This window comes from Henckelia pumila, chromosome 2 (assembly GCF_033568475.1).
Source record: "Henckelia pumila isolate YLH828 chromosome 2, ASM3356847v2, whole genome shotgun sequence".
Classification (NCBI taxonomy): domain Eukaryota; kingdom Viridiplantae; phylum Streptophyta; class Magnoliopsida; order Lamiales; family Gesneriaceae; genus Henckelia; species Henckelia pumila.
In genome coordinates this window covers 64478873-64550961 of record NC_133121.1, presented here as the reverse complement: position 1 = coordinate 64550961, position 72089 = coordinate 64478873, and the positions used below count along the sequence as shown (strand labels likewise).

Sequence of the window (72089 nt, the reverse complement as noted above, 5' to 3'; positions counted from 1 at the left end):
GCCCTTTTTGTTAGACGTTTGGGAACTATGATTGAGTGGCCTAGGTTGTAGTATTTCGCCTAGTGCTAGCATACTCATTATGGTTGCTCAAAGTCTAGAGGAGTGGGATACGTGGCACCACCTCGATTGGGAGAGTCGGTGAGTCGTTACGTGATCTCATCCTCGGGATCCCAAAAGCAGAGCAATACTCCCTTGTTTATCAGAATCGATATTCTGGTTTTAAAGACATGCATATCATTAACTTCGACTTGAATATGTGGTTTGATAGCATGTTGTATATTCATTACTTGATATGTTGCTTTTACTGGGATTATCATTCTCACCGGTTATCCGGCTGTTGCTTTGTTTTGTATGTGTACTTGGCAACAGGTGGGGCAGGAACAAGTCAGAAGAGGCATGGTTAGCTTCGAGGGCAAGTAGTAGAAGTGAGACTCGGTTTAGAAGTCGAATTAGCATGTTTATCTAGTTTAAGATTGAAGCATGTTAGAACTCGAACTTGATATGTTTTGTTATTCGAATTAGTTTGTATTCGGATTGTAACCTGAAATCGAAGTATGTTGTTGTTGTATCGATTTAGACTTCTGGTTGTTTTTAGGCCTTCTGAAAGCATGACTTGTTATGGCATGTTTCCCTACACCCTGTTATTGTAATTGTATTTGAAGGCATGTCGGACCAAGTGCGGAATCCCTTTTCTTTTTCTGCAGCCTGAGCATTTCTGCCCAGGCCTTCCGCGCGCGGGCGAGGCATTCCTCGCGCGCGCGCGAGGCCTCCGTTGGGCCTCGGAATGATTTGCCCGCGCGCGCGCGAGCTTGGTTCCTCGCGCGGGCGCGGGCGTTTTAAAAAAAAAAAAAAAAAAAAAAAACTTTGATTTGTTTTACTCTTGGATTCTTGTTCGCTTAATAGTTGTTTAATCCGAGATTAGTGGTTTAGAATCGAGGTCTCACAGAACCAAAGTCTCATCAAAGATCCAAACACATACTGAGGAAATACCACATCATCCGAGAGATCGTGGAAAGAGGAAACATCACTGTCGAGAGAGTAGCCTCTGCAGACAATATCGCTGATCCACTTACTAAGCCCTTGCCAGGACCATTGTTTGACAAACATCGCGAAGCAATGGGACTACTTAGTATGACTAGTTGGCTATAGGGCAAGTGGGAGATTGAAAGAGTTGATGCCCCACTAGCAAAGTTGTGGCTAAGGGCTTTGAGAGTCTCTTATTGTAAACAATCTTTGTTTAATATAATTTACATTCATTAATGGCATTTTCTTTATCTTTCTTCATAATGTTATATTGTGATATACTATTGTTGTTTTGATAAAGACCTTGAATATACTATAGTGTAAGTAAGATGAGATAGTGAATAAAGAGAGATCACTATCATGAAACACATCTTATAGTCACTATATATTCTAAACAGTTTCTAGTCAATTGAGCCGTCCGCAAATAAAGATAAGGATCGCTCGAGATCGAGACTAGCATTTGCGATGCCAAGTACCACGTTTCATTGATATGGAACATAGAGATGTTCAAAGCATGCAAATGGATATTCATATGATGAATGATTGAACTACCCTATTCGGACTTTCCAAGTGGTTATTATTAATTGAGTGGATAAGTCCGCGGTTTTGGTTGTACACCATTAGTCCTTACTACTTGAAACATCATGGAGACTCTATATGCTAGTACTATACTTTGACTCGTTTACCGACTCTATGAGGGTCATCAGGTGTCGGGATTGGGTACAGTTACGACACATATAGGAGTCGATGCTTTGTTGTCAAGGATTCACCATACGCTTGCGAGTGTGGATATCCTATGCGATCTGAGGAGATATTAGTGTGACAAATCTCTGGCCAGAGTACTCGATATGATTTAGGTTACTTGGTTTCCTAGTAGCACATGCGATGTCACTATTTGATCTTCAAGATTCATTGCATATTTATCGAATCTCGAACGACTCTCGATGTACCAATGGTTGTTGATTCGATCGGGATATTTGGATGAAGGGACTGTACTGTACACTAACCAAAACCTACTGGTTCTTGCAGGCACTATCAGTGATACCTAGGGAATCATGGGGCGATGTTGCTAGGCGCTCTTACCATGATTCGATGGGTAAGTCGGAAATTGTTGTTCCGAGTCACAAGGAGTTGTGAGCCAACGGCTAGCTGTATCCCTGAACCATTAAGGGTTACACAAGTAATGGATTACTAATCCCCGTTGAGATAGTTAAATTTAAAGAGTTAAATTTAATGAAAGAGAAGTTGGAATTCTAATTTAAAGGGTGAGGAATTTTCTAAAATGACATAGGGATGAGCATTTTTGGAAATCACTGAATTCGAATTCAGAAAAATTATCTTGACTTTAAAAGGTGCAGAAATGGTTTATGTGCACATTGGTGAAATCAGTTTATCAATCGGAGTCATGATGAATTTAATATTAATTTCTATAATAACAGGCTTGGCTTGTTGGGCTTAAATTATGGATCATGGGCCCTAAGGAGTTAGTGTCCTAATAGACTTATAACTTAATCTAGTCTAGAAATTATATATATATATATATATATATATATATATATGTAGTTTTCGAAAATATTGATTGATTCGATCTTGCAATTTTCGAAAATCACATCTAAATATTAAAAGGAATTTTCGAAAATTTGAGAGAGTGTCTCAAGAGAATTTTCGAAATTCCTTCTCCTTTTTGAGAGAATTCAGTCTGTGATTTTTATGAAAAATTACATTCTGAATTGACAGATCAAATCTGTTTAATCTCTTCGATAAACATCTGATTGATTTCTAGTGCAATCAATCAGAGGGTTTCAGTTTTTTGTTCGTGGACCTAATTCAGGAGTTGATCGAGCAAGTCATCAGTTCCTGAGATTTACAACAAGAGCAGATTTAATTTGTTGGAGTCCATAATCAAGCCATAGCTTGAAGAGGTAAAATATTAATTGTTATTATTATTTTACTTGCATAATTTAATCGTTAGGATTTGATAACCATGATATGGAATCATTCCATATAAAATTTTAAACTTCCGCTGCACCGGGTATCAGATCTATGATCTGAAAACGTATTCCATCAAGATGTGAGAAAGTAAATGTTAGTTGCGGAAAAGTAAATGTTAGATCAAATCACAATATATTGTTTAGAACAACCGACAGAACCACGCTATTGTCTAAATAATATATATGACTTTATTATAAATTGATACATATATTTATAGTATATAATTATTGTAGTATTTATTGTATCATATTAGACAACAAATCAAGGTAACCACATTCAAGGTACCAAATATTTGATGTAAATAGATAACAATAAATCATCCAAATTATACCTACAAATAAAGATCAATTAGTAAAACAAAAATAAAAAATAGAAAAGGGAAGAATATACAAAATATAAACAATCTTACTTGACCAAGAATGAAACGTTTTCACCTTGACATAAAAGTATTTAGCTTGCCATGAACATGAAACTGAAGACTAAGGATAAAAGAAATTTCATACTTGAACTTGAGAAATATGCACACTCAAACTTTTATTCTCACACACACAATATTTATTTTACAATTGAGAAATTTCTCTACACTTTTGCATACTTCAAAGCTTATACAACACATCTATTTATAGGCCAAATGAGAGCAAGAGTTCAACACTCATTAAATGTTCAATAGTAAAGTTGGCGGGTGCTTGTCTCCTTGAATATCAATACCATGATCCAACCTTAAATTGGCATGTTTGATGCCTTAGACCACCGATTCAGCCTTTCTACTCAGCATAGAAAACGTAAGAAATTTTGTGTAGATGTGCTTGAACATATAATTCACCTCTTTTGGGTAAAAGGTGAAGTAGTTATGATATTATTACTACAAGCTGGTCATAGTAAAAGTAAATATGTCTCCTTTTTTATTTTTAATAATTTGATCATCTTAATGAGGTTTTTGGAATTTCTTGTCTTCTATAAAGTTGAAGATTCCTCTTTTGTGATTCTACAGGATTTAAGATTACTCCAATATGACCTCTGTAGATTGAGTAATTTTAATTTCATCAAACCTGCGCAAACCGTAAAATACAATATTTTTAGTAAAACATTTAAATATAAACACATAACACTAAAATAATACAACTTCATAATTTTAATGAAATTTTAATTTTAAAACACAACTTTTAACATATAAATAATTACGAATTTTAAGTTTAATCACGAACGCATCGATACAAGCATACCGGCAAAACCATGTTTTGCATGAGTTTAATGACCTTACGCTCGAAACCAGTCATGCCTTAGGCACTCGAGGCATTCCCTGTTGAAGGTCTATATGACAATCTCTCCAACTATGGCCGGAGAATATTCAGAGTAGTGTCATCATGGTAATGAATTTACAGATGAAAACATCAAGTAAGTCCCCACCAATCCTTTGTCACTGCCTCTGTTATCCGGTACTCGATCCAAAGCTAGGATCCACACGAGTAGAAATCTTGAAAGCTCGGACACGATTCATCGCTCCTGTCCGTACTTGCTGAAATCCCACATGACAAATCTTCAGAAATCCTGCCGATGATGATAGTCTTCGGGCAACCTAATCACCGCATCATCACCTCTTCCAAGGTCTCATCAATCCTACAAGGATAACCCAAAGTCTTAATATTATATCCCAAGTCTCTTGCATGCATGCTCTGATACCAATAAATGTAGCGACCCAACCCGAATCCACTACCTAACCAGAGATATAGCATAATTAAGCATGCATTAAAATAAATCACTGCGGAAAACTTAAATACAAGCAGACCGACAGAATACAACCGGTTAAATAAATTCGATTATACAACCCAATCGAATAAATAAGCCTAAAGGGCAAAAACCTACAGCTAATCCTGTTGTCTTCATTGGTCACTGGCGACTCAAAGTTCCTGGTGTGTCCAGATACACAGAAAAGACTGGACGTGAGCTCTAAGCTCAATAGGAAAGCACGGGTAAAACAAACAAATATGATGCATGCAAATGACAGGGTATCCATATCTGGGATAACTGTATACAACTGCTCAGTAATGGTGCCTAGTACATGAGTGGTACAACCCGGGAATAAAACCCTGCGTACACTGCTCATTCCTACCGGACGTGGACCGTGTCACCCGGATGCTAATGCCACCTAACCTATCGGTCGCTGGGCGCTAGACATCAACCGTCCGAACAGGGATGAGCGGCCCTACATGACTCATCTCAAAATATGGACATGCAAAATATGATATGCACATGCTGAATAATAATATGACACACAAATGCAACATATAAGCATGCAAAATATCTCAGTCAGTACTTACGTACCTTATTACACGCAGTCCTAGGAGTCTCACTCTAGGTTTCAAGCCTATCATCAACTCTACAATGAAAATACACATGCAACATTAAATAAGCTCTAAAAACCTTAACTAAGCTATTGCATACTTTCAAATAATTTAAGGAGACCATAGCTATACTTGCGTTCGTCGTCAGCCCACTGATAGCAATTCCCTCAAAACTAGGCCACATCTCTACTACGACGCCTGGATCGTTATGCCACTTCTGGAATCCCAAAACGACGCCTAGAATTCCCTAGATCTAAGCTAGAAGGCTAAGGAATTGAGAGAGAAAAAGAGAGGTGAGAGTTGAAAATGAAATCTTGGCCCCCTATTTATAGGCGAAGTTCGGAGCCTCCGAACCCGACTTCGAAGCCTCCGTTCCTGACTTCGGAGCCTCCGATCCTGATCCGAAGTCCCATCAGTGACATCACCAATGACATATTTTTCTCGGACAGCTGGCCATGCAAGTTCGGATCCTCCGATCTCATGTTCGGATCCTCTGAACCAGTTCGGAGCCTCCTAACCTGGTTCGGATCCTCTGAACCCTCGGAACCTTTTCGGCCATTTTCGAGTGTCCTGGATCCATTTCTGGACTCCTTTAATCCATTTGAAATTTTCTTAATCATGTTTTACTTAATCTAAATATGATTACATGATTAATTACTCATTAATCATTAATTCCGGATACGGGTCACTACACTCGGCGTGTAGTTTGTGTTTTTGGATTTTTGAGTATTTTTTATTATTTTGAGTATTTTTTTATTATTTTGAGTATTCTATGTAGGGGATCGGTTAACTCGTGCCCGGAAATGCAGCGGAAATATAAAATTTTTAATAAAATAAAACCGAGCACTTGTGTAGTATTCAAAAGTTAAACAACCATAGGGTGTTTAGAATTTTACCTATCAATCTCAAAGATTGATTTATGGCTCCAACCAAGTTGATAAACAACTAGGCTCTTGAAAAATGGTAGACTCAATTTACAAGCTTCCAAGAACACTCCTTGCTCAAAATGGATTCAACTCTTCGAGCCTCCGAATTAGGTCCACGACTAGACGATCTAAATCCACTCTAAATATGCACTAGAATATTTAGAGGATTTTTCATTGAGATTTTTCTTTTCTTCTTCCACAAAAATGAAAGAAAAACTTGGAAGAAAAATTGGAGAGTGTTCGGCCACCTTGGTTAATTGGAATGGAATATTGTGTGTTATATATATATATTATTCATAATAATATATTAATGGTTAAGGATTTAATGGGTACAATTAAACATGCATGGAAAATTGCAAGGCATGCATGGAAAATTGCAAACCATCTTACAACCCTTCAAATTCCATACACACACATATATATATCATATATATATATATACACGTCTATATATATACATATATATAAATATATATATTTAAATGTAATTTGAACTTATTTTTAATTAATTATTAAACCTAAACCCATTTAAGTTTAATCAATTAATTAAATTTAACTTGAACCCATTCAAGTCCACTAGTATCAATAATTATACAACACTATATTAAATTTGAGCTCTACTAGACTCAATAGTGTTTAATTAATTCAACACTTGAATTAATTTAATTATTTGTACATTAAAATGCCTACTAGTGTTAAATTAATTCAACACTTGAATTAATTAACTAAGTTCAAAATAATAGTTTAGAAAATCACCATTTTCATAAACTAATTATTTTAAGTCAACTTTTAATCTTGGAACACATTCACAAATTAAAAGTTACTTATTCCATTCATTCTCCAATTAAGAAGTCAAACTTCCAATTTATTTTACTTATAAACTCCTTTATAAGTTGTTCAACACAATGAACTAATTTTAATCTCAACGGGATCTAGAAAGCTAGTACTTGTGTGACCCTCAATGGTTCACTGATACAACTAGCAGTGGGTTCACATCTCCATGTGATTCAGGATCAACAAGTCCCTTATATGAGCATACCCTAGATAGCTCCATTCTTATTAATCAACACATTGACAATAAGAACGTCAAAAAACTCAAGTCTGATAGTACCCAACCAGTCATGTAAACATCTAGCAGCATTGCTTACATGACTCCCTAGGTATCAAATGATAGTGCCTGCAAGAACCAATCAATTATGGTTAGCGTACAGTACGGTCCCTTCAACTCATATATCCCGACCGATTCGACAACCATTGGTTTATCGAGAGTTGTCATTGAATCGATAACTATGTGTCATGCCGTAGTTGCATCGAAAGTGTAATTCAAGAAACTCCTTTCTTAATTACCACTTACTCTGATCAGAGATTTCAAGCTACGTATGCATGATATAACATAGGATACCCGTAGGTAAGCGGTGAATCCCCGACTACAATGCATTGACTCCTATATGTTTCGTCACAACACCCAACATTGCCACCTGATGACCCCAGATGAGTCGGTAAACAAGTCAAAGTGAAGCACTAGCATATAGAGTCTCCATGTTGTCCCGGGTTATAGGACTAATGGTGTACAACCATAAACTAGGACTTCTCCACTCGATAAGTGAGAACCACTTAGAAAATCCTTTAGGGAGGGTTGTTCAGTGCACTCTACAAGGAGCACCTATTTGCATGCTTGGACATCTCCATGTCCCCTACCAATGAAACATGGTACTCACATCGCAAATACTAGTCTCAAGCTCGAGCGGCCTTTATCCTTCTTTATGGCGGCTGAATCGACTAGGAACAGTTTAGAATATACAGTATTCCAAATATGAGTTTCATGATAGTCATCACATGACCATCTCATATTATTTCTACTATTTGTATATTCAAGGGCTTTATCTATGCAGCTTGCATGGGTATAAAGATAAAGATGTGACAAATAAAATAATGTCAAATATTATTAAAACAAAGATTGTCATACAAGAGTTCTCTCAAGGACCATCGGCCAACACATTGGCTCGACGGGCACCTACTCTAACAATCTCCCACTTGCACTAGAGCCAACTACCCATATTCTTCAAACCCATTGATTCGCGATGCTTTTCGAACAATGGTCCTGGTAAAGGCTTAGTTAGTGGATCAGCAACATTATCTGCGGAGGCGACTCTGTCTAACAAGATATCTCCTCGTTCCACAATTTCCCGGATGATGTGATATTTTCTCAGTACATGTTTGGATTTCTGATGAGACCTTGGTTCTTTTGCCTGAGCAACTGCACCAGTGTTGTCGCAGTACACCGGGACTGGATCAACTCCATTAGGAATAACGCCCAACTCTTGGACGAAATTCCTAATCCAAACAGCTTCCTTTGCAGCATCGGATGCAGCAATATATTCTGCCTCAGTGGTTGAATCCGCAGTGCTATTTTGCTTGGAACTCTTCCAACAAACAGCAGCACCATTGAGCATGAATATAAAACCGGAAGTTGACTTCGAATCATCAACATCGCTTTGGAAGCTAGAGTCGGTATAGCCTTCCAATTTTAGTTCTCCACCCCCATAAACCAAGAACATATTCTTAGTCTTTCTCAAATACTTGAGAATGTCTTTCACAGCTTTCCAGTGTGGAAGACCAGGGTTCGATTGATATCTACTTGTAACACTAAGTGCAAAGGCCATGTCAGGACGTGTAGATATCATCGCATACATGATACTACCAATTGCAGATGCATATGGAATGCGTGTCATCGTCTCTATCTCTGCATCATTTTTGGGAGACATGGACTTGGATAGAGACACGCCATGACACATTGGTAGATGTCCTCTCTTGGACTCATCCATCGAGAACCTCTTAACGATGGTATCAATGTATGTGGACTGGGTGAGACCAAGCAATCTTTTCGATCTATTCCGATAGATTTGTATTCCCAATACAAAAGATGCTTCACCCAAGTCCTTCATCGAGAACTTACTCGATAACCATACTTTAGTTGATTGCAACATTCCTACATCATTCCCAATGAGTAGAATGTCATCAACATAAAGTATTAGGAATGTCACAGCACTCCCACTGACCTTCTTATACACACATGGTTCCTCAGGATTCTTAGTAAACCCAAACTCTTTGATTGTACCATCAAATCTGAGGTTCCAGCTCCTAGATTCCTGTTTGAGACCATAGATAGATCTCTGAAGTTTGCATACTTTATGCTCACTTCCAATAGATGTGAACCCTTCAGGTTGAGACATGTAAATTTCTTCCTTAATATCCCCATTAAGAAAAGCTGTCTTCACATCCATTTGCCATATTTCATAGTCATACCATGCGGCAATGGCAAGCAATATCCTTATGGACTTGAACATTGCGACTGGAGAAAAAGTTTCTTCAAAGTCAACTCCTTGCCTTTGAGTATAACCTTTTGCCACCAATCGAGCCTTGAAGGTCAGAACCTTCTCATCCGTCCCAAGCTTCCTCTTGTAAATCCATTTACACCCTATAGGAACAATTCCTTCAGGTGGATCCACAAGATTCCACACTTGGTTCGAATACATGGAATTCATCTCAGATTCCATAGCTTCAAGCCACTTGGATGAATCGGCATCAGACAATGCTTCCTTGAAGGTCCTTGGATCACATCCATGGTCAGGCTCATCTTGGCCCTCTTCAAGAAGCAGACCATACCTCATAGGTGGTCTTGAGATCCTCTCGGATCTTCTAGGAGCTAGTGTCTCCTCCCTTGGCTGTTCGGGTGTGGGTTCCACAATCGTGGGTGTTTCTCGAACTTCTTCGAGTTCTATCATCTCCCATTTTCTATCCAACAGAAATTCCTTCTCCAAGAAGGTTGCATTCCTAGAAACAAACACCTTTGTTTCTTTGGGATGATAGAAATAATATCCAACCGAATTCCTTGGATATCCCACGAAGTAGCATAAAATGGATCGAGCATCCAATTTATCTCCCACTATCTGCTTCACATAAGCAGGGCATCCCCATATTCTTAGATAAGAATACTTTGGAGATTTTCCCATCCATATCTCATATGGTGTCTTATCAACTTCCTTTGAATGGACATTGTTCAACAACAGTGCCGCTGTCTCAAGTGCATATCCCCAAAAGGATGGCGGCAACTCCGTGAACCCCATCATAGACCGAACCATGTCCATCAAAGTTCGATTACGACGTTCTGAAACACCATTCAACTGAGGTGTACCAGGAGGAGTCCACTGTGAGAGAATCCCATTCTCCCTAAGATACTCTTGGAATTCAGTACTCAAGTATTCACCACCTCAATCCGATCGAAGTGCCTTGATGCTTTGTCCCAATTGTTTTTCTACTTCATTTCTGAATTCTTTGAACTTTTCAAAAGCTTCAGATTTGTATTTCATCAAATACACATACCCATACCTAGAGAAGTCATCGGTAAAGGTAATGAAGTAAGAATGTCCGTGCTTAGTGGTGATGCTAAGTGGACCACACACATCTGTATGGATCAAATCCAACAGTCCCTTGGCTCGCTCCACATGGCCCTTAAAGGGAATTTTGGTCATCTTTCCTTTTAGACAGGGTTCACAAGTAGTAAGAGAATTAATATCAGACATATCAAACATGCCTTCTCCCACTAGCTTGTTCATCTTTTTAAAAGATATATGACCTAATCGAGCATGCCATAAGTGTGCTGGATTTAGAGTATCTTGTTTTCTTTTGGATGTTGTTGATATCTCTTGGACATTATACATAGGAATATCTTTTAATTTTAAATTATAGAGATCATTTTCCAATTGTCCTGTACCAATTAAACATTCATTCTTGTAAATATTGCAAACACCTTTGCCAAATAAACAAGAATATCCATCTTTATCAAGCATAGAAATGGAAACAATGTTTTTCACCTAATCTGGTACAAACAAAACATCTCTCAAACATAATTTAAAATCATTGTCCAACAATAAGTAAACATCTCCAATAGCTTTGGCTGCAACTCTTGCCCCATTGCCCATCCTCAAGAAGGTCTCACCATCTCTGAGTCTCCTACTTCTTGCCATCACCTGCAAATCATTACAGAGATGTGAGCCACAGCCGGTATCCAATACCCAAGAAGAAGAGTTAAGTGAAATGTTTACTTCAATGTAGAACATACCTTTTCCAGAACCATTCTGGTCAAGATATTCCTTGCAATTACGCTTCCAATGTCCAGGTTTCTTACAGTGATGACAGACGTCATTAGTCTTGTTAGCCTTAACTGGTGTGGCTACCACAACGGGACTTGGAGCTTGCCTCTTCAAGGGCACGTTCTTTTTGGGAGCATGGAAGGAACGCTTCTTTCCCTTCCCATGTGGTCTATTCTTTGAACCAGATGAAGATCCCACATAAAGAACCGGCTTCTCTTTCTTGATTGTGGATTCAAACGTAACAAGCATGTTAACCAACTCCTCAAGGGTTGCATCTAACCTGTTCATGTTGAAATTCACCACAAAAGGATCAAATGAGCTAGGCAGTGACAAGAGCAACACGTCTGTGGTCAACTCAGTTGGTAGCACAAGATCCATGCTAACGAGTTTCTCCACGAGCCCAATCAACTTCAGGCCATGCTCATGGACCGAAGCCCCATCTCGCATGCACAAAGTGATTAGCTCCTTGACAATCGCATGTCGAAGAGGGCGTGTTTGTTCACCAAAAAGTTCTTTGAGATGCAAATGAATGTCAGCAGCATGATTTGCACTCTCAAAACGTCGCTGAAGCTCATCATTCATAGAAGCCTGCATATAACACTTGGCTTTGAAGTCATGGTCACACCAATCCTTGTAAGTCTGTAGCTCCTCAGGGCTACAATCAGTCGGAGCCGTATCAGGGGGCGACTCATCAAGTGTGTATGCAATCCTTTTCGAGTTCAAGACGATTTTCAAATTTCTTAGCCAATCGAGGTAATTTGGACCGGTCAGTAAATGTTTGTCGAGTATTGCAGACAACGGATTGCGAATTGATGACATTGTCAAAACTTTGTACTGAAAAATAATAACAGATAAATGTCAATGACTTTTTTAAAATATTTAATAAGATATGAAGTATGGACTTTAACTTTATAAATATTTACTCCCACTGTTTTGACATTTTTACTACCCTCTAGTAAAAACGGGAAACTCCTTTCCTCAGTAGGTACATAAGGTCCAATTAGCCAATTACGATCCCGAATAATATCAGCCAATCATAATTTCTAAAAGGTAGTTTCCAATTGCATCTCCATGCAACCCTTACGTAAACTTTTGTCTCACGCTTGATTAGGACCCAATAATATGACGTCGTTCATCTTTACGTGTCAAGCCTTACCCATCGATATCGAACCTTAATGGACGGTCGCCATGAGTTCCCCCAATAATATGAGCCGAAGTCATGGGAGTTCCACGTAGTTCACATCACCATGTCAATGGATGTCACAGCTTTTCGGCATCCAAGCCCCCCCAATAATATGAGCCGAGCATTGAATACGGGTAGCGTTCGTCATGCATCTATTGTCGATGGAAGACATGGAAATTATAAACAAATTTATAATTCCCCTTTTCGGGCTTGATATAAATTTTGAATCTAATTCAAAATGAGGGTTTTTAATTTTGAAAAGGTCTCATCATTAATTTTAAAGATCGCCATGTTTGATCGTATGTTTGCCGGATTCATGCAACTTTGTTATTATAAAATAATAACGCACATACTAATTAATAAGGATGATTAATCGCCCCAAAAACTATTTGGCCCGTGTGAGCCAAACACGGGCCTAGGTCCAATTCTTAGGGAATGCATGGGATGCAAATGCAACAATTACATAAGCTTCCAATATTTACATGTCTTGAATCTTCATAATTCATCATGGCCCACCATCTTCCAATCTTGAACTTCCGCTATTAAATATTTTACATGAAAATATCCATGGCAAATAGGGATACATCTCATGGGGTGGGAACGGGCCATAAACCAAGCCCACTTTGTAATTTGATAATTATTACAACCATTCAACACAAAATATCCTAGCATACACCTAGCAAATTGGTATTGGGCTTTTAATCATCCTTCATGCACAATATCACATATCATACACTATCAATTAATTATCTCAATAATTAATTGATCAAATATTATATATCTTGGTCCAATCACTAACCACCACAATTATAAAATAAATTAACAAAATAAACAAACACCTTTGTTTACTTTCAAATTAATTTATTTATAATTGAATTTCTTGTAAATCACAATTTACTATAAATAATCAAAGTCACACTTTAACTATTTATTTTATGAGAAAAATCACATATTATAAAGTTTAATTTTTCATAAAAATTAACTATAATATATTTAACAATTTAGGGCCTATGAAACATGATATTCCAAAACACCTTTTGAAAAACTCAAGTCGTCATAGTCGTCACCGAAACTCCGTCGCCGGATTCCGGCCAAAAATTTTTTTTTTTTTTTTTTATTAAAAATATGGGGCAGCCCACGGCTGCCCCTAGGACAGCCCAAAAATAAAAAAAAAATAATTTTTATAAAATTTTCCCTAAATGTTAAAATATTGATTTTCTCATGCGGTTAGAAATTGACCTCAACATAATATCCAACAAATACTACACAAAAGAGTAACCTAGGCTCTGATACCACTGCAGGGGATCGGTTAACTCGTGCCCGGAAATGCAGCGGAAATATAAAATTTTTAATAAAATAAAACCGAGCACTTGTGTAGTATTCAAAAGTTAAACAACCATAGGGTGTTTAGAATTTTACCTATCAATCTCAAAGATTGATTTATGGCTCCAACCAAGTTGATAAACAACTAGGCTCTTGAAAAATGGTAGACTCAATCTACAAGCTTCCAAGAGCACTCCTTGCTCAAAATGGATTCAACTCTTCGAGCCTCCAAATTAGGTCCACGACTAGACGATCTAAATCCACTCTAAATATGCACTAGAATATTTAGAGGATTTTTCATTGAGATTTTTCTTTTCTTCTTCCACAAAAATGAAAGAAAAACTTGGAAGAAAAATTGGAGAGTGTTCGGCCACCTTGGTTAATTGGAATGGAATATTGTGTGTTATATATATATATTATTCATAATAAGATATTAATGGTTAAGGATTTAATGGGTACAATTAAACATGCATGGAAAATTGCAAGGCATGCATGGAAAATTGCAAACCATCTTACAACCCTTCAAATTTCATACACACACATATATATATCATATATATATATATACACGCCTATATATATATACATATATATAAATATATATATTTAAATGTAATTTGAACTTATTTTTAATTAATTATTAAACCTAAACCCATTTAAGTTTAATCAATTAATTAAATTTAACTTGAACCCATTCAAGTCCACTAGTATCAATAATTATACAACAATATATTAAATTTGAGCTCTACTAGACTCAATAGTGTTTAATTAATTCAACACTTGAATTAATTTAATTATTTGTACATTAAAATGCCTACTAGTGTTAAATTAATTCAACACTTGAATTAATTAACTAAGTTCAAAATAATAGTTTAGAAAATCACCATTTTCATAAACTAATTATTTTAAGTCAACTTTTAATCTTGGAACACATTCACAAATTAAAAGTTACTTATTCCATTCATTCTCCAATTAAGAAGTCAAACTTCCAATTTATTTTACTTATAAACTCCTTTATAAGTTGTTCAACACAATGAACTAATTTTAATCTCAACGGGATCTAGAAAGCTAGTACTTGTGTGACCCTCAATGGTTCACTGATACAACTAGCAGTGGGTTCACATCTCCATGTGATTCAGGATCAACAAGTCCCTTATATGAGCATACCCTAGATAGCTCCATTCTTATTAATCAACACATTGACAATAAGAACGTCAGAAAACTCAAGTCTGATAGTACCCAACCAGTCATGTAAACATCTAGAAGCATTGCTTACATGACTCCCTAGGTATCAAATGATAGTACCTGCAAGAACCAATCAATTATGGTTAGCGTACAGTACGGTCCCTTCAACTCATATATCCCGACCGATTCGACAACCATTGGTTTATCGAGAGTTGTCATTGAATCGATAACTATGTGTCATGCCGTAGTTGCATCGAAAGTGTAATTCAAGAAACTCCTTTCTTAATTACCACTTACTCTGATCAGAGATTTCAAGCTACGTATGCATGATATAACATAGGATATCCATACCCGTAGGTAAGCGGTGAATCCCCGACTACAATGCATTGACTCCTATATGTTTCGTCACAACACCCAACATTGCCACCTGATGACCCCAGATGAGTCGGTAAACAAGTCAAAGTGAAGCACTAGCATATAGAGTCTCCATGTTGTCCCGGGTTATAGGACTAATGGTGTACAACCATAAACTAGGACTTCTCCACTCGATAAGTGAGAACCACTTAGAAAATCCTTTAGGGAGGGTTGTTCAGTGCACTCTACAAGGAGCACCTATTTGCATGCTTGGACATCTCCATGTCCCCTACCAATGAAACATGGTACTCACATCGCAAATACTAGTCTCAAGCTCGAGCGGCCTTTATCCTTCTTTATGGCGGCTGAATCGACTAGGAACAGTTTAGAATATACAGTATTCCAAATATGAGTTTCATGATAGTCATCACATGACCATCTCATATTCTTTCTACTATTTGTATATTCAAGGGCTTTATCTATGCAGCTTGCATGGGTATAAAGATAAAGATGTGACAAATAAAATAATGTCAAATATTATTAAAACAAAGATTGTCATACAAGAGTTCTCTCAAGGACCATCGGCCAACACATTGGCTCGACGGGCACCTACTCTAACATTCTAAGTCTATTAGGTAACTTTTAAATGATATCTCTTGATATATTTTGTATTATTTTTTTCTTTATCTTTAATTATTTTGTAGTTGTATTATAAATACAACATAATACATTCATTATTGAGAATAGATTGAAAATTATGGGAATTGATATTTATCAATTATAATTCTTTCTAGAATTATGACAAAGCTTTGCTTTGTGTATCAAATCAAACTTATCAAATTTAACCACTTTTTGGCGTTTGTCGATTGATTATCTTCGTGGATTGTCAGAGACAGGCTCCTCTGAAGGTTTCGTTGTGATTAATTGTTTGTCAATTGATTTTTCACTTGGGTTTTCAAAGACAGCTTCCTTTGAAGGTCTAATTGAATTATTGATTGTTTTCTATCGTGATTCTCTGATGCTAGTTACAGGTTCAACTAAAGGTGGAGATCCGAATCTGTTACTTGTTTCAAAAGTCAGGACAAAGTTTTTGATTTTTTTTGTATTCGAATTGAGGGTGTGATTCGCTATAATCGTTCTTGCCTTTCATTCATAAGAATTCATATCATACAGATTCACCAAGTCACATCGGATTCCTCTTCTTGCAGTGCAAGCAGTCACTAAGCTAAAAGAGAACTTCGGCTATGCAAGATCCATTGCTACAGATATCAGACGTCTTCTGGATTTACAGAGTAACACTTTCCTTAGCCATGTGCGGCGCTCTGCGAATCGGGTGGTGCACTATATCGCTGCTTTTGTTATTTTCACCTCTCCGCAGTTTGTGTGGGAGACTAGAGATTTTCTTTTTTGGTTGATTCACCTTGTAACTAAAGACTTTTTTCATTGATTAATAAATTACAAGAAGCTGACCCTAAAAAAAAGAAGAAAGTGAATGGTAAATTTATATCAGTTAATAACTTATAAAATAACAGAGGTAAAGATGCTTACCTAGATTCTTCGTAAAATACCAGTATCCAGACGCACGTGATGCGTGCCTTCTATTGTCCATTTTTTTAACTGAAAATTAAAAAAAAATAAATAGTGAAATAAAAGAAATTGCATTTTTATAAATAAATATCCATAAAAGGGCAAAAAAATACAGTGAAAGTGACATTTCTGTAATTACATAATCATCGAAGGGCACAAAACATGAGGGAGGTGATATCAACGTACAAAGCATCCCTCGTGTTTAATATAGTACTGCTATTCACGTGCACGCGTTGCGTACTTATGTAGTTCGATTTTTTTACGAAAAACCAAAAATAAAAATAAAGAATAATTTTAAAAAGTGTTTTTTGGTATATAAATAAATTGATTTTATAAAAGTGGTATTTTCGTAAATTAGTAGTTATCATTGGAAAAAAATAAAATGATATTTTGGTAATTAAATATACATTAAAAGGTAAAAATAATAAAGGGGTTGGTCATACCAACGTACCAACCCCTCAACTTTAACAACTTTAATAAAATACTAGCACACAAACGCATGCGTTGCGTGCATTATGCGTTCCAATGTTTTAATTAAAAATGTAAAAAAATAGTAAAAGTAAAAATGGAAATTTTGTTAATTGAAAAATGAAAACAAAAAAATTGTGTAATGAAAAATGGAAATTTTGTAAATGGATATCCCTAAAAATTGGAAAAAAAAAAAAAAAAAAAAAAAAACAAATGTGAAAGTGGTATTTTTGTAATTACATGGCCATCAAAGGGGTAAAAATAAAGAGGTTGACCATACCAACATACCAACTCCTTAACTTTAATAAAATAGAAGAGATAGAAGAGATATTTAAAAGATTATAAAGATATATAGAGATATGTGAAAAGTTATAGTTTATTAATTACATTAAATTAAAATAATTTCTTTATGAAAGAGATTACTAAAATAATAAATAGTTGTTTCTATTTATTTTTTATTCCAAAAAAATGCTTCTAAGTAGATCCTATGGTTAAATATTTCTTACTTTTAAAAAATAATAACGTATAGAAATAAACTCCTTTTAGTGTCGCCCAAATAAGATCATAATTATTTTTTATTTTTAAACAAGTCATAATTTACAAATGTTATTTTATTTTCCCATAGTTGTTGCACATGCAACAAAGATTATATTAACCCGCAATTAATGCGACCAAAATGTAAGGTTTGCATAATATTTTATCAAAAATATTAGCATGATTCCATCGTCAAAGCATCACATGGGGTCGGAGAGCCGTGCCTGCAGATTGCAGTCGACATTATTGTATTTTTAAAGTATGATTATATTATATATGATTTGCATAATATTTGCAGTCGAACTTATATGGAACATATTCTTTTAATTAAAATGAAAACGCGCGCTTTGATAAAATGTAATATACGTCATAAGTACTATATAATTTAGTATACTTTATATCTGAAAATAATTTCAAGTGAATGCCACTTAAATAAATTTTGTGAATGTTTAAATTCATTTGAAATATATTGTGATTAATACAAATATATATAGTATATCATAAATAAGAAGGATATGAATTTTAATTAAAGAATTTGCAAGACATGACTAGTATTACGAAGTCTATGATTGGATTGGATTGATAAAGGGAGTGCAATTATAACAATAAGGCTTTGTTTGCTTACTGAGATTAATTATATATAGATAAATAATACTAAGATCATAAGTACTGGTTGGATCAAATTCATCTAGAAATTGTAACCTGATATGTAATTTGCATAGTGGAAGGAAAAAAAAGTACTTTATAATATTTATCTGTTTCATCTACTTAACATTTCTGGTTATTGAGTTATAATTAAAAAAAATTATAATTAACACATGTGGAAAATTTTATTAGTTGTATACTATTGTTATAATTACTACAAGAAAACAAGATAGGCTTGAATAGATTAATAATAATAAAAATAATAAATTACTCAATCCAAATAAAAATTTAATGTTATAAATATTCATATAAATATATTAATATATTCATATCATCAGATTAAACGAAATTGATTAAGGTAGTGTTTGCAATATCTAAAAATAATTTGTGAAGAAAATTTCCATGATCACTTATTTTTAGAGGTTGCAAACACTAGCTAAGTGGTAACCTAATAGATCTACAATCCTCTTTGTAAACTAATCTTCACTTCACATCGATCTCACTTCATGTTGCTCTCGAATGATAAGCTTTCGTTACTTTTATCACTGTCTACCCTCAACGTAAAACACCTCCAAGTTCTTCTAAATTTCAAAAATTTCTTCCTCCATCTTCTTGGTTTATCTCATCGAAACACATCTTACCGATGATTAATATATGTAAACTTTTATTGTCAGATACACCAACAAACATGTATATTAAAAACAATTTGGTACTGTTTGGTTTTAGTGATATGATAAATAATACATAGATAGGTAATATAATGTAATAAATAAGAAATGATAGTTAATATAATATTTAGTTTGATTGATATATTATACTTCCTTTGATTTGATTGATTAAATTTTATATAAAAATGATGAATTATCATTTTGTCTTTTTAACAATTAATAAAATGTGAATAATATTATTTATAAAGGATAATATAGTAATTTAAATTCAATGATTTGATTGATGTAAAATAAATAATTAATAATTTGATTGATGTAAGATAAATAATTAATAGATGTATAAATAATATGACAAGATCAAGAACGTGAAATTAAATAAGATAAGTAATTCATATTTTTACTATCTTTACTATTTTATAAAACACGAGTCCATTATAAAAACCAATTTTTGGTGTCATAGTGTAACAAGGCGAAATTCTAAAAATACCCATGCCACCATTAAACTTAATCAATTATCATTGGGGACAAACTAGAAAATTTTGTGATTTAAATTTTAAAATTTTAAAATAGATAGTGGGACTTTAAATGCAAAACAGCCGGATAGTAGAGATTTAATTTAAAATTTTAAAAGAGATAGTGGGACTTTAAATGAAAAACCATTATTGAAGAACGATTTCGCGAACAGAGATGAGAGATCCGATTTTCCAGTGGGACGACAACGTTTGGGTAAAGGGAATTGGGTTTTCAATTCTTGGGAAATAACGTCTGATGGAAGTAATTCGACAAGGGTAGGATGGTCATTTCAAAACCAGAAACACACTTTTATCATCTAACAAATATTTTACCAAGCAACTAATAAAATTGACACAACTTTTATTTGTCTCTACTTTATCAATGAAAGTCCGTATACATTAATTATCTCGTCCCACATACCAAACGCAGCCTAAGAATAGGTTCTATGATTTTTCATTGTATGACAGTATCTTCATAAATACAAAAGTATTGTTGTCGATGTCCTTTCCTGAAAAGAAATACACTTCATTTAATAGACTGTTTGGCATTATCCAAAAACACGGCAAGAAACGGTAGCGACAACAACTGCCGTTAAAATCTGGAGTATATCTTTTGGAGAAAATATTCTGATCTTCTGATATCTTGTTAGTTGTGCATGATTTTCAAAATAACTTTTCTGAAAAATTAGTTGAGATCTTTGTCGTATTTGTAGTTTGAACAAGAAGATATCTTTACTCAGACATTTTCCAATACGCTATAAAGAGACAAATAGTTGAATGGAATTTGTCATGTCTTATTGGGAGGGGTCGAGTAGATCTTGACTTATGATTTTGATCGATTGAACTATTTTGTTTTCCGAGTCCGGTCGAAGGTCTTTTACTTGATTCTTCGAACAACGATCGGATATTCGAAATACAAGTAAAAGTAGCTTGATCTACAACGACGATGTATTATTTTTTTATCACAAAAACTAAGGGATCCAACACATTAGATACCAAAATTTTAAAGTCGAGACAAGATCTCAAACAGTAATAACACCAATATTTTCCTTGAAATATAATTTATTGTGGATATTATTTTTTTAAAAAAAATATGAATCAAATGTTATACATGTGATTTATTATATTTTGTTTATTCATAGTGTTAAGTGTTTTTAATATTTAATAATTCATTCAAACATGGGATAATTTGAAAAAAATGTATGCAATACGGTTTGGAGCACCAAGTTGAACATATGATTTTGTCCAAAGATCGTTTGTTTGTGTAAGTGTATGTGTCTTAAAAGCTTGGGCCATAAAATTTACTTGGGCCACTGACTAAGACTTTAACACGAGGCTTGGAGATCCATTAAGAGAAGACTGTGTGTTAGTTGGAGTTTGTTAGTCGGTCTTGAAGGAAAAAGTATATATATGCATTTGACAGCTCAAGGAAGGACGACACAGAAGAAAAAAAAATTAGAGATCTTCAAATATAGATTAGAGAGAATCAAACGCAGCGGGTTAAATAAGGAGATCAAGGATTGTAATCTTGATAGGGCTTGAGGATCATAAAGTTTAAGTTGAATCTTGTTTTTTGCTGCTTTATTCTCGGTTGTAATCTATAAATAGTCCTTGGATGATTATCAATAAAGTGTGGCTGTTTTCTCATGGATGTAGACTAATTAAGGGTCGAACCACGTAATCTTATTGTCTCTATCTATAGTGATATATCGGTTGTGTGTTCGGCACTTTGGTGATTGATCGTTCAATATTGTTCTGATATTGTTCTTAACAAAGAAAGTCTCTGCCTCTACTGGTTTTATTGTTGCTGCATCAATATGGTTTTATTGGAGATTTTCCTAACAACTGGCGCCGTCTGTGGGAACCAAGAAAGGGGAAATTAAAATTCAGATGGGAACCATGAAGTTCGATACTGAAAATTTCACTGGCAATAATGATTTCGGGTTGTGGAGAATCAAGATGTGTGCTATCTTGATTCAACAAGGACTTCTTGGAGCTCTGGAAGGTGAAGAAGCTTTGATAAGGGATGACAAGGACAAAGTTCAGATCATGTTGAAGGCTCAGAGTGCAATCATTCTTCGTTTGGGAGATAAACCACTTAGAGAAATATCAAAGGAAACATCAGCTGCTGGTATCTGGTACAAGTTGGAGAATCTGTACATGACAAAATCTTTGGCAAACAGATTGTATATGAAACAAAGGTTGTACTCATTCAAGATTTATGATTATAAGGGAACTTCATAGCAAATTGATGAATTCATCAAGATCCTGGATGATCTTGAGAACATTGAGATCAAGTTGGAAGATGAAGACAAGGCTTTGATATTGTTGAATTCACTACCTCCATCTTTCGAAAAATTTTGTGATGCATTACTTTATGGCAGAGATCAAACAATAACTTTGGATGAAGTCCAGTCTGCTATAAAGGCCAAAGAGTTGCAAATAAAAATTCAATCAAATTCTCAGCCACAAGGTGAAAGCCTTATGACAAGAGGTAGAACCGAAAACAAATTTCAAAGGTGAAACAGAAACAAATCTAAGTATAAAAGCAAGCCAAGACCACCCATGAAGATGAGGTGTTTCATCTGCACAAGGAGAGGCACTTCAAGAGAGATTTCCCTGAAAGGAAGAAGTAAATACCAGATAGGAGTAAGGAAAATGCAGAATCCTCTCTTGTATCAGATGGCCATGACTCTGCAGAAGCTCTAACCTTAAAAAACCAAGCTCTTTAAATGAATGGATACTTGATTCTGGATGCTCATTCCATATGTCTCCAAACAAATCTTGGTTTGAAAATCTTCAGGAAACAGACCAAGGACTGGTTATTATGGGTAATGACAAGTCATGTAAAGTGAAGGGAATAGGCTCTATAAGACTAAGGATGCATGATGGCATCGACAGGATTTTACATCAAGTTAGATATGTCCCTAAATTGAAAAGAAATCTCATCTCTTTGGAAACTCTGGATTCAAATGGTTATGCATTCAAATCTAAAAATGGAAACTTGAGAGTGTCAAAAGGATCTTTGGTAGTCATGAAGGCTATAAAGAGAAATTCACTTTACATTCTACTCGGAAGCACTATCTTTGGAGATACCTCAGTTTCTATGAACTCGGCAGAAGTCACCAAGTTGTGGCACTCAAGGCTTGGCCATGTTAGTGAAAAGGGGTTAATTGAGTTGTCAAAACAAAACCTACTTTGTGGTGATCATATCCTGAGTTTAGATACTTTTCAATACTGTATACAGGGAAAATCCAGAAGAGTTCACTTTGAAAAAGGAATACACACCACTACCAAAACCTTTGAGTATGTCCATTCTGATTTATGGGGGCCTTCGAAGACTACAACCCATGGGGGAGGGAGATATTTCATGTCTGTTATGGATGATTATTCCAGGAGACTTTGGGTCTTTTTGCTCAAAAGCAAAGATAAAGCCTATGAGAGGTTCAAGGAATGGCTGACATTATTGGAAAACAAGATGGAAAGGAAATTAAAATACTTAAGGACAGATAATGTGCTAGAGTATTTCTCTGAGAAATTCAATAATCTGTGCAAACAAAAAGGTATCACAAGACACAAAACAAATCCAAGAATTCCACAGCAAAATGGAGTGGTTGAGCGTATGAATAGGACATTTTTGGAAAGAGTAAGATGCATGCTATTAAATGCAAATTTGCCAAAGACATTCTGGGGGAAGCAGTTAACGCAGCATGCTATCTAATCAATAGATGTCCTAATAGTGCCTTAAAGTTTAAAACTCCAATGGAAGTGTGGAATGGTGCCCCTGCATATTATTCAAGTTTAAAGGTATTTGGATGCCTTGCTTATGCTCATTTCAAATAGGACAAGATGGAACCAAGAGCATTGAGATGTGTATTTGTGGGATATCCTGAAGGTGTTAAGGGATACAAAGTGTGGAATCTAGAATCAAAGGGACCTAGATGCTTCCACAACAGAGATGTAGTGTTTGATGAAGGAACAATGAGATTAAATCAATCAACATTAACCTCGGATGCAATTAAACCACGGATACCAGAACTTAAAGTTGAGGTGGAGCAAGACTCAGAAGTGAAAATACAAAAGTAAGTTGAAAACATCAACTTGGAACAAGAATCCCAAGACAAGATAGCAGCGCAACAACTAGAAAGGAAAGAAAATACTTATTCTAGGGAGAGAGAAAGAAGACAGATAAATCCACCAAAGAAATTTAATATAGCAGAGCAAGTGGAGCTCAATGAACCAGCATCATATCATGAGGTTGTTTCATCTAATAAGTGCAGCAAGTGGACACAAGCAATGATAGAAGAGATCAGTGCTCTAGAAAAGAATAATACTTGGAAATTGGTGGATAGACCAAAGGACCACAAGGAAATAAAATATAAATGGATCTTCAAAGTGAAGAAGAAAAATCAAGAACAAAATAATGTGAGATTCAAGTCACGTTTGGTGGCAAAGGGTTTTACCCAAATCAAAGGAATTGATTATCATGAGATCTATTCCCCAGTAGTAAAACATACCTCAATAAGACTGATGTTGGCTCTGACAGCACACCTTGACTTAGAACTTGAATAGCTTGATGCCACCACTGCTTTCCTTCATGGTGAACTGGAAGAGACTATCTACATGGATCAACCTGAGGGATTCATTGAACCAAAGAACAGGAACATGGTGTGTTTGCTCAAGAAATCTCTCTATGGCCTAAAGCAAAGCCCAAGACAATGGTACAAATGCTTTGATGAATTCATGACAACCATACAATTTGAAATGAGTGTTTATGATAGTTGTGTATACTTTCAAAGGGATGGTGAATCCGTCAAGACTTTCTTGCTATTATATGTTGATGATATGCTTATAGCCAGCAGCAACAGGAGTCACTTAAATTCTCTTAAAGAAAATTTAAGAGAAGAATTTGAGATGAAGGAATTAGGGGAAGCTAAGAAGATTCTGGGAATGCATATAATAAAAAATATAAAGGATAAAATTCTATTTCTAAACCAAAACTCTTACATTAATAATGTGCTACATAGGTTCAATATGCACCAATCGAAGGCCACTAGTACACCTCTTGGACAACACCTAAAACTCTCATCAGATCAGTCTCCTAAAACAGAAGAAGAGAAGAAGGAAATGGAATGCATACCTTATGCAAATGGAGTAGGCTGCATTATGTATGGCATGGTGTGCTCTCGACCTGACCTGAAATTTTCCCTCAGTGTGATATCCAGGTTCATGGAAAATCCAGGTCATGTTCACTGGGAAGCATTGAAATGGATCCTAAGGTATTTGAGGGGAAGCTCAAGTCTTGGACTAATGTTTAAAGCTCAAAGAAACCAAAATCATCCAATTGTACATGTTGGTTATGTTGACTCAGACTATGGTGGAAATTTAGACAAAAAAAAGTCAATAACTGAAATGGTTTTCAGGGTGTTTGGGACAGCAGTGAGTTGGAAAGAAATTCAACAACATGTGGTGGCTCTGTCCACCACCGAGGCAGAATACATTTATCTTACAGAAGATATTAAAGAAGCCATGTGGATCAAATGCATAATGAAAGGGTTTGGAATTGAACAAAAACAAATTGAGGTGCATTGTGACAATCAGAGTGCAATCAACCTCTCAAAGCACATAAATTTTCATGAGAGATGCAAACACATTGATGTAAAACTCCATTTTGTTTGGGACATCACATCTAAAGGGGATGTGGCAGTGGTAAAGATCTCTACACTGGATAATCTAGCTGATATTCTAACAAAAACGATACCTCAAGAGAAATTCTGGCAGTGCCTGAATCTGATCAATGTTGTAGAGGTATAGTGAGCCCACTCGGTGTGGGATGGAGAATAATCAACCTTGAAAGACAAGGTGGAGATTGTAAGTGGATGTATCTTACAAGCTTGGGCCATAAAATTTACTTGGGCCACAGAGTAATACTTTAACATGAGGCTTTGAGATCCATTAAGAAAAGTTCATGTGTTATTTGGAGTATGTTAGTCGGTCTTAAAGGAAAAATATATATATGCGTTTGAGAACTCAAGGAAGGACGACACAAAAGATAAAAACACTTAGAGATCTTCATATATATATTAGAGAGAATCAAACGCAGCGGGGTAAACAAGGAGATCAAGGATTGTAATCTTGATAGGGCTTGAGGATCAGAAAGCTTAAGTTGAAACTTGTTTTTGCTGCTTTATTCTCGGTTGTAATCTATAAACAGTTCTTGGATTATTGTCAATCAATTGTTCCTGTTTTCCCATGGATGTAGACCAATTAAGGGTCGAACCACGTAATCTTATTGTCTCTCTCTATAGTGATATATCGGTTGTGTGTTTGGCACTTTGGTGATTGATCTTTCAATATTTTTCTGATTTTGTTCTTAACAAAGAGAGTCTCTGCTTCTACTGGTTTTATTGTTGCTGAATCAATCTGGTTTTATTGGAGATTTTCCTAACAATTGGCGTCGTCCGTGGGAACAAAGAAAGGGGAAAATCAAATTCAAATGGGAACCATGAAGTTCGATATTGAAAAGTTCACCAGTACTAATGATTTCGGGTTGTGGAGAATCAAGATGTGTGCTATCTTGATTCAACAAGGAATTATTGGAGCTCTGGAAGGTGAAGAAGCTTTGACATGGGATGACAAGGACAAAGTTTAGATCATGTTGAAGGCTCAGAGTGCAAACATTCTTTGTTTGGGAGATAAAACACTGAGAGAAATTTCAAATGAAACATCAGCTTCTGGTATTTGGTCCAAGTTTGAGAATTTGTGCATGTCAAAATCTTTTGCAAACAGATTGTATTTGAAACAAAGGATGTACTCATTCAAAATTTCTGATAATAAGGGAAATTCAGAGCAAATTGATGAATTCATCAAGATCCTGGATGATCTTGAGAACATTGAAATCAAGTTGGAAGATGAAAACAAGGCTTTGATATTGTTGAATTCTCTGCCTCCATCTTTTGAAAACTTTTGTGATGCATTACTTTATGGCAGAGATCAAGCAATAACTTTGGATGAAGTCCAATCTGCTATAAAGGCCAAAGAGTTGCAAAGAAAGATTCAATCAAATTCTCAGCCACAAGGTGAAAGCCTTTTGACAAAACGTAGAACCGAAAACATATTTCAAAGGGGAAACAGAAACATATCTAAGTCTAAAAGCAAGCCAAGACCACCCATGAAGCTGAGGTGTTTTATCTGTCACAAGGAGGGTCGCTTCAAGAGAGATTTCCCTGAAAGGAAGAAGTACATACCAAAGAGGAGTAAGGAAAATGCATAAGCCTCTCTTGTATCATATGGCCATGACTCGGCAGAAGCTCTAACCATATCAAACCAGGGCTTTTTAAATGAATGGATACTTGATTCTGAATGCTCATTCCATATGTCTCCAAACAAATCTTGGTTTGAAAATCTTCAGGAAACAGACCAAGGACTGGTTATTATGGGTAATGACAAGTCATGTAAAGTGAAGGTAATAGGCTTTATAAGACTAAGTATGCATGATGGCATCGACAGGATTTTACATCAGGTGAGATATGTCCCTGAATTGAAAAGAAGTCTCATCTCTTTGGGAACTCTGGATTCAAATGGTTATGCATTCAAATCTGAAAACGAAAACTTTAGAGTGTCAAAAGGATCTTTGGTAGTCATGAATGCTATAAAGAGAAATTCACTTTACATTCTACTCGGAAGCACTATCTTGGGAGATACATCAGTTGCTATGAACTCGGCAGAAGTCACCAAGCTGTGGCACTCAAGGCTTGGTCATGTTAGTGAAAAGGGGTTAATTTAATTGTCAAAACAAAACCTACTTTGTGGTGATCATATCTAGAGTTTAGATACTTGTCAATATTGTATACTGGGAAAATCCAGAAGATTTCACTTTGAAAAGGGAATACACACCACCAACAAAACCTTTGAGTATGTCCATTCTGATTTATGGGGGCCTTCAAAGACTACAACCCATTGGGGGAGAGATATTTCATGTCTGTTATGGATGATTATTCCAGGGGACTTTGGGTCTTTGTGCTCAAAAGAAAAGATGAAGCCTATGAGAGGTTCAAGGAATGGCTGACATTAATGGAAAACAAGCTGGAAAGGAAATTAAAATACTTAAGGACAGATAATGGGCTAGAGTATTTCTCTGAGAAATTCAATAATCTGTGCAAACAGAAAGGTATCACAAGGCACAAAAAAAATCCAGGAACTCCACAGCAAAATGGTGTGGCTAAGCGCATGAATAGGACATTGTTGGAAATAGTTAGATGCATGCTATTAAATGAAAATATTCCAAAGACATTCTGGGAGGAAGCAGTTAAAACAGCATGCTACCTAATCAATAGATGTCCTAACAGTGCCTTAAAGTTTAAAACTCCAATGGAAGTGTGGAACGGTGCCTCTGCAGATTATTCAGGTTTATAGGTATTTGGTTGCCTTGCTTATGCTCATTTCAAACAGAACAAGATGGAACCAAGAGCATTGAGATGTATATTTGTGGGATATCCTAAATGTGTTAAGGGCTACAAAGTGTGGAATCTAGAATCAAAGGGACCTATATGCTTCAACAGCAGAGATGTAGTGTTTGATGAAGGAACAATGGAATTGAATCAATCCACATTAACCTCAAATGAAATTAAACCACGGATACCAGAACTTGAAGTTGAGGTGGAGCAAGACTCAGAAGTGAAAATACAAAAGGAAGTTGAAAACATCAACTTGGAACAAGAATCTCAAGACAAGATAGCAGAGCAGCAGCTATAAAGAAAAGAAAATACTTATATGCTGGCCAGGGACATAGAAAGAAGACAGATAAATCCACCAAAGAAATTTGGACATGCTGATCTAGTCTATTATGCACTTAATATAGCAGAGCAAGTGGAGCTCAATGAACCAACATCATATAATGTGGTTGTTTCATCTAATCAGTGCAGAGAGTGGACACAAGAAATGATAGAAGAGATCAGTGCTCTAGACAAGAATAATACTTGGAAATTGAAAGATAGACCAAAAGACCACATGGTAATAAAATGTAAATGGATCTTCAAAGAGAAGGAGACAAATCAAAAGCAAAAGAAGGTGAGATTCAAGGCACGTTTGGTGGCAAAGGGTTTTACACAAATTTAAGGAATTGATTATCATGAGATCTATTCCCCAGTAGTAAAACATACCACAATAAGACTGATGTTGGCTCTTACAGCACACCTGGACTTAGAACTTGAACGGCTTGATGTCACCACTGCTTTCCTTCATGGTGAACTGGAAGAGACTATCTACATGGATCAACCTAAGGGCTTCATTGAACCAAAGAACAGGAACATGGTGTGTTTGCTCAAGAAATCTCTCTATGGCCTAAAGCAAAGCCCAAGACAATGGTACAAATGCTTTGATGAATTCATGACAACCATACACTTTGAAAGGAGTGTTTATGACAGTTTTGTATACTTTCAAAGGGATGGTGAATCAGTCAGGACTTTCTTGCTATTATATGTTGATGATATGCTTATAGACAGCAGCAACAGAAGTCACTTAAATACTCTTAAAGAAAATTTTTAGAGCAGAATTTGAGATGAAGGAGTTAGGGGAAGCTAAGAAGATTCTTGGAATGCATATAATCAGAAATAGAAAGGATAAAATTCTATTTCTAAACCAAAACTCTTACATTAATAATGTGCTACAGAGGTTCAATATGCACCAATAGAAGGCCACTAGTACACCTCTTAGACAACACCTAAAACTCTCATCAGATCAGTCTCCTAAAACAGAAGAAGAGAGGATGGAAATGGAATGCATACCTTATGCAAATGGAGTAGGCAGCATTATGTATGACATGGTGTGCTCTCGACCTGACCAGGAATTTGCCCTCAGTGTGATATCCAGGTTAATGGAAATTCCAGGTCATGGATCCTAAGGTATTTGAGGGGAAGCTCAAGTCTTGGACTAATGTTTAAAGCTCAAGGAAACCAAACTCATCCAATTGTTGTTTATGTTGACTCAGACTATGGTGGAAATTTAGACACAAGGAAGTCAATGACTAGAATGTTTTTCATGGTGTTTGGGACAAAAGTGAGTTGGAAAGCAATTCAACAACCAGTGGTGGCTCTGTCCAACACCGAGTCCGAATACATTTCTCTTACAGAAGGTATTAAAGAAGCCATGTGGATCAAATGCATAATGAAAGAGTTTGACATTGAACAAAAACAAGTTGAGGTGCATTGTGACAATCAGAGTGTCATCCACATCTCAAAGCACCTAAATTTTCATGAGAGATGCAAACACATTGATATAAAACTCCATTTTGTTAGGGACATCATATCTAAAGGGGAGGTGGCAGTGGTAAAGATCTCTACACTACATAATTCAACTGATATGCTAACAAAACCGATACCTCAAGAGAAATTTAGGAAGTGCTTGAATCTGATCAATGTTGTAGAGGTATAGTGACCCCACTCGGTGTGGGATGGAGAATAATCAACATTGAAAGACAAGGTGGAGATTGTAAGTGGATGTGTCTTACAAGCTTAAGCAATAAACTTTACTTGGGCCACAGACTAAGACTTTAACACGAGGCTTTGAGATTCATTAAGAGAAGTTCGTGTGTTAGTTGGAGTCTGTTAGTCGGTCTTGAGGATCAGAAAGCTTAAGTTGAAACTTGTTTTTGCTGCTTTATTCTTGGTTGTAATCTATAAATAGTTCTTGGATGATTATCAATAAAGTGTGGTTGTTTTCCCGTGGATGTAGACCAATTAAGGGTCAAACCACGTAATCTTATTGTCTCTCTTTATAGTGATATATTGGTTGTGTGTTTGGCACTTTGGTGATTGATCGTTCAATATTGTTTTGATATTGTTCTTAACAAAGAAAGTCTTTGCATCTACTGGTTTTATTGTTGCTGCATCAATCTGGTTTTATTGGAGATTTTCCTAACAATTAGCGCCGTCCGTGGGAACCAAGAAAGGGGAAAATCAAATTCAGATGGGAACCATGAAGTTCGATATTGAAAAGTTCACCAGCAGTAATGATTTCGGGTTGTAGAGAATCAAGATGCGTGCTATCTTGATTCAACTAGGACTTCTTGGAGCCCTGGAAGGTGAAGAAGCTTTGACAAGGGATGACAAGGACACAGTTCAGATCATGTTGAAGGCTTAGAGTGCAATCATTCATTGTTTGGGATATAAAACACTCAGAGAAATCTAAAAGGAAACATCAGCTGCTGGTATCTGGTCCAAGTTGGAGAATCTGTACATGACAAAATCTTTGGCAAACAGATTGTATATGAAACAAAGGTTGTACTCATTAAAAAATTTTGATAATAAGGGAACTTCATAGCAAATTGATGAATTCATCAAGATCCTGGATGATCTTGAGAACATTGAGATCAAGTTGAAAGATGAAGACAAGGCTTTGATGTTGTTAAATTCTCTACCTCCATCTTTTGAAAACTTTCGTGATGCATTACTTTATAGTAGTGATTAAACAATAACTTTGGATGAAGTCCACTACAAGAAATTTGGTAATAGACTACACAAGAAAGACTACAGTTTTTAATAAAACCGTAGTATTTTTACAATTAACTACGGTTTTTACAAAAAAACGTAGTTAATGGGCGTTTTTTAAAAATATACGTTGTTGTTTGTGTTCTACAACTACGGTTTTTAAAAACCGTAGTCTATGAGCCTTTTTTTTAATAAATAGACTACGGTTATTTTGTACCGTGGTCTATGAGCGTTTTTTTTTATAAATAGACTACGGTTATTTGTACCGTAGTCTATGAACGTTTTTTTTAATAAATAAACTACAGTTTTTTTTGTAATGTAGTCTACAAAGATATTTTTAATAAATAGATCATTTCTCCCCTTCCCAAACCCCCTTCCCACGATCGATTCCTTTCTCCCCTAGCCCTAGCCGCTGCTCCAAGACGTCGATTCGCCGCCCTAGACACCAAAAATCTACCGATTAGAGCTAGACAAAGGTAAGATCTCGTTCTTTAATAACGATGCATAGATGAACGTAAAGTGAATTTTTATTTCTTAGGCATTGGGAATTCTGATTTTATCTGGTTTGCGGAACCTTGGGCTTTTCATGTTTGATTTTTCTGGAGAAATGAGATTTGAGAGATTGCTGAGATGAGATTTATGTAAAATTCCCTTTTTATTAGGGATTTTTATTCGAAACTGTAATTCTTCGAGAACATTTTTATTAAACCCTAACTCCATGTAGTAGCCCGTATTCAGAATTAACGATTAATAAGTATTTAATCGTGTAATTATGTTTGAATTAAGTAAAACATGATTAAGAAAATTCCAGAAGGGTTAACGGAGTCCAGAAATGGATCCAAAACACTCGAAAATGGTTTGGAGGGTCCCAAGATTCGAGTGGGATCGGAACCACCGATCCAGGATCGGAACTTCCGATCTTGGTGAGTACGGAACCACATCGGAAGCAGGGAGATCGGAACGTCCGATCAGGATCGGAGCTTCCGATGGCTGTCGATGACAGGTGTGTGGTTGCATGTGGACCGAATTGACACGTAGAGAACGGAGCTTCTGATCGAGGGAACGGAGCTTCCGATCTACACGTTCGGAGCTTCCGATCGAGGAACGGAGCTTCCGATCGATGCCTATAAATATGAGGTCCGAGCTCCTCATTTCTTGCCAATTTCGAGTTCCTCTCCTTCGCCTAGTAGCTCTATTTTAGGGCTTTGGGTACTCTTATTTTAGAGTTGGAGTAGGGAATATATTTTAGTATAGTCAGACAGTGTCTGACATAGTAGCGAAGCAGTGCTCGAGTAGCGGAGCAGCGCTCGTGTAGCGGATTAGTGCTCGAGGCTGTGGAGCTGCAGCAGGGATGTGCCCCTAGTTGCGGGATAGTCGCCATCAGTGGGCTAACGACGGACGCAGGTATAGCTATGGTCTCCTTAAATTATTTAGGAGTATGCAATAGCTTAGTTAAGGCTTTTAGCGCTTATTGAATGATGCATGGGTATTTGCATTGTATACTTGATGATAGGCTTGGAACCTAGAGTGGGACTACTAGGACTGCCTTAGAAAGGTACGTAAGTACTGACTGAGATTGCCAGCGGATATGCATGCTTATATGTTACATTTATGTGTTTGCATGTTATTATTGTTATGCGGCATGTGCATATCATATTGTGCCTGAACATCTGTATATCTTTCGAGATGAGCCAGTTAGGGTTGCTCAGCCCTGTTAGGACGTTTAATATCGAGTACCCTTAGGTACTGATACCCCGAGGACTCCGTGGTCCGCATCCATGATTCGGGAATGAGTGGTCGCACACAGTGGTTAGCTACCCCGATGTGACGAGCTTATATCCTAGGCGCTAGTCTGAGCAGTTGTATATAGTTATCCCAGATATGGATACCCTGTCATTTGCATGCATCATATTTGTATGTTTATCCGTGCTTTCGTATTGAGCTTAGAACTCACGTTCAGTATTTTCTGTGTATCTGGATACCCTATTCGACGGGGTAGATGTAGGTGTAGGTTTGAGCACCAGGAGCCTGGAGGAGCCAGCGACCTTGAAGACAGCAGTATTTAGCTGTAGGTTTTTATCTAATTAATTCGATTGGGTTGTATAAATCGAGTTTGTTAGCCGGTTGTATTCTGCCGATCTGCTTGTATTTAAGTTTTCCGCAGCGATTTATTTAATGCATGCTTAATTATGCTCTTAACTCTGATTAGGTAGTGGATCCGGGTCGGGTCGCTACATTTATTGGTATCAGAGCACTGCATGCAAGGGACTTAGGAAATTAATAATAAGACTTCTTGATTATCCTTGTAGGATTGATTGAGGCCTAGCGAAAGAAGATTTGGTTTTTCATTGCCGAGGTTTGCGGCATAAGTCTTTACTATAAGGAATGCAGCAGTGATGAGAACACCAGTAGTAGCATATCGATAGATAGACTGACTGCTGTGGACGGTTCATCATTCGATGCATTGGGATATTGATCGAAGAATATATGGATTTCAACCAGGGAAGACTGGAAGAAAAGATCGAGTATATCGCGTCAGATACCTCTGAAGGATTTTTGGAACGAATGGTGTTTAGTAATCCATGTGGTTCCAGTCCTTGAAGATTCTCCACTCGTAGCTGGAGAGATTGTCAGATAGACCTTCACAGGAAATACCTTGAGTGCCTAAGGCATGACAGGTTTCGAACGTAAGGTCTGTAAACTCGTGCAGAACATGGTTTTGCCGGTATGCTTGTATCGATGCTTTTGGTAGGCATACGGAAAACTTCATGTTCAAAAGCATGATTTGGTTACAAGAAGAACGCTGATGGTAGATCGTGAGCAGAAGAAGTCGACTGATATGCACTGACACAGAGCATAGCTGGTTAGCTAACACATGCCATTTCTCCGAAGTTCTTCGCTGGAGGACATGTAGAGAGACTTGGACGGAAGTATGCTTGTATCGATGCGTGTGCCGATTGGAAGCTTCATGCTCAAGGAACGAAGACTAGTACGATGATTTCAAATACTGTATTGTTGTAGTTGTAAACAGTATTTCAGTTGTAATGAATCATCAGAATTTGGCTGTATCAGTTCAAGTTATTGGATGTACATTTTGTTGTATTTTGAATACTGTATGTATTACATGGGATTGTAATAAAGGAAATTGTACATAACTTGAAGTAATGATACATGTGTTACTTATTCAGCAATTCGTGATTGATTGCAAGTAATTTTATAAAGTTTGGCTTGGAATTAGTTGATTGGTAATCAACTAGGATAGCTCATGGATTTTGGGTAAGCCAGCGGTAACGGATTGACATGAGGTTAGTCTAGGTATTTTCCTAGGGCTGACCTAATTAGTCGTTTGACTGGGTTAGTGCCATTGATGAGGTAATTCATCTGGGGGCATGGAAATATTGATCTTGTTAGGAATTTTGAGTTTTTGTTCTAAGTTGTTTCCTTAGGACAGTAGTCTGATTGACTTTCATAGGTTGAGACTTCATGATGATGGGATTTCATCGGGATACCAAGTCGAGTATATGCCGAGAGTTGTGGACTATGACCAAGACTAGACATGATGGAGCGCGACCCTATGCCAGTGTTACTTTGGGAGTCTTTCGTACTTCGGAGAATGCCTGGAAGCCTTCGTGCTTCAGGATTTGGCGGTGGGAAGGCTACTTAGTCTAGAGTTTTGGTAACAGCCACGACGGGGTATGACATTGGATTGGATGTCTGGTTAGGTATCGGTGGTATAGATATCGTCTGACTGTCGTCAGAGATATTGGTTTGTAGTTTTTGTCATAAAAACCAGTCTTGGAGGGATTTTCTTGACAAGTGCGTACTTTGAGCAGATAGTTTTAGCCTATCGAATATTGCTGGACTAGTGGATCTAGTCGGTGTTTGGATGCTCTAGTGATAAGGGCTATTCAGGAGTTGTGTTAGTGAATTTCCTAGAGCATTTGACTCAGGGATAAGTATTTTTCGGCAAGGATAGTTTTCTTCAGTGATAGATTATATTTGATGCTAAGGATTGTAAATGGCTATTTGAGGCGTGAGAAAAGCGTGACTTATTCCAGTGTACACTTGGTGGTGCTTCCAGGTGGTACATTTTGACAGGTTACCTCAGTCTCGATTTGTTGCAATCTTAGCGAGAGATATAATTAACAAGAGCATGTTCAGCGTTATCTGGAATCTTTCGGACTTGTATTGTGATTTGAGTTGAACAAGTCCTTATGATAATCTTGAACGAGTATAGACAGTGGTTAGTATGTCTAGACGGATGCCGGCTCGGCACTAGTGATTACTCGTGGTTATTGTCTGACTCTGACAAAGATGAGTGGTTGAATCAGCTGTGATTCTTTTGATTCCAAGTATTTGGGATCTGCGGACGTGTGGCAGGGAGATCATCGATATTGATCATCCATGAGAGTTCATTGATCTGTGATCGTCTGACTAAGGTCGATATTGTCAGGAAGATCGAGAGCTACAGTAGATTGACTTGATCGATCATATTGTTCCAATCGGTGTTGATTGGGATGTAGTGAATCAACAAGTGCTGGAAATAGTACTTTAAGTATTGTATGCTTGATATAGCGATTCAAGTGTATTTAGGGGATTCTTCATCGCTAAGGATCTTTCGGAATGCGAAGATCTGGACTTTTGGATTCTATGGATCACGAAAGTGGTCATAGGGTGGCTCTTGTGATCGTAGTTCATTGACAGCGTTGCTGAGATTACCATGGGCGGATTTTGATTTGAGCATTGCTTGGTTTTAGCAATGATTGATTCAGCATGGGAAATAGGATTCAGTGATTGTCCAAGGATTGTCAGTGGACAAATTTTAAAGACTGTTAATCGGAATGATTAGTTTGGGTGCTTCCAGTGGATTTCTTGAGATTTGTTCTTTGGAGGCGCATCACGCTAAATTAAGTATTCATCCGGGGAAGCAACAGGTTGTGCAAAGATCTACGTACTCGGTTCGGATGAAAGGGAATGAAACGCTATGTTTATCAACTTGTCTCGAGATATTTGGTGTGTCAGCAGGTCAAGGCAGAGCACCGACGACCTGGAGGTTTGCTTCACAGTCTGCCTATTCCTGAGTGGGAAATGGGAGTTATCACGATGGAATTTTGTGACCCATTTTCCGGTATCCTCGAGGAATTGTGATGCTATCTGGGTTGTGGTGGACCGACTCACCAAGTCAGCGCATTTCATTTTTCTGTAGCCGAGAGTACAATGTGGATCGTTTTGACTCGGTTATGTATTCAGGAGATCGATCGACTTCATGGAGTGCCTATGAGCATTATCAGTGATCGAGGCCCCAGGTTTACTTCCAGATTTTGGGGGAGGGTTCGACGTGTAATGGGAATTACTCTCAGTTTGAGTAATACATATCATCCGGAGACAGATGGTCAGTCAGAGCGCACAATCCTTACTTTGAAGGATATGCTGCGAGCATGTGTTATAGATTTTGGTTCAGTCTGGCAGGATCAGTTGCCATTGATTGAGTTCGCGTACAACAAACAGCTATCATAGTAGTTAGCATTGTCATACTCCACCCTTCTATGGGAGAAGTGGGGGAGAGATAGACTGAAGGACTGGAGTTAGTCCAGCAGTTAGCAGACATAGTTGATCAGACCAAGAAATGGATTAAGAGTGCACAGGATCGTCGGGACAGCTATGCCAGATACTAAGCGTGAGCCTTTGCAGCTTGATGCTGGGGGAGAAAGTAACTCTGAGAATGTCACCTTTCTGCAGGATTCTTAGATTTGGCCTTAAGGGCAAGTTATCTCCTAGGTTTATGGTTCGTTCGAGAGCATTGGCAATTTGGATTATCGGCTAGCTTTGCTACCTTATTTTCCCAGTATTCACGACGTATTTCACGTATCTCTGTTGCGACGATATGTGGTGGATCAGTCTCATATTCTGCAGCGGTCTGAGATTCAAGAGGATACTGATTTGATTTACGTGGAAAGACCTACTCGTATCCTGGATCATAAGGATAAGGTCTTGCGTAATAAAGTTATTCCTCTGATTGATAGTTCAATGATGACATTGACGTACTGAGGAAGCTATTTGGGAACTTGAGAGCAGGATGTGTTCAGAACATCCTGAGTTGTTTTCATGCGGTACTTAAGATCTGATTTCGAGGACGAAATATCTTAAGTGGGGGAGAATGTAGTAGCCCGTATCCAGAATTAACGATTAATAAGTATTTAATCGTGTAATTATGTTTGGATTAAGTAAAACATGATTAAGGAAATTCCAGAAGGGTTAACTGAGTCCAGAAATGGATCCAGAACACTCGAAAATAGTTTGGAGGGTCCCAAGATTCGAGTGGGATCGGAACCACCGATCCAGGATCGGAACTTCCGATCTTGGTGAGTTCGGAACCACATCGGAAGCAGGGAGATCGGAACGTCCGATCTGGATCGGAGCTTCCGATGGCTGTCGGTGATAGGTATGTGGTTGCATGTGGACCGAATTGACACGTAGCGAACGGAGCTTCTGATCGGGGGAACGGAGCTTCCGATCTACACGTTTGGAGCTTCCGATCGAGGAACGGAGCTTCCGATCGATGCCTATAAATATGAGGTCCGAGCTCCTCATTTCTTGCCAATTTTGAGTTCCTCTCCTTCGCCTAGTAGCTCTATTTTAGGGCTTTGGGTACTCTTATTTTAGAGTTGAAGTAGGGAATATATTTTAGTATAGTCAGACAGTATCTAACATAGTAGCGGAGCAATGCTTGAGTAGCGGAGCAGCGCTCGTGTAGCGGAGTAGTGCTCGAGGCTGTGGAGCTGCAGCAGGGGTGTGCCCTTTGTGAGACCTCGTTTCTAAACAACTAATATCAGACAACAAGCGATAAGAAATCAAGAACCCAATAAATTTTTTTTTTTTTTTTAAAAGGAGGCTCGCCCGCCCACGCCAACAACCGCGCGCCCGCGCCGTCCCCTCGCCCAGAAAAGTTAAGGCACTGTAATAAACTCAAACAAAACCTAAACACTTGCATTAAGAGTATTTGACATTCCAATAACAATACAAGAAAGGTTTAGGGAAGAGCAACATTCAATTCAATAGCACCTACATCGTTTCTTGCTTACAAAACATATACGAGAAGTTCGAATGACTAAACATGATCGTAAAACATAACTAGGTTGACATGCTGATTCGACTTCTAAACGAGTCTCACTTCTATCTCTTGCTCTGGACGCTAACCAGGTCTATGCTGACTTGATCCTGCCCTTCCTGTTGCCAAGTACACATACAAAACAAAGCAGCAGTCGGGTAACCGGTGAGAATGATAATCCCAGTAAAAGCAACATATCAAGTAATGAATATATAACATGCTATCAAACCACATATTCAAGTCGAAATTAATGATATGCATGTCTTTAAAACCGGGATATCGATTCTGATAAACACGGGAGTATTGCTCTGCTTTTGGGATCCCGAGGATGAGATCACGTAACGACTCACCGACTCTCCCAATCGAGGTGGTGCCACGTATCCCACTCCTCTAGACTTTGAGCAACCATAATGAGTATGCTAGCACTAGGCAAAATACTACAACCTAGGCCACTCAATCATAGTTCCCAAACGTCTAACAAAAAGGGCGGTTCTGCCCGCTGAAATCAAAGTAGGCTCAAGATGAATTCATAACAAAAACATAAACATGAGCCATATAACAAAAACTCAATCAATCAACAAATACAAGTTCCACATGCTAGAACAAGTATCGATGCAATATGTGATTTAAAAAGGGGAAACTCGAGAACCAATAGTCCCGAGTATGCTATCCCACTACGATGACTGTTTTTACCTTTCAATGCAGCAGTTCCAACTCTGGATAAGCTACAACAAAAGGTTTAATCAACAACTAAACAATCCACAACAAAGGCAACGGTTCAAGGTAATCTCTTTACCGTTCTTCGTCCAATTCTCGACGACCAAATGCTGCTAACACAGGGCTTGACAACTCCAAACGAATCTGTTCAGATACAATCAAAGATCAATTACCATGATCGACTTACAATCCAAGTTCAACAACTTCAAAAACGGTTCAACTCTCCAAAACTCAAACCGACGGCATAACGGCTATAACTGAACAAACCGACAACGCAGACAGCAGTTCAATAGCGATATAACCTCATAAAAATTCTAAGACAACCAAAACAAAGCAAACCCATCAATCTCAAAATCCACATTTTCGAAAATGGCTTCCAAAAATCATAACAAATCCGAACGTCGCTCTAATTCAAAACCGACAGATAATAAACGATCAGAACTCTGTAGAGAACAACATACTCGAATCTCAAACGATTCTAACAACATCCAAAAACTTGAATGTATCCGATCGTAGAAAAACTTACGATATAACGGAGCTCTCGCTGTAGTGATCGCTAAACTGCCTTCAGAAATAAATTCCAACGGCCGGATCGTGCTCGGACTGGAATCCCAAAGCTTGGAAAAGCTTGGAGGCGTGAGAATGGAGGGAGACGGCTTGGAGGGGATGAAGAAGACTTTGTCAACCAATTTCTAAGAGTAGATAATATATAAAATCCACAATTTACATTTTAGTCCCTGAAAAATCCAATTTTTGCAAAAAGGACCCTGATCAAAATCGAGTCGGCTCGTGAACTCTGTAATCTCCGATTAACTCAAATAAACTCATTTAAGATAAAAATGGGGCATTACAATTCTCCCCCACTAAGAAGAGATTTCGTCCTCGAAATCAATAAGGACCACAACTCATAAGCTAGAATAAAGAACTAAAGACAGTAAGAAGAACTCACGTCAACTGAATAACTCTGGAAAACGCTGTCTCAAGTCAGATTCTGTCTCCCAAGTCGCTTCCTCGATTCCGTGACGGCTCCACTGCACTTTCACTAACCTGGATCGACTTGGTTCTGAGTTGTTTCTCCTTCCGATCAAGGATCTGAATCGGTCGCTCAAAGTAGCTCAGAGTCTCGTCTAACTCGGCTTCGTCAGGCTGAAGGATATGAGAAATATCTGATTGATACTTTCGCAGCATAGAGACGTGAAAAACGTCATGAATACCAGATAAAGACGGAGGAAGTGCAAGTCTGTAGGCAAGATCGCCTATCTTCTCGAGAATCTCGTACGGCCCGATGAATCTCGGAGATAACTTCCTCTTTTACCGAATCTGACAGTGCCTCTGAAAGTTGAAATCTTCAGAAAGACTCGGTCTCCCTGATCAAAACTCAGAGGTCTATGCCTGACATTCGCATATTTTGCCTGTCTATCTTGAGCTGACTTCATTCTGGTCTGAATGATCTTAACCTGCTCTGCCATATCTCTAAGCATCTCCAGTCCCAAATCTAGTGACTCGGATAAATCATCCCAAAAAAACGGAGATCGGCACTTCTTACCGAATCATACCGATACTCGCTTGGAAGCTGTTGTTGTAAGAAAACTCGACAAGAGGCAAAGAATCCTGCCAACTAGTGCCAAAGTCTAGCACTACCGCTCGCAGCATATCCTCTAACGTCTGGATAGTCCGCTCTGACTGTCCATCGGTCTGAGGATGATAAGCTGTACTCAGGTGCAATCGAGTACCAAGTGCCCCCTGAAGACTGTGCCAGAAGTGAGAAGTGAATCTAGGATCTCTGTCTGAAACGATCGACTTCGGCACACCATGCAGTATCACAACATTGCTAACATACAACTCAGCCATCTGATCATGACGATACGTCATTCTGTATGGAATAAAACACGCAGACTTCGTCAATCGGTCGATCACTACCCAAATGGCATCGCATCCTCGAACGGATCGTGGTAGCTTCGTGACGAAATCCATGGAAATGTGATCCCACTTCCATTCAGGAACAGATAGACTGCGCAACAGACCTCCTGGTCGCTTCCGTTCTGCTTTCACCTGCTGACAATTCAAACACCGAGATACAAACCTCGCTACGTCGCTCTTCATTCTCTTCCACCAAAACTGAATCTTCAGATCGTTGTACATCTTACGACCTCCAGGATGAATACTAAACCGACTGCAATGAGCCTCTCGAAGAATTCGCTGCCTCAAATCCGAAATATCAGGCACAACAATACGGTTATTCACATATAGTACATCATCTCTAACCTGGAATTCAGACTGATGCCCAGATCTGAATTTCTCTACTGAAACCTGAATGCTCGGCTCAGACTTCTGAGCTTCTCTGATTGCAACAAACAACTCCGGTTCGGCTTGAATAGCAAACACTCTGATAGTCTCCATATCTGTTTCAAACTCTAAACCAGAAGTGCAACAATCATCGATCAACTGAGAAACACCAATAGTAGTAAGAGATAAAGAACATAGCTTTCAGCTCAAGGCATCTGCAACTGCATTCGACTTCCCCGGATAATACTTGATTTCACAATCGAAATCCTTCAATAGATCTAACCATCTTCTCTGTCTCATATTCAGTTCTGCCTGAGAAAACAAGTACTTAAGACTCTTATGATCAGAAAAGATCTCGAAGGACTCACCATAAAGATAGTGACGCCAGATCTTCAGAGCAAAGACGATCGCAGCTAGTTCAAGGTCATGAACCGGATAACGAGTCTCGTGCGGTTTCAGCTGCCTCGATGCATACGCTATCACATGCTTATGCTGCATAAGAACACAACCCAAGCCTCGGTTAGAAGCATCACAATAGACTGTGAAACCTCCAGTACCCTTCGGAATAGAAAGAATTGGAGCACTGGTCAGTCTCCTCTTCAGATCAACAAAGCTAGCCTCACAATCTACAGTCCAGACAAAAGGCGCATTCTTCTGAGTCAGCTGGGTAATAGGCTTGGCAATAGACGAGAAACCCTCGATGAAACGACGGTAATAACCAGCTAAACCCATGAAGCTTCGGATCTCCGATACTGAAGTAGGTCTAGGCCAATTCATAACCGCTTCAATCTTGCTGGGATCGACAGAAATCCCATCTTCAGAAATAATATGACCGAGAAAGACAACTCGATCTAACCAGAATTCACACTTAGACAGCTTGGCAAACAACTGCTCAACTCGTAAAATCTGGAGTACGGTCCTCAAGTGCTCTGCATGGTCAGTACGGTTCTTCGAGTAGATAAGAATATCATCGATGAAAATAATGACGAACTCATCTAAATAATGCTGAAAGATACGGTTCATCAAACCCATAAAAACCGCTGGAGCGTTAGTCAAACCGAACGGCATGACTATAAACTCAAAATGACCATACCTCGTTCTGAATGCGGTCTTAGGAACGTCTTCCTCTCGCACTCTCAACTGATGATAACCTGACCTCAGATCAATCTTAGAGTAGACAGAAGAACCCTGCAGTTGATCAAACAAGTCATCTATTCAGGGTAACGGATACCTGTTCTTAACTGTAGCCTGATTCAATTGACGGTAGTTGATACAGAGCCGCATAGAACCATCCTTCTTCCAAACGAATAGAACAGGAGCACCCCAAGGCGACACACTAGGTCTGATGTATCCCTTGGAAATTAAATCCTCAAGCTGCTCCTTCAACTCTCTCAATTCAACAAGTGCCATACGATAAGGAGCTTTTGAAATAGGTTGAGTACCTGGCACTAAGTCAATGCTGAATTCAACCTCTCGAATGGGTGGCAATCCAGGAAAATCTTCCGGAAACACATCAGCAAAATCTCTAACCATTGGTAAGTCCACCAAAGCTGGGCTAGATTTCAGTACATCAACCGCATAAACCAAAAATCCTTCTGCACCTCTCTGTAACAAACGAGTCATAGATAACACTGAAACCAAAGGAATTCTAGATCGAGAACCCTTACCAAAGAATTTTCACTCGTCTGCCATTTCAGGTCTGAACCTGACAACTTTCAGAAAACAATCAATTGTTGCCCTGTACTTGGTCAAAGCATCTATACCGACAATAGAATCAAAATCTGACAACCCAATCACAATACAGTCGAATTTTAACAAATTCCCCTCGAAACAAAGTTCACAGTTCCTGACTAGTCGGACATAAACAATTCCTCCACCCAAAGGTGAAGTAAGAGCTACTACTGTAGGCAACAATTCAGTTGGCAAAGCATGCAATAACACATATTTCTCAGAGATAAAGGAATGGGAAGCACCTGTATCTATCAAGACATGAGCAGAATGACCGAAAATCAAACAGTTACCTGCTATGACATCGTCAGGTGCTGCCTGAGCCTGATCCTCTGTCAATGCAAAGACTCGTGCTTGCTGTCTCGGAGGCTGATTTGCACTAGAGCTACCTCCCTGTCTGTTCTGCTGTTTCTGGGGTTGGAAAGAGTGCACTGCCGACGACTGCCTCTCCGGCTGAGCTGCAGGTCTAGATGAACTCCCACTCTGAGCTCTATCTCTATTACGTTGAGGGCACACTTTAGAGAAGTGTCCCGGTTGCTGACATGTGTTACAATTACCGAAGACTCCCACACACTGATCCGGTGAGTGTCTTCTTCCACACTTGCTGCAGTACAAGGATGATGACCCAGAACTCGGTCCTGAACCGAATTTCTTCGAACCACTGGAACTGGACGAACTGTTCCCCTGTCTCTTGAACTGTTTACCTCTTGCCTTGTACTGATCCTTTCTGTTTCCCCCACTGCTTCCACCTTCATACCTCTGCTGCTGGTTCTGATGTTGAGGTGGCTGATTCTGGTACTGAGATGGTTGGTTCTGATACTGCCTCTGCTGCTGAGGTGCCCCCTGATTACCTCTTTGCCTCCACAAGCCTGCTTCTGCTCCCTTTGCGTAATTCATGGCATCCGCAAAGTTGCTAGACCTGTTGGTGTTAACCAACGTGAAGACATCGGGGTTCAACCCGTTGATGAACTAATCTGCCTTAACTTCTTCATCTTCGGCAATTAGCGGTGCAAAACGCAACAGACTATCGAACTTAGCCACGTACTCTTCAATGTTCAGATTTCCTTGCCTCAGATTTGCAAACTCTGCTCCCTTATCCTTACGATACGAGATAGGGAAAAACCGCTTATAAAACTCAAATTTAAAAAGAGTCCAAGTAACCTCTGTACCTCTACTCTCAAATGCTTTCTTTGTCATGATCCACCAGCTCTTAGCACCACCACGCAGCTGATGAATTACTAACCTGATTCGGCGGTCATCTGTGTAGTCAATGGAATCAAACAACTGATCCATATCATCCAACCAACTCTCACAGTCAACTGGATTTTCTGAACCCATCAACAATGGCGGATTGAACGACTGAAACCTCTTTAGCAAGGTTTCCATAGGAGTCGCTGAAGCATCCAACTGATCAACCTCAGTGCTAGCTTGCTCAGTCGCAGGGATAACTGGTGGTGTGTTTCTGTTTATCACTCGACGAGGACCCATCTGATAATCAAAGGTTAGGACACGAGATATCTCAATCGCTACAATCAGTGCCCTTACAACCGCTTGGAATACCGGATACCAGTCGGTAACAGAAACAGTTATATCTCAAGTAGATCATGCTTTATAAATTAAATCACATAACCATGTAATTCAATAATTCTCAATAATAAAGCATGCTCGCATGGAATTAAGTACACAGTTAATATAATTCAAACACATGCGAGGAGTCAATACACGCAGACTCGATCTACCCGCTCACTCTAGTTCGACCAAGAATCTTAAGGCTCTGATACCACTTAATGTGAGACCTCGTTTCTAAACAACTAATATCAGACAACAAGAGATAAGAAATCAAGAACCCAATAAATATTTTTTTTTTTTTTAAAAGGAGGCTCGCGCGCCCGCGCTGACATCAGCGCGCCAGCGCTCATACCTCGCAAAGAGGCCGCGCGCCCGCGCCGTCCCCTCGCCCAGAAAAGTTAAGGCACTGTAATAAACTCAAACAAAACCTAAACACTTGCATTAAGAGTATTTGACATTCCAATAACAATACAAGAAAGGTTTAGGGAAGAGCAACATTCAATTCAATAGCACCTACATCGTTTCTTGCTTACAAAACATATACGAGAAGTTCGAATGACTAAACATGATCGTAAAACATAACTAGGTTGACATGCTGATTCGACTTCTAAACGAGTCTCACTTCTATCTCTTGCTCTGTACGCTAACCAGGTCTATGCTGACTTGATCCTGCCCTTCCTGTTGCCAAGTACACATACAAAACAAAGCAACAGTCGGGTAACCGGTGAGAATGATAATCCCAGTAAAAGCAACATATCAAGTAATGAATATACAACATGCTATCAAACCACATATTCAAGTCGAAATTAATGATATGCATGTCTTTAAAACCGGGATATCGATTCTGATAAACACGGGAGTATTGCTCTGCTTTTGGGATCCCAAGGATGAGATCACGTAATGACTCACCGACTCTCCCAATCGAGGTGGTGCCACGTATCCCACTCCTCTAGACTTTGAGTAATCATAATGAGTATGCTAGCACTAGGCGAAATACTACAACCTAGGCCACTCAATCATAGTTCCCAAACGTCTAACAAAAAGGGCGGTTCTGCCCGCTGAAATCAAAGTAGGCTCAAGATGAATGCATAACAGAAACATAAACATAAGCCACATAACAAAAAACTCAATCAATCAACAAATACAAGTTCCACATGCTAGAACAAGTATCGATGCAATATGTGATTTAAAAAGGGGAAACTCGAGAACCAACAGTCCCGAGTATGCTATCCCGCTACGATGACTGCTTTTACCTTTCAATGCAGTAGTTCCAACTCTGGATAAGCTACAACAAAAGGTTTAATCAACAACTAAACAATCCACAACAAAGGCAACGGTTCAAGGTAATCTCTTTACCGTTCTTCGTCCAATTCTCGACGACCAAATGCTGCTAACACAGGGCTTGACAACTCCAAACGAATCTGTTCAGATACAATCAAAGATCAATTACCATGATCGACTTACAATCCAAGTTCAACAACTTCAAAAACGGTTCAACTCTCCAAAACTCAAACCGACGGCATAACGGCTATAACTGAACAAACCGACAACGCAGACAGCAGTTCAATAGCGATATAACCTCATAAAAATTCTAAGACAACCAAAACAAAGCAAACCCATCAATCTCAAAATCCACATTTTCGAAAATGGCTTCCAAAAATCATAACAAATCCGAACGTCGCTCTAATTCAAAACCGACAGATAATAAACGATCAGAACTCTGTAGAGAACAACATACTCGAATCTCAAACGATTCTAACAACATCCAAAAACTAGAATGTATCCGATCGTAGAAAAACTTACGATATAACGGAGCTCTCGCTGCAGTGATCGCTAAACTGCCTTCAGAAATAAATTCCAACGGCCGGATCGTGCTCGGACTGGAATCCCAAAGCTTGGAAAAGCTTGGAGGCGTGAGAATGGAGGGAGACGGCTTGGAGGGGATGAAGAAGACTTTGTCAACCAATTTCTAAGAGTAGATAATATATAAAATCCACAATTTGCATTTTAGTCCCTGAAAAATCCAATTTTTGCAAAAAAGGACCCTGATAAAAATCGAGTCGGCTCGTGAACTCTGTAATCTCCGATTAACTCAAATAAACTCATTTAAGATAAAAATGGGGCGTTACACCCTTAGTTGGGGGATATTCGCCATCAGTGGGCTAACGACGGACGCAGGTATAGCTATGGTCTCCTTAAATTATTTAGGAGTATGCAATAGCTTAGTTAAGGCTTTTAGCGCTTATTGAATGATGCATGGGTATTTGCATTGTAGACTTGATGATAGGCTTGGAACCTAGAGTGGGACTACTAGGACTGCCTTAGAAAGGTACGTAAGTACTGACTGAGATTGCCAGTGGATATGCATGCTTATATGTTGCATTTATGTGTTTGCATGTTATTATTGTTATGCGGCATGTGCATATCATATTGTGCCTGAACATCTGTATATCTTTCGAGATGAGCCAGTTAGGGTTGCTCAGCCCTGTTAGGACGTTTGATATCGAGTACCCTTAGGTACTAATACCCCGAGGACTCCGTGGTCCGCGTCCGTGATTCGGGAATGAGTGGTCGCACACAGTGGTTAGCTACCCCGATGTGACGAGCTTATATCCTAGGCGCCAGTCTGAGCAGTTGTATACAGTTATCCTAGATATGGATACTCTTTCATTTGCATGCATCATATTTTTATGTTTATCCATGCTTTTGTATTGAGCTTAGAGCTCACGTTCTGTATTTTCTGTGTATCTGGATACCCTATTCGACGGGGCAGATGTAGGTGCAGGTTTGAGCACCACGAGCCTGGAGGAGCCAGCGACCTTGAAGACAGCAGTATTTAGCTGTAGGTTTTTATCTATGTAATTCGATTGGGTTGTATAAATCGAGTTTGTTAGCCGGTTGTATTCTGCCGGTCTGCTTGTATTTAAGTCTTCCGCAACGATTTATTTAATGCATGCTTAATTATGCTCTTAACTCTGATTAGGTAGTGGATCCGGGTCGGGTCGCTACACTCCAAATCCTGCCTCTGCTTCCGCCACCGCAGCAGCAACAATGGGTGCATTTTGCAAAACCTAATTTTCTCAGTTGCAATTGCATTTTACTGATCAATTTGTTGTCGCTTCGTCTTAATCATGTTATTCTATCTTAAATTCTATGTTTTGATCATTTATTTTTGATGATTTGATTTGGTGGGGGTGATTTGCATTGCAGGTGCATACACGTACGTATCAGAGTTGTGGAAGAAAAATCAGTCTGATGTTATGAGGTTCTTTCTAGGGTGCGCTGCTGGGAATACCGCCAGCTTCCGTCTATTGTTCGAGTCACTCACTTGACTCGCCCCGGTAAGGCCAGGAGCCTTGGTTACAAGGCTAAGCAAGTAATTGAATTATGACTGTTTAATGGTTTTTTAGAGAATGCGTCTTAGTCATGATGGTCGCGTGATTTTGTGCTTGTTATATTTTTTTATGTACGATTGTAGTCTTGCTTTTCGTTTCTTTTGTGTGGGGTTCGAAGAATTCATGGCACCAGCTTTGTGATGCGGTTGCTTTTAATTATCATGTTATTGTCTCCCTAGGCAGGGTGATTCCCAAGACTCTCATGCCTAGAGAAGTATGTATTGTCTGCTATAATTTTAGAAGTAAGCTTTTCTTATTAATAAATTTAAGGACATAAACTAAAAATCCAACAAAAGATTTCACTAATCCTTGTCTTTTCTCTTATGAAGGCTCTAACTACTGTACATTCTTGGATTGCTCGCTCATTCATTCCCAATTCTTATTACTGTTTTTCAAAAAAATTTTACCGATTTGTGAATTTTTCTCCTCTTTGAAGAAATATGATCAATCTGATGTTCTCCTTGATTCTGACAACATGGAAAAATGGAAATCCTTGTGTCTTGTTTGGTCCTTTACAACCTTATCCAGAGTGTAGTACTTAGGTGGCTAGTGTTTTTCACAACATTTTATGCATTTTTGGACGTAAGTGTTCTCCAAGATTTTTTCCTTTTTTCTGTTTCACCCCCACCCCTTATTCGCTCTGTTGTGTTCTTGTATTCTTCTATATTGGCCTTTTATGTGATTTTAAAAGTTATTCAAGTGTATGCATATATTTTTCACAACATTTTATTAAAAGTTATTCAAGTGTATGCATATGTTTTCCTGCAAAATGCCCCTGATTTTTAAATACAGTTGAAGGCCCATAAAATGGTTCATAAAACGGATTTGGTAATAATTTGCATCTCTGGTGGCTTGACTGCGGGAATACTCATAGCATCACTTGAATTCTTTGGCATTTGTTGGTATAAGAGACATGCTCATCTTCGGCGCTGCTCAAATGAACGATCTGTTGCTATCCTTCCTATACGAACTAATGCCTTAGGTACAAGCATTGATTCAAGCGCCTCTATCTCAAATTCTGTAACTATCCTGGGTTGTCCAGTTGAATTAGTTTTCATACACATCACGTTTAGCGTAAATATATTCGTTGTTGGAGGTTCTTTTTCTTGACTGACTTATAATGGCATATTATGATTGCTAAAAGTTGGTTAATTTTGGATGATCCAAGTATTTCCTTGCAAATAATCCCACTTTTGGGTATGACATCAACAACTTTCAAGTATAAATTTTATTGGTTCCATTATAAAAAAAAAAGGACTTTTTTTCTTGAATCTTATAGGTACTTGGCTTCTGAATACTTCCAGCACGACAAAGTGTCTGATAAAACCGATTTTTACGCTAGCCATAAGGAGGTAATCTCTGATTCTGAAGCATTGTTGTTTGTCTTTGAGCCGATGCAAATGCAATTGCATCAGCATGTTCGAACTACAGATGCTTCGATCCCTCAGTATGTTCTCTTATGAATCTATTGAGTTTGGAACTTTTTCTTGATGATAAAAGAGGACCTTTTCAAATTTTGTCGCTTCTTGTCTATTTAAATGTTTGTATGATTTTATTATCATCGATGTTATTTCTCAGGACCTCTTGTTATATGCAAAAACTTGATAATGAAGATAAATGAATATCATTGAATTTTTTTCAGAAGCTATACTTTCAGAACTCCCATGATGGAAGCTGAACATATCTTGATTAATTTGTTGGAAAAACTGGCGAGTTCCCAGATCAATCACGATTGATACCCGGTGCAGCGGAAGTTTAAAAATTTTTCATGGAACGTTTCCATGGTATGGGTATCAACCGTTCATCGATTGAATTACGTGTGTGTAAAATTTAAATAACAATTAAATAAATTTTACCTCAAATCTCGCAACGAGATTAATGGACACCAACAGAACAATTCTGCTCTTGTTGTCTCTCCCTGGAACCGATGAACGCCTTCAATCAGGTCCACGAACAGAGGTTTAATCCCTCTGATAGATTGCACTAGAAAATCTATCAGAAGTTTTCTGCGAAGAGAATACACGAATTTGATTCGCTATTCCAGACTGCAATTCAAAATCACAGACCGGAATTTCTCAGACAGAGAGGGAGGGGGGCGACGGCCAAGCTTGAGAGAGGGGGCTAGGGTTTCGATTTTTTCTCTCAAAATTATGAGCTATCGTCTCTAATTTCTGTACTGAAATAACTTATTTATAATGCAGGCAACTAACACCTTAGGGCCCATTAGTCATAAGCTGGGCCCGACAAGCAAAGCCCGCTCGTTCAGAAATTAATATAAAATTCATCGTGACTCCGATTGATGAAACGATTTCACCAATGTGCACAGAAACCATTTCTGCACGTATTAAAGTCAAAATAAATTTTCCTGAATCCGAATTCAGTGGTTTCCAAAAATGTACATCCCTATGTCATTTTAGGAAATCCTACTCCCTTACTCTTAAGAAGTCCAACTTCTTTATTCATTAAATTTAACTCTTTAAATTTAACTATCTCAACGGGGATTAAAACTCCATTACACTGTGTGACCCTCAATGGTTCAGGGATACAGCTAGCCGTGGGCTCACAACTCCTTGTGACTCGGAACAACACTTTCCGACTTGCCCAACGAATCATGGTAAAGCGCCTAGCAACATCGCCCCATGATTCCCTAGGTATCACTGATAGTGCCTACAAGAACCAGTAGATTTTGGTTAGCGTACAGTACGGTCCCTTCATCCATATATCCCGATCGAATCAACAACCATTGGTATATCGAGAGTCGCTCAAGATTCGATAACTATGCAATGCATCTTGAAGATCAAATTAGTGACATCGCATGTGCTACTAAGAAACCATTTCTTAAATCACATCAAGTACTCTGGCCAGAGATTTGTCACACTAATATCTCCTCAGATCGCATAGGATATCCACACTCGCAAGTATGTGGTGAATCCTTGACAACAATGCATTGACTCCTATATGTGTCGTAACTGTACCCAATCTCGACACCTGATGACCCCCTCAGAGTCGGTAAACGAGTCAAAGCACAGTACTAGCATATAGAGTCTCCATGATGTTTCAAGTCGTAAGGACTAATGGTGTACAACCAAAACCGCGGACTTTATCCACTCGATAAGTGATAACCACTTGGAAAGTCCGGATAGGGTAGTTCGACTATTCATCCTATGAATATCCATTTGCATGCTTCGAACATCTCCATGTTCCCTACCAATGAAACGTGGTACTCCGCATCGCAAATGCTAGTCTCAAGCTCGAGCGATCCTTATCCTTATTATCGGACGGCTCAATCGACTAGGAACGGTTTTAGAATATACAGTGACTATAAGATGTATTTCATGATAGACATCTCCATGTTCTACCACATCTTACATACACTATAGTATATTCAAGGTCTTTATCAAAACAACAATAGTATATCACAATATAACAATATGAAGTAATATAAAGTCATTGCCATAAAAGTGTAAATAATATTAAACAAAAGATTGTTTATACAAAGAGTCAACAAAGCCCATAGCCACACAGTTGGCTCACTGGGCACCCACTCTTACAATCTCCCACTTGCCCTATAGCCAACTAGTCATACTACGTAGACCCATTGCTTCGCGATGTTTGTCAAACAATGGTCCTGGCAAAGGCTTAGTAAGTGGATCAGCGATATTGTCTGCAGAGGCCACTCGTTCGACACTGATGTCTCCTCTTTCCACAATCTCCCGGATTATGTGGTATTTCCTCAGTACGTGTTTGGATCTTTGATGAAACCTTGGTTCCTTTGCTTGAGCAACGGCACCCGTGTTGTCGCAGTACACCGGGACTGGACCAACAAATTCAGGAATGACGCCCAACTCTTGGACGAAATTCCTCATCCAAACGGCCTCTTTAGCAGCAGCTGATGCTGCAATGTATTCAGCCTCAGTGGTGGAATCCGCTGTGGTGTCCTGCTTGGAACTCTTCCAAGAGACAGCACCACCATTGAGCATGAACACAAATCCAGAGGTTGACTTCGAGTCATCCACATCACTTTGGAAGCTAGAGTCGGTATAGCCTTCCAGTTTGAGTTCTCGTCCTCCATAAACCATGAACATATTCTTAGTCCTTCGCAAGTACTTAAGAATGTCCTTCACGGCTTTCCAATGCATCTGACCAGGATTAGACTGATATCTGCTCGTGACACTCAGAGCAAATGCTACATCCGGTCTGGTAGATATCATCCCATACATGATACTACCTATAGCTGACGCATATGGTACATGTGTCATATTCTCTATCTCTGCATCAGTCTTGGGACACATAGACTTGGATAGAGAAACTCCATGACACATGGGTAGATGTCCTCTCTTGGACCCATCCATTGAAAACCGTTTCAATATGGTATCGATGTAGGTTGATTGAGTGAGTCCTATCATTCTCTTAGATCTATCCTTATAGATCTGTATCCCAAGAATGTAGGATGCCTCACCCAAATCCTTCATCGAAAATCTACCTGATAACCATATCTTTGTTGACTGCAACATCCCTACATCATTCCCAATGAGTAGGATGTCATCAACATAAAGTACTAAGAATGTCACCGCATCCTTAACTACTTTCTTGTACACGCAAGGTTCCTCCGGGTTCTTGATGAAACCAAAATCTTTAATTGTTTCATCAAATTTCTGGTTCCAACTTCTTGATGCTTGTTTTAGACCATAAATTGATCTCTGAAGCTTGCATACCTTATGCTCGCTTCCCATGGATGTGTACCCCTCAGGCTGCTTCATATAGATTTCTTCCTTAATGTCTCCATTAAGAAAAGCAGTCTTCACATCCATTTGCCATATCTCATAGTCATACCATGCAGCTATGGCAATAAGGATTCTTATGGACTTGAACATTGCAACTGGTGAAAAGGTTTCGTCATAGTCAACTCCTTGCCTTTGAGTATAACCTTTAGCCACCAATCGCGCCTTGTAGGTCAATACCTTACCATCAGGCCCAAGCTTTCTTTTGTAGATCCATTTACACCCTATTGGAACAATTCCATCGGGAGGATCCACTAAAGACCAGACTTGGTTAGTATGCATCGAATCCAATTCTGACTGCATAGCTTCAAGCCATAAATTCGAATCCGCATCAGAAATTGCTTCCTTGAAGCTTCTTGGATCACATCCAATGTCGGGTTCATCTTGACCCTCTTCAAGAAGAAGACCATATCGAACTGGAGGTCTAGAAGTCCTCTCGGATCTTCTAGGTGCAGGCGTGTCCAGCAATGGTTCCTGAGGTGTGGGATCGTTATTTTGTATTTCGGGTTCTTCTCGAACTTCTTCGAGTTCCATCATCTCGCCTTTCTTATCCAATAAGAATTCCTTCTCCAAGAAGGTGGCATTCCTAGAAACAAACACCTTTGTTTCAGCAGGATAATAGAAATAATATCCGATTGAATTCTTCGGATACCCCACAAAATAACACAAGCTGGATCGACTATCCAACTTATCTCCCACTGTCCGCTTCACGTAAGCAGGACATCCCCAAATCCTCAAGTACGAATACTTAGGAGCTTTGCCATTCCATAACTCGTATGGTGTTTTGTCCACTGCTTTAGTGTGGACGTTGTTCAACAACAATACCGCCGTTTCAAGCGCATAGCCCCAAAACGAAGGTGGAAGCTCAGTGAAGCTCATCATAGATCGAACCATGTCCAACAAAGTTCGATTACGACGCTCCGATACACCATTAAGCTGTGGTGTCATAGGAGGAGTCCACTGAGAGAGAATCCCATTCTCTTTCATATAGTCCAAAAACTCGGTACTCAAGTATTCTCCACCTCGATCCGATCGAAGTGCTTTAATACTTTTACCTAGCTTGTTTTCTACTTCAGCCTTGAATTCTTTGAACTTTTCAAATGCTTCAGACTTATATTTCATTAAATATAAATACCCATACCTTGAATAATCATCAGTAAAGGTAATGAAGTAGGTGTGGCCATGTTGAGTCCCTACTCTAAATGGACCACAAACATCTGTATGGATCAAATCCAACAGATTTTGACTACGCTCAGGCTTCCCCTTAAAAGGAGATTTAGTCATTTTCCCTTTTAGGCAGGATTCACAAGTAGGTAGAGAGTTAATATCAGACATATCAAACATGCCCTCTCCCACTAGCTTGTTCATCCTCCTTGAGGAAATATGACCTAGTCTAGCGTGCCAAAGGTTTGCCGGGTTTTGACTATCGATTTTCCTTTTGTTTGTTGTCGCCGGTTTGTCAATACAATTTACTGGAACGTCTTTTAGTTTTAAATTGTATAGATCGTTTTCAAGTTGTCCATTTCCAATTAAACATTCATTCTTGTAAATATTGCAAATCCCATTCACAAAATTACAAGAATAACCATCTCTATCAAGCATAGAAATAGAAATAATGTTTTTAATTAAATCTGGCACAAATAAAACATCTCTCAACAATAATTTAAAACCATTCTGCAAAATCAAACAAACATCTCCAATGGCCGTAGCTTCAACTCTGGAACCATTCCCGAGCCTCAGCTGGGTCTCACCCATTCTAAGCCTGCGACTTCTTGTCATCACCTGCAAATCATTGCAAATGTGAGATCCACATCCGGTATCCAATACCCAAGAAGTTGTATTAAGTGACATGTTTATTTCGATATAGAACATACCCTTTGCAGTTCCCAACTGCTCAAGATACTCCTTGCAGTTGCGCTTCCAATGACCCGGCTTCTTGCAGTAATGGCAAACATCCTTGGATTTTCCATCGTTTGAAGCCTTTGTCTTTTGCTTCTTCTCGGGTTCCACTTTCTTGGGTGGGGCAGAACGTTTCTTGCCCTTCATACTTGGCCCCTTCTTAGCAGAAAATGAGGAGCCCACCAAGAAAGCTGGCTTATCCTTCTTAAGTGTGGATTCATATGTAACGAGCATATTGACCATCTCTTCAAGGGTGGCCTCTATCTTGTTCATATTAAAATTTATCACGAATCCATCAAATGAAGAAGGAAGAGATAGAAGCAGCAAGTCCACATTGAGTTCATGCTCCAACACCAAATCAAGGGTCGCTAACTTCTGTATGAGCCAAATCACTCGTACCCCATGATCACGGACCGAAGTCCCTTCACGCATGCGGCACGTCATCAACTCCTTAACAGTAGAGAACCTTTCAGCCCTCGACTGAGCCCCAAAAAGTTCCTTGAGTTGCGTGTGAATGTCAGCAGCATTCACCGTGTCCTCAAATCGCCTCTGGAGTTCATCAGACATCGAGGCTTGCATATAGCATTTGGTCTTGATGTCATGGTCACACCATGCATCAAGTTTGGCCAATTCCTCCGGACTTATGTCAGCTGGTGCTTCCTTCGGAGGTGCTTTCTCTAACACGTAGAGCATTTTCTCCGAAGTTAAGACAATCTTCAACTTCCGGAACCATTCCGTATAGTTGGCGCCAGTCAGCTTGTTTTGTTCGAGGATCGAGAATAAAGGATTTCGCGAATTCATTGTATGAAATACTGAAAAGGAAAAACAGACATATATCAATGATTGTTTAACAATTTACTAAGACATAAAATAGGCGAATTTAATTTTATGAATCTCACTCCCACTATTTTAACGATTTCACCACCCTCTAGTGAAAACGGGAAACTTTTTCCTTAGTGAGAACATGGAGTCCAATTGACAAACTTATGGTCCCGAATAATATCAGCCAACCATAATTCTCAAAAGGTAGAGCCCAATTGCTTCCAAAGCAACCCCCATGTATTTACCTCATGTCCAATAAGGGCCCAATAATATGACGCCGTTTAAAGTGACATGTCAAGATGACCCATCAATATTAAGTTGTGATGGACGGTCGCCATGTGGATCCCCAATAATATGAGCCGATCCCATGGGAGTTCCACCCAACTTACAACATTTGTCGATCCAATGTACAGCTTTCCGACGGACGGGCCCCCCCAATAATATGAGCCGGACCGTATCCGCGGGTAGCATCACATACATTGACCGTTGATGGAAGGTAGGAACATTTAAACAATATTTAAATTTCCTTTATTTATCTTGATATAAATTTTAAATCATATTTAAAATGAGGGATTTTATTTATAAAAATATTTGTCTCATCATATTTAATTTATTGCATGCATTGCCGGATTCACGCAATTTATGTCTAAACATGCATACAATCATAATATCACATATTATATAGGATGATCGATTCCATTTCTAATTGACCCGTGGTTGCCAATCACGGGTCTTAGTCCAATCCTAGGTAATATGCAGTATGCAAATGCAATCCTATTACATATGCTTCCAATTTACATTTCTTCAGTCTTCATTGTCTGCTGGGCCCACCATCTTCAAATCTTGATCTCCCACTAAATCTAATGTATTTACAATTAAATAACAATGACAAGTAGGGGATACATTTTTAGGGGGTGGGAACGGGCTATAAACCAAGCCCACTTTTATTACATATGACATTCATATCGGGCCATAAACCAGGCCCATTAATAAAACCAACAACAATAAAGACAAAATGTAAATTCCTAACATACACCTACAAAATTGTTCATGGCAATCGATCATCCTTATCCAATAACATTTAATTCAAAATTAATTTATTGGATAACATGCTGTGGCAATTCAAATTTAAACAAGATAAAATCATATTTTATATATAAAATCACATTTCACATATAAAATCATATTTTATCTCCATATCAAATAAAATCATATTTTATCTATAAAATCCAATTTTACAAATAAAATCATATTTTATCTAATATATCATAAGATCATATCTTATCATCAATTGTACCAAAATAATTGATTTCAAAATTCAATTTACGGATAAAATATTAAAATTTTCCAAAAATTCAAATTTATCCAAAATCAATTTTAAAATTTACGGACTCGAACAATTCGATCCGAAATCTCGTGAACCAATCAAAAACAATTTTTGACCGGACCAAAAATAAAATTTTAAATATTAAAATTAATAAAAATATAATTTTTCCCGCGGGCCGCCCGGGACACTCCCGGGCCGGCCCGCACCCGGGGCGCGGGCCGGGGGCAGCCCGGCTGCCCCCTTAGGGCAGCGCCTGGCGCCGCCCCTGGGCGGCGCCGAGCGCCGCCCTGCGCAGCGCCCAGCGCTGCGCTGGGCAGCGCACAGCGCTGCCCTGGGCGGCGCCGTGCGCTGCCCTGGGCGGCGACGGTCGCCGCCTTGGGCGGCGCCGTGCGCCCCCTTTAGGCGGCGCCGTGCGCCGCCCGGGGCAGCAACAATTGCTGCCCCACCGGGCAGCGATCCAATCGCTGCCCGGGTTTTGCCCCGAAAAAATTTTTTTTTTTTATTTAAAATATTTATTTTGTTTCAAAAACCGAGACTCAAAAATTTTGTACAATTGATTAATTCAATCGATTGATCTGAGCAACCTGGCTCTGATACCACTGTTGGAAAAACTGGCGAGTTCCCAGATCAATCACGATTGATACCCGGTGCAGCGGAAGTTTAAAAATTTTTCATGGAACGTTTCCATGGTATGGGTATCAACCGTTCATCGATTGAATTACGTGTGTGTAAAATTTAAATAACAATTAAATAAATTTTACCTCAAATCTCGCAACGAGATTAATGGACACCAACAGAACAATTCTGCTCTTGTTGTCTCTCCCTGGAACCGATGAACGCCTTCAATCAGGTCCACGAACAGAGGTTTAATCCCTCTGATAGATTGCACTAGAAAATCTATCAGAAGTTTTCTGCGAAGAGAATACACGAATTTGATTCGCTATTCCAGACTGCAATTCAAAATCACAGACCGGAATTTCTCAGACAGAGAGGGAGGGGGGGCGACGGCCAAGCTTGAGAGAGGGGGCTAGGGTTTCGATTTTTTCTCTCAAAATTATGAGCTATCGTCTCTAATTTCTGTACTGAAATAACTTATTTATAATGCAGGCCACTAACACCTTAGGGCCCATTAGTCATAAGCTGGGGCCCGACAAGCAAAGCCCGCTCGTTCAGAAATTAATATAAAATTCATCGTGACTCCGATTGATGAAACGATTTCACCAATGTGCACAGAAACCATTTCTGCACGTATTAAAGTCAAAATAAATTTTCCTGAATCCGAATTCAGTGGTTTCCAAAAATGTACATCCCTATGTCATTTTAGGAAATCCTACTCCCTTACTCTTAAGAAGTCCAACTTCTTTATTCATTAAATTTAACTCTTTAAATTTAACTATCTCAACGGGGATTAAAACTCCATTACACTGTGTGACCCTCAATGGTTCAGGGATACAGCTAGCCGTGGGCTCACAACTCCTTGTGACTCGGAACAACACTTTCCGACTTGCCCAACGAATCATGGTAAAGCGCCTAGCAACATCGCCCCATGATTCCCTAGGTATCACTGATAGTGCCTACAAGAACCAGTAGATTTTGGTTAGCGTACAGTACGGTCCCTTCATCCATATATCCCGATCGAATCAACAACCATTGGTATATCGAGAGTCGCTCAAGATTCGATAACTATGCAATGCATCTTGAAGATCAAATTAGTGACATCGCATGTGCTACTAAGAAACCATTTCTTAAATCACATCAAGTACTCTGGCCAGAGATTTGTCACACTAATATCTCCTCAGATCGCATAGGATATCCACACTCGCAAGTATGTGGTGAATCCTTGACAACAATGCATTGACTCCTATATGTGTCGTAACTGTACCCAATCTCGACACCTGATGACCCCCTCAGAGTCGGTAAACGAGTCAAAGCACAGTACTAGCATATAGAGTCTCCATGATGTTTCAAGTCGTAAGGACTAATGGTGTACAACCAAAACCGCGGACTTTATCCACTCGATAAGTGATAACCACTTGGAAAGTCCGGATAGGGTAGTTCGACTATTCATCCTATGAATATCCATTTGCATGCTTCGAACATCTCCATGTTCCCTACCAATGAAACGTGGTACTCCGCATCGCAAATGCTAGTCTCAAGCTCGAGCGATCCTTATCCTTATTATCGGACGGCTCAATCGACTAGGAACGGTTTTAGAATATACAGTGACTATAAGATGTATTTCATGATAGACATCTCCATGTTCTACCACATCTTACATACACTATAGTATATTCAAGGTCTTTATCAAAACAACAATAGTATATCACAATATAACAATATGAAGTAATATAAAGTCATTGCCATAAAAGTGTAAATAATATTAAACAAAAGATTGTTTATACAAAGAGTCAACAAAGCCCATAGCCACACAGTTGGCTCACTGGGCACCCACTCTTACAATATTAACTTCACCAAATTCTCTTTTCATATTAATTCTACAGTACGCACCCCTTGTTTAATAATAATGATCGATTTACTTCTGTTTTTATCTGCCTTATGTTTTGATTTCTGCCATCTAGGTGGCTTCTCATGGGCTTGATCGAAGTTCAAAGGTGCTTGAGCAAACGACAGCTGGCTCTTTTTTTGTGTTTTAGCTCATGGACGTGCAATCGAAACAATTCTTCTGGTGAGTTTTGGGTGTGTAACTTGTTCTGCACAATAATTTTTTTTATTTTCTAAATGATTTTTCAAGGATCGACTATTGTCTTCTTAATCGCGTCACAGTGAGTTTTTCTATAGAAATCTAATCAATTCGTATGATATCTGAATTTTGTTTTTCCGTTTGCAACCAGAAGAATTTGTATGGTGTAGTTATCGATTTATCGAATCAAAACGTGTATTTTATGGTTTGTTGCTTCATTTCCTATGTAATTCATTGGAATTTTAGGGATTGGATTATGATCCATGGAATCCGTGGATACTGAGGGAAATGTACATATTTTTGTTGCTTATCTTCCTTCCTATCGGTGAATGGAACATATATATGTATATTTTGAAATCGTCGGCCTTTTTAAATTGATTTTGACGACTGTTGTTTTTAGGTGAAGGACTCTCGTCTTGTAGTCGATCATTGGAGAAGTCTCTCCAACAGCAAGGGAGCTAGGCTTCGAAGTAGTTTTAGCTGAGCCAGAAAGATTAGGAATTTAGGACCATTTTTTACTCTATTTTTTTAGTGTGTATGAAATTAGGATTCAAATTTTCAATTTTGAGTAATTTACACTACTGAAAAATTGTATATTAAATTTTATTTTTAAATTTCAAATTCTGAGGAATTTATAATATTGAAAATTGTATTTTTTTTGTTTTATACATAAAAAAGACAAGGGTGAAAAACCGTAGTTAAAGGGTCTTTAAAAGCTTTGTTAAAGGCTATGTAGTTAAAAGTGCAATAGAAAAGACTACGGTTTTTTACCGTAGTTTTTAACGACAAAAGACTACGATTTTTTATCGTAGTCTATGACCGTACTTTTAACTACGTGGCTATTAACTACGGTTTTAAACCTCCAATTAACTACGTTTTTTCACCGTAGTCTTTCAGCATTTTTGTTGTAGTGGTCCAGTCTGCTATAAAGGCCAAAGAGTTGCAAATAAAGATTCAATCAAATTATCAGCCACAAGGTGAAAGCCTTATGACAAGAGGTAGAACCGAAAATAGATTTCAAAGGGGAAACAAAAACAGATCTGTTTAAAAGCAAGTCAAGACCACCCATGAAGCTGAGGTGTTTCATCTGTCACAAGGAGGGGCACTTCAAGAGAGATTTCCCTGAAAGGAAGATGTACATACCAGAGAGGAGTAAGGAAAATGCAGAAGCCTCTCTTGTATCAGATGGCTATGACTCGGCAGAAGCTCTAACCATATCAAACTAGATCTCTTTAAATGAATGGTACTTGATTCTGGATGCTCATTCCATAAAGACACAAACAAATCTTGGTTTGAAAATCATCAGGAAACTGACCAAGGACTGTTTATTATGGGTAATGACAAGTCATGTAAAGTGAATGTAATAGGCTCTATAATACTAAGGATGCATGATTGCATCGATAGGATTTTACATCAGGTGAAATATGTCCCTGAATTGAAAAGAAATCTCATCTCTTTGGGAACTCTGGATTCAAATGGTTATGCATTCAAATATGAAAATGGAGACTTGAGAGTGTCAAAACGATATTTGGTAGTCATGAAGGCTGTAAAGAGAAATTCACTTTGCATTCTACTCGGAAGCATTATCTTGGGAGATACCTCAGTTGCTATGAATTCGGCAGGAGTCACCAAGTTGTGGCACTGAAGGCTTGGCCATGTTAGTGAAAAGGGGTTAATTAAATTTTCAAAACAGAACCTACTTTGTTGTGATCATATCTAGAGTTTAGATACTTGTCAATACTGTATACTGGGAAAATCCAGAAGAGTTCACTTTGAAAAAGGAATACACACCACCACCAAAACCTTTGAGTATGTCCATTCTGATTTATGGGGGCCTTCGAAGACTACAACCTATGGGGGAGGGAGATATTTCATGTGGGGACCTCGGTTTGCTAATCTTGTTTTAGGGCAGCTAATGATTAATTAAACAATTAATCAAATAATTAAAGAATAATAAATCAAGAGCAGAAAAAAAATTTAAAATTTCAGAGCCTCGCTCGATCGGGCAAAGTCAGCCGATCGAGCGAGCAAAAATACCAAATTCTCGGGTCTGCACAAACATTGGCCTCGCTCGATCGGGCAAAAGCTTGCGAGCAATAAAATCGAATTCTTTGCCCATGAAAAACAGGCCTCGCTCGATCGGTAACTTTCACCCGATCGAGCGAGCCATCTTTTGCTCGAATTCTGCTGCTGATTTATTGCTGTCAAAACTTGGAACCATCTCAAATAACCTCAATACAAATCGATCAAAAGCATGCTACAATATCTAGGAACATGCATATAATCATTTACAACAACTTGAGCATCTAATCATGCGATTCTTACATCAAACAGATAACGTAAAAGGCATTAAATCATAAGCTACACTAAAGTCATAAGTGAGCTTCAAGTCTCAAGTCTTCTACTAGGTTTGATGTACTCTAATACATATTTGTTCAGCTATAAACCCGAGTCCTCACATGTTAAGTCTCGCTCCCAAGCTGTCAATGTCATCTAAGACCAGCTCCTGCCCCATCTGTTGTGATGCACACATACAAAACAAAACAACAGCCGGATAAACTCCGGTGAGAAATCATCTCAGTATAAGCAACATATCAAAAGCGTTAAATAAATCATATCGACTCTATTTAATCGACTCAATAATAGAGTAAATAACGCTTCTTTCGATCGATCGAGAATTGATTCATTTCACTTCGTTGCCATCAAGATTCATAACTAATCTTGACATGGATATCCATCTATCGTAGCCATTCTCGGGCTAGAAAATAAGGTCACCCTCCGACCTTGGCATAGAATCAATTCATATCAAATTCATATCGACTCAAAATCAAAGATCCACTACCTGGGATGGATCGACAATATCAAAAGAAATCGAAACAATAAATACGTATGTGGTTTTTGGCGGGACAACTCAAGAAGAATCAATCTTGAGTTCCAAAAATCCCTGACTCTCGATGTCGTCATTATACCTCTGTATACCTCGGTTCTAAATGCTTCAATCTGAAATATAATCATCAAAACAGAAACATCAAACTTCATTCCATTTAAGCATTTCAGAATCAAGTCAATTTCATCAATATATCTTCCTTCGAATTCATTTCAAATCTCACTTCTTCTTCTTCAGTTCATAATTGGAGTCATGCGTCGTTCGTCTTCCAAACTTGACTGAAATCGAAGAATAAAATTGCTATATCATCAGCAACATCTCAATAACATCTTAGTTCAGTCATTGGTTATCAAAAATGGCTTCAAAACATCAATCGACGGCGTAGCGATTCAAAATCGGTAACCGACGAAATATCGAAATCATTCAAACTTTATATACACTCATGTATATATATCAAACCAACAATATATCTAACTGATTCAACTAAAATCATTGTCATTTCAGCATCATAATCTTGAACTCAACAGCATCATATTCTCAGAATTCATAAACCGCAAAACCAACGGCGTAATGGCTCACATTCGATACCCGAACAATGTCTCAATCCTTTCAAAATCTTTTACATATTAAATCAGCCAACATATATCATAAATCAGACATATTAGAAGGATGAGAGTTCGAACCATAAGCTGGAAATTCACATCTCATGCAAACAATAGTTGTTCGTCTATTCGGTTTCGATATCGGAACATATACAAGTTGAAGAACATGATTATATATCAACATACTGATTCCTGTACCAAATTTCGTTCTTCAAAACATGCCAAAACAATCTGAAAACTTACATCAAATTGAAGGCCTCGTTTCAAGGATTCCAGAACATCTTTCGGAATTGAAATCGGACGAGCGGATCAAAAGTTATCGACGTTTGAAAATCAAAATTCAAAGGAAATGGAAGAGGGTTCGAACTCCTCTATTCTACCTTCTCTAACTTTTCTGAATGAATATCACATATGCACGTGTACATGCTGATAATCTGATTAAAATCAGATATGTATTGCATAAATTGCAATTTAGTCCCTCAAGTTTTTATTAATTGCAATTCAGTCCTCGGCCTTTTTTTAATTCAATTTCAATCCAAAATAATTTAAGAATATTAGAATTAAAATCAAAACTCTAAATATTCTCAAATTAAACATACTCGAATTAAAATTAAATAAATTCGGATTAATTAAATAATCTTGGCCTTTTGCACTTTAGCCCTTCAAATCAATAAATAACAACTATCTATTCAGATCTGGTATAATGCAATCACATATAACCAGCTCTCAGAACATCAGTCAATCAATCGATGCCACATTCTATCGAATAAATCTAAAGTCTTAATCCTGACAATAGATTTTAATCATTCCTGTAATTTCATCATATCTCTATCTTCTTCACAGATCTGAATAGATAGTTGTTATTCACAGCTCATACAGTGTATTCAGAGCTGTTGATAATCGGTATCATGTCAGATAAAATTAATTCTCGAAATTCAATTCATCTACTCTGATTATTCTTCCAATTCAAGGATATCATGTTTTACCTCAAAAAGTACTCAAAGTCTTCTGATCATCTGTATTACAATTTAATAGTAAACCCAATGTTTCAATCTGAAACACTATTTCGTGGCTTACTGTTCATCTTGCAACGAATCTAATCACACTTCAGTGATTTGATCATAGAGACAAATCATCGTATACAGTAATTTTAATCAATCTGTTCATAACTACCACCTGTTTACATCATCTATACTATTTCATCATGGTAGTTTTGCAAAATATTCTTTCAAATCATAAACTCATAATAATTCTGGAGTTTTTAACTATCACTGAATTAATCTAGTCAATGATTTTCAACCTCTTCAGAAACTCTCTATACGTTTAACTTCGAAAACGTACTAATTCTGTTACATCTATTTGCTTTATCTTCTGATAAGACAATTATTGAAAGAATCTTAAATTCATTGTCGTGCATTATCTTCAAAATCTGATATTTCTTTTCGGACATATCAGGCACAATCAAATAATCAATCATAATAGAATTCATTCATTTTGATCTGAGGCTTCACTTCATATCTCAATCTGGCATTCTGTATTGAATTCTCATCACTTCAGTTTACTTTCTGTGTTTCTTTCATCTTCTAAACAGTTCTGGATTGCTTTCAATCAAAAATCATTCTAATTGGTCATATATTCATCTGAATATTCAAACCAAAATACACAAAATCTGAAATCAATTGATCGAATGCCTGTTTCATTCTTCATTTCTATTCCTCAATTGAATTCTAATAACTTGATCTCATCTCAATGTGCTTTAATCCTTCCAAATCAATTCTCACTTAATTTGGATTACAGCAATTCTGACTGTTTTAGTATCTATCTCGATACTTCAAGCACATAAATTCAAAAGATCAATCAATCACGCATTCATCTCTTCTTTTCATTCTATTTCCCAAATCTCAATTGGAAATTCTATCAGTTACAAGTCAAAAAATATTATAATATACTGAATGTATACATCAAACAATCAGTGACTCTTGAAATTCATAATCAGGGAAACTCACTTAAGTCAAGATCATCCACAGAACAATAATATGAATGACAATATGCTAAGTGAAAACAACTCACTAGCATCTCAACTTAAGACAAGTAAATCAAATCAGACTCTATAAAAGAATAAGAGTCCATCAAAATCGATTGAGGTCGGTACCAAAAACTCAAAATCAATATCAAGAATTTCAAAAATCATGATTTTATGATGTAATAACTTCAGTAAAATCAATAAAAGACTCATTTGTAACTGATTTTCATATCATTATCTACTCGATAAACCTCAAAAGCATTAGTCAATTCACAAACTCCTCAATTCTCTGATAAATTTCAGTTCACAACTTAAACTACAGTCAAGAATCTTACTGAAATATATCTGCAATCTCTACTCATCGGCATATCTACGCATCGGCATATCTTTCCATTCTGGTTTAGATCATGAACATATCTAGTGCATTGAATATACTTATTTCAGAATATTTCTGTAATCAAACATCATATAGCAAACCGAAATCACAGAATCTTAATTCGAGATTCTATATCATCATATTCAATTGCACATTATGTTCTTACTGATCTAATTTAATCGCTTCTTATCATCAATTCTTCCACTCATCTGTATTCAATTATTGCATCATCATCTATCATGCAATATAAACAGATATTTCAATACGAACAAAATCATCTTCATTTTCAGTTCATCGAAGCAATAGTTCCATTCCTCAGTTCAATTCACACAGTCTATTTTCTGATACAGAGGTGATCATATAATAAGCTTTCAACTATCATGAATCTATTGCACCAATAATAGACAGGTCAAAACAAAATAAATCTGTTACCTGAAATTTCATTCTCAGGTGCAATTTCATTCTGATCCTCTGTATACTTCTGGAATAGAAATTGTAGCTAAATATGTGTTTCTCTCACACACCGTAGCATCTTTACAATTTCAGTCCTTTTGCTTCATCATTCAGCTTCAGTTTTATTAAACAAGACTATGTCTTTCATAACATGTTTCAGTCGTCAACATTTATTCAGAAATAATCTTTGAATTCAAGCCCTAATTAAACAACTCAATCTTGAGCTTCATTATTATCATCCACAATTCAAAAAAATCATAGTAGGCTTGCAAAGTCTAATAAAACATTCTTCAATATCAAAATATTCAACTTCGAGATGGTATATTTTTTTTTCTCATCATTTCTATCTGTTGTGGCAAAGAACTATAAACAAAAATCATGTTCTAAGCACTTACCAACAAATTAATATACCTCTGTTCTTTCATCATTTTTTCTGTCAAAATCTATCAGCTGGTTGCTAGGTCTTGAAGTTGGTAGACAGTCGATCTGATATGATATTCATCTGTATCTGTCAGGTATTTGAACAACTGATCAAGTACTTCAAGCCAACTTCTACCTGCAATATATCTATTCATTCGCTGATATTCTGTTCTGTTCAATCAGAGATATTTCATTCAACTGAGCAATAATACAGTTCTGTTCAATCTGACCATACCATTCTGTTCAGTCTGGCCATACAACTCTATCAATCTGGGGTGCTTACGTCACCCAAAGAACAATGTTCTCTTCGATTCTGGGTGCTTACATCACCCGGGGAAATTCTTATAATAACATCAATAAGAATTTGAAAATTTACAAATCAGTAAACTAATCAATTCAATTTCAAAATTAGATCAAGAGCACATGCAATTTATAAATCATCGAATCAAATACTGCATAATCATGCAATACTATAAATGCATGTGACTCACTCTACCCCGCTCAGCTTCTATCCCAGTCCAGAACCTACGCTCTGATACCACTTGTTGTGGGGACCTCGGGTTGCTAATCTTATTTTAGGGCAGCTAATGATTAATTAAACAATTAATCAAACAATTAAAGAATAATAAATCAAGAGCAGAAAAAAAAATTTAAAATTTCAGAGCCTCACTCGATCGGGCAAAGTCAGCCGATCGAGCGAGCAAAAAATACCAAATTCTCGGGTCTGCACAAACATTGGCCTCGCTCGATCGGGCAAAAGCTACCGATCGAGCGAGCAATAAAATCGAATTCTCTGCCCATGAAAAACAGGCCTCGCTCGATCGGTAACTTTCAGCCGATCGAGCGAGCCATCTTTTGCTCGAATTCTGCTGCTGATTTATTGCTGTCAAAACTTGGAACCATCTCAAATAACCTCAATACAAATCGATCAAAAGCATGCTACAATATCTAGGAACATGCATATAATCATTTACAACAACTTGAGCATCTAATCATGCGATTCTTACATCAAACAGATAACGTAAAAGACATTAAATCATAAGCTACACTAAAGTCATAAGTGAGCTTCAAGTCTCAAGTCTTCTACTAGGTTTGATGTACTCTAATACATATTTGTTCAGCTATAAACCCGAGTCCTCACTTGCTAAGTCTCGCTCCCAAGCTGTCAATGTCATCTCAGACCAGCTCCTGCCCCATCTGTTGTGATGCACACATACAAAACAAAACAATAGCCGGATAAACTCCGGTGAGAAATCATCTCAGTATAAGCAACATATCAAAAGCGTTAAATAAATCATATCGACACTATTTAATCGACTCAACAATAGAGTAAATAACGCTTCTTTTGATCGATCGAGAATTGATTCATTTTACTTCGTTGCCATCAAGATTCATAACTGATCTTGACATGGATATCCATCTATCGTAGCCATTCTCGGGCTAGAAAATAAGGTCACCCTCCGACCTTGGCATAGAATCAATTCATATCATCATCATATCAAATTCATATCGACTCAAAATCAAAGATCCACTACCTGGGATGGATCGACAACATCAAAAAAAATCAAAACAATAAATACGTATGTGGTTTTTGGCGGGACAACTCAAGAAGAATCAATCTTGAGTTCCAAAAATCCCTGACTCTCAAAGTCGTCATTATACCTCTGTATACCTCGGTTCTAAATGCTTCAATCTGAAATATAATCATCAAAACAGAAACATCAAACTTCATTCCATTTAAGCATTTCAGAATCAAGTCAATTTCATCAATATATCTTCCTTCGAATTCATTTCAAACCTCACTTCTTCTTCTTCAGTTCATAATTGGAGTCATGCGTCGTTCGTCTTCCAAACTTGACTGAAATCGAAGAATAAAATTGCTATATCATCAGCAACATCTCAATAACATCTTAGTTCAGTCATTGGTTATCAAAAATGGCTTCAAAACATCAATCGACGGCGTAGCGATTCAAAATCGGTAACCGACGAAATATCAAAATCATTCAAACTTTATATACACTCATGTATATATATCAAACCAACAATATATCTAACTGATTCAACTAAAATCATTGTCATTTCAGCATCATAATCTCGAACTCAATAGCATCATATTCTCAGAATTCATAAACCGCAAAACCAACGGCGTAATGGCTCACATTCGATACCCGAACAATGTCTCAATCCTTTCAAACTCCTTTACATATTAAACCAGCCAACATATATCATAAATCAGCCATATTAGAAGGATGAGAGTTCAAACCATAAGCTGGAAATTCACATCTCATGCAAACAATAGTTGTTCGTCTATTCGGTTTCGATATCGGAACATATACAAGTTGAAAAACATGATTATATATCAACATACTGATTTCTGTACCAAATTTCGTTCTTAAAAACATGCCAAAACAATCTGAAACTTACATCAAATTGAAGGCCTCGTTGCAATGATTTCAGAACATCTTTCGGAATTGAAATCGGACGAGCGGATCAAAAATTATCGACGTTTGAAAATCAAAATTCAAAGGAAATGGAAGAGGGTTCGAACTCCTCTGTTCTACCTTCTCTAACTTTTCTGAATGAATATCACATATGCACGTGTACATGCTGATAATATGATTAAAATCAGATATGTATTGCATAAATTGCAATTTAGTCCCTCAAGTTTTCATTAATTACAATTCAGTCCTCGGCCTTCTTTTTAATTCAATTTCAATCCAAAATAATTTAAGAATATTAGAATTAAAATCGAGACTCTAAATATTCTCAAATTAAACATACTCGGATTAAAATTAAATAAATTTGGATTAATTAAATAACCTTGGCCTTTTGCACTTTAGCCCTTCAAACTTCGGTATTTGCAAATCAGTCTCTGATCGGGTTTCATCTTCAAAATTAATCTTCTTTAATTCCCGAAACATGGAATTTAATCTTAAATCCCATAATTATTCAAATTGAATATTTATTCTTTTAATTTAAGAATTTTTGGAATTTAATTCTCAAAATCCGTAAATTTTCAAATTAAATATTTTCAGCTCGAAAATTAAATCTATCATGTCCATAACTTCTCAAATCAATATTAGCCCATAATATGGAATTTAATTCTCAAATCTCATAATTAATAATTTAATATTTTCGGGCCTTACATTTCATGTCTGTCATGTATGATTATTCCAGGATACTTTTGGTCTTTGTGCTCAAAAGCAAAGATGAAGCCTATGAGAGGTTCAAGGAATGGCTGAAATTAATGGAAATCAAGCTGGAAAGGAAATTAAAATACTTAAGGACATATAATTGGCTAGATTATTTCTCTGAGAAATTCAATAATCTGTGCAAACAGAAAGGTATCACAAGGCACAAAACAAATCCAGGAACTCCACATCAAAATGGAGTGGTTGAGCGAATGAATAGGACATTGTTGGAATGAGTTAGATGCATGCTATTAAATGAAAATATTCCAAAGACATTCTGGGGGAAGCAGTTAACACAACATGCTATCTAATCAATAGATGTCCTAACAGTTCCTTAAAATTTAAAACTCCAATGGAAGTATCGAACGGTGCCCCTGTAGATTATTCAGGTTTAAAGGTATTTGGATGCCTTTCTTAAGCTCATTTCAAACAGGACAAGCTGGAACCAAGAGCATTGAGATCTGTATTAATGGGATATCCTGAAGGTGTTGAGGCCCACAAAGTGTGGAATCTAGAATCAAAGGGACCTAGATACTTCCACAGCAGAGATGTAGTGTTTGATGAAGGAACAATGTGATTGAATCAATCCACATTAACCTCAAATGCAATTAAACCATGGATACCAGAACTTGAAATTGAGGTGGAGCAAGACTCAGAAGTGAAAATACAAAAGGAATTTGTAAACATCAACTTGGAAGAAGAATCTCAAGACAAGATAGCAGAGCAGCAGCTAGAAAGAAAATAAAATACTTATATGCTGGCCAGGGACATAGAAAGAAGACAGATAAATCCACCAAAGAAATTTGGACACGCTGATCCAGTCTTATGCACTTAATATAGCAGAGCAAGTGGAGCTCAATGAACCAACATCATATAATGAGGTTGTTTCATCTAATCAGTGCAGAGAGTGGACACAAGCAATGATAGAAGAGATCAGTGCTCTAGACAAGAATAATACTTGGAAATTGGTGGATAGACCAAAAGACCATAGGGTAATAAAATGTAAATGGATCTTCAAAGTGAAGGAGACAAATCAAGAACAAAAGAAGGTGAAATTCAAGGCACGTTTGGTGGCAAAGGGTTTTACACAAATTGAAGGAATTGATTATCATGAGATCTATTCCCCAGTAGTAAAACATACCTCAATAAGACTGATGTTGGCTCTGACAGCACACCTGGACTTAGAACTTGAATAGCTTGATGCCACCACTGCTTTCCTTCATGGTGAACTGGAAGAGACTATCTACATGGATCGACCTGAGGGCTTCATTGAACCAAAGAACAGGAACATGGTGTGTTTGCTCAAGAAATCTCTCTATGGCCTAAAGCAAAGTCCAAGACAATAGTACAAACGCTTTGATGAATTCATGACAACCATACACTTTGAAAGGAGTGTTTATGACAGTTGTGTATACTTTCAAAGGGATGGTGAATCAGTCAAGACTTTCTTGCTATTATATGTTGATTATATGCTTATAGACAACAGCAACAGGAGTCACTTAAATATTCTTAAAGAAAATTTAAGAGCAAAATTTGAGATGAAGGAGTTAGGGAAAGCTAAGAAGATTCTGGGAATGCATATAATCAGAAATAGAAAGGATAAAATTCTATTTCTAAGCCAAAACTCTTACATTAATAAAGTGCTATAGAGGTTCAATATGCACCAATCGAAGGCCACTAGTACACCTCTTGGACAACACCTAAAACTCTCATCAGATCAGTCTCCTAAAACAGAAGAAAAGAGGAAGGAAATGGAAGAATACCTTATGAAAATGGATAGGGGTGGAATCGGGTCGGGACCCGTCCCGTAACCCCCTTACCCGATTCTTGTCCCGATAGGAATTGGGATATTTTTTTTCTCCCGATCTCGCACCCGAGATGTGTCGGGACCCGAATGTTCAGGATTCCGAATGTTCGGGATCTCGTCGGGTCGGGAGAGGGTAATCCCGAATAATATTTTTTTTAAAAAAAATTCTATGAAAATATTTTTTTGAAAAAAATTTATGAAAAAAATCAAACAATTTCTTAAAACATTACAAATAAATTAAAATTTATTTATATATAACCATTAAAAAACTAAAACATTTTTTTAGTACATTACAAATAAACTAAAACAACTACTTGATTAATAAAAAAACATATAATTATTCATAATAATAAAAAAAAAATAAAAAATTATAACTCAATGTTAATATTAAAAAAGATAAATATAAAAAAATTATATGGTATATAATTATAAAACATTAATATTAAAACATAAAATTAAAAAAAAATTAATTTTTTAATTAAAAAATATTATTAAAAAATATTATTTTTATATTCGGTCGGGTCGGGAATCCCGTCGGCAAGGGTTTCCTATCCCGATCTCGATCTCGATATTGATCGGGTCGAGAAAAATCCCGAACACTCGGGTCGGGAAAAGT

The 72089-nt window shown here is 37.7% G+C and overlaps 2 protein-coding genes and 1 long non-coding RNA gene across 3 annotated transcripts; 2 read left to right on the top strand and 1 right to left on the bottom strand.

Annotated features, from left to right (window-relative positions):
* The first annotated feature begins 28667 nt into the window (after positions 1-28667).
* LOC140877696 (uncharacterized) lies at positions 28668-31034 on the top strand. The gene is made up of 4 exons (XM_073281251.1): positions 28668-28995; positions 29086-29207; positions 29754-30095; positions 30921-31034. The coding sequence occupies exons 1-4, from the start codon at positions 28668-28670 to the stop codon at positions 31032-31034; spliced, it is 906 nt and encodes a 301-aa protein (XP_073137352.1).
* A 14957-nt stretch (positions 31035-45991) lies between these two features.
* LOC140879433 (uncharacterized) lies at positions 45992-46778 on the bottom strand. Its single transcript, XR_012149417.1, has 3 exons — positions 46593-46778; positions 46146-46210; positions 45992-46074 (listed from the first exon to the last, which is right to left on the bottom strand). It is a non-coding gene; the product is annotated as an uncharacterized lncRNA (long non-coding RNA).
* Positions 46779-48991: 2213 nt separating this feature from the next.
* On the top strand, positions 48992-60217 carry LOC140877695 (uncharacterized). The gene is made up of 4 exons (XM_073281250.1): positions 48992-49166; positions 49464-49536; positions 59593-59699; positions 60115-60217. The coding sequence occupies exons 1-4, from the start codon at positions 48992-48994 to the stop codon at positions 60174-60176; spliced, it is 417 nt and encodes a 138-aa protein (XP_073137351.1). The 3' UTR covers positions 60177-60217.
* Positions 60218-72089: the final 11872 nt, after the last annotated feature.

Bases quoted from the DNA above. Each gene is read 5' to 3' on its own strand.
- LOC140877696 (XM_073281251.1), top strand. From the start codon at position 28,668: ATGCTGGCCAGGGACATAGAAAGAAGACAGATAAATCCACCAAAGAAA. The intron at 28,996-29,085 runs GTTTTACACAAA...TGGCTCTTACAG, and splicing joins GGCACGTTTGGTGGCAAAGG to CACACCTGGACTTAGAACTT. The intron at 29,208-29,753 runs GTGTGTTTGCTC...ATTTGCCCTCAG, and splicing joins AACCAAAGAACAGGAACATG to TGTGATATCCAGGTTAATGG.
- LOC140877695 (XM_073281250.1), top strand. From the start codon at position 48,992: ATGGTTCATAAAACGGATTTGGTAATAATTTGCATCTCTGGTGGCTTG. The intron at 49,167-49,463 runs GTACAAGCATTG...TGAATCTTATAG, and splicing joins TATACGAACTAATGCCTTAG to GTACTTGGCTTCTGAATACT. The intron at 59,700-60,114 runs GTGAGTTTTGGG...TGTTGTTTTTAG, and splicing joins CAATCGAAACAATTCTTCTG to GTGAAGGACTCTCGTCTTGT.